Raw genomic sequence first — 72,089 nt, 5'->3', positions numbered from 1 at the left:
CTTGGGAAAATAAAAAATTGCGGGCTAAAAAATTATTTTTGAGGAAAGAAAAACGATTTTTTATTTTCACGGCTCTGCGTTATAAACTTCTGTGAAGCACTTGGGGGTTCAAAGTGCTCACCACACATCTAGATAAGTTTCCTTTGGGGTTTAGTTTCCAAAATGGGGTCACTTGTGGGGAGTTTCTACTGTTTAGGCACATCAGGGGCTCTGCAAACGCAACGTGATGCCCGCAGAGCATTCCATCAAAGTCTGCATTTCAAAACGTCACTACTTCACTTCCGAGCTCCGGCATGTGCCCAAACAGTGGTTTACCCCCACATATGGGGTATCACCGTACTCAGGAGAAACTGGACAACAACTCTTGGGGTCAAATTTCTTCTGTTACCTTTGGGAAAATAAAAAAATCAGGGCTAAAAAAAAATATTTGAGGAAAGAAAACGTATTTATTATTTTCACGGCTCTGCGTTATAAACTTCTGTGAAGCACTTAGGGGTTCAAAGTGCTCACCACACATCTAGATAAGTTCCCTTGGGGGTTTAGTTTCCAAAATGGGGTCACTTGTGGGGGGTTTCTACTGTTTAGGCACATCAGGGGCTCTGCAAACGCAACGTGATGCCCGCAGAGCATTCCATCAAAGTCTGCATTTCAAAACATCACTACTTCACTTCCAAGCCCCGGCATGTGCCCAAACAGTGGTTTACCCCCACATATGGGGTATCAGCATACTCAGGAGAAACTGGACAACAAATCTTGGGGTCAAATTTCTCCTGTTACCCTTGGGAAAATAAAAAAATCAGGGCTAAAAAAATTTTTTTTGAGGAAAGAAAACGTATTTATTATTTTCACGGCTCTGCGTTATAAACTTCTGTGAAGCACTTAGGGGTTCAAAGTGCTCACCACACATCTAGATAAGTTCATTTGGGGGTCTAGTTTCCAAAATGGGGTCATTTGTGGGGGGTTTCTACTGTTTAGGCACATCAGGGGCTCTGCAAACGCAACGTGACGCCCGCAGAGCATTCCATCAAAGTCTGCATTTCAAAACGTCACTACTTCCCTTCCGAACCCCGACGTGTGCCCAAGCAGTGGTTTACCCCCACATATGGGGTATCAGCGTACTCAGGAGAAACTGGACAACTATTGGGGTCAAATTTCCCCTGTTACCCTTGGGAAAATAAAAAATTCAGGGCTAAAAAAAATTTTTTGAGAAAAGAAAAATTATTTTTTATTTTCATGGCTCTGCGTTATAAACTTCTGTGAAGCACTTGGGGGTTCAAAGTGCTCACCACACATCTAGATTAGTTCCTTGGGAGGTCTAGTTTCCAAAATGGGGTCACTTATGGGGAAGCTCCAATGTTTAGGCACACAGGGGCTCTCCAAACGCGACATGGTGTCCGCTAATGATTGGAGCTAATTTTCCATTCAAAAAGCCAAATGGCGTGCCTTCCCTTCCAAGCCCTGCCGTGCACCCAAACAGTGATTTACCCCCACATATGGGGTATCATCGTACTCAGGACAAACTGGACAACAACATTTGGGGTCCAATTTCTCCTGTTACCCTTGGGAAAATAAAAAATTCTGGGCTAAAAATCATTTTTGAGGAAAGAAAAATTATTTTTTATTTTCACAGCTCTGCGTTATAAACTTCTGTGAAGCACTTGTTGGTTTAAAGTGCTCACTATGCATCTAGATAAGTTCCTTGGGGGGTCTAGTTTCCAAAATGGGGTCACTTGTGGGGGAGCTCCAATGTTTAGGCACACAGGGGCTCTCCAAACGCGACATGGTGTCCGCTAACGATTGGAGCTAATTTTCCATTCAAAAAGTCAAATGGCGCGCCTTCCCTTCCGAGCCTTGCCATGCGCCCAAACAGTGGTTTACCCCCACATATGAGGTATTGGCGTACTCAGGAGAAATTGCCCAACAAATTTTAGGATCCATTTTATCCTGTCGCCCATGTGAAAATTAAAAAATTGAGGCTAAAAGAATTTTTTTGTGAAAAAAAAGTACTTTTTCATTTTTACGGATCAATTTGTGAAGCACCTGAGGGTTTAAAGTGCTCACTATGCATCTAGATAAGTTCCTTGGGGGGTCTCCTTTCCAAAATGAGGTCACTTGAAGGGAAGCTCCAATGTTTAGGCACACGGGGGCTCTCCAAACGCGACATGGTGTCCGCTAACGATGGAGATAATTTTTCATTCAAAAAGTCAAATGGCGCTCCTTCCCTTCCGAGACTTACCATGTGCCCAAACAGTGGTTTACCCCCACATGTGAGGTATCAGTGTACTCAGGAGAAATTGCCCAACAAATTTTAGGATCCATTTTATCCTGTTGCCCATGTGAAAATTAAAAAATTGAGGCTAAAATAATTTTTTTGTGAAAAAAAAGTACTTTTTCATTTTTACGGATCAATTTGTGAAGCACCTGGGGGTTTAAAGTACTCACTATGCATCTAGATAAGTTCCTTGGGGTGTCTAGTTTCCAAAATGGGGTCACTTGTGGGGGAGCTCCAATGTTTAGGCACACGGGGGCTCTCCAAACGCGACATGGTGTCCGCTAAAGATTGGAGCCAATTTTTCATTCAAAAAGTCAAATGGCGCTCCTTCCCTTCCGAGTTCTGCCGTGCGCCCAAACAGTGGTTTACCCCCACATATGAGGTATCAGCGTACTCAGAACAAATTGGACAACAACTTTCGTGGTCAAGTTTCTCCTTTTACCCTTGGGAAAATAAAAAAATTGTTGCTAAAAGATCATTTTTGTGACTAAAAAGTTAAATGTTAATTTTTTCCTTCCATGTTGCTTCTGCTGCTGTGAAACACCTGAAGGGTTAATAAACGTCTTGAATGTGGTTTTGAGCACCTTGAGGGGTGCAGTTTTTAGAATGGTGTCACTTTTGGGTATTTTCAGCCATATAGAACCCTCAAATTGACTTCAAATGTGAGGTGGTCCCTAAAAAAAATGGTTTTGTAAATTTTGTTGTAAAAATGAGAAATCACTGGTCAAATTTTAACCCTTATAACTTCCTAGGAAAAAAAAATGTTGTTTCCAAAATTGTGCTGATGTAAAGTAGACATGTGGGAAAAGTTATTTATTAACTATTTTGTGTCACATAACTCTCTGGTTTAACAGAATAAAAATTCAAACTGTGAAAATTGCAAAATTTTCAAAATTTTCGCCAAATTTCCATTTTTTTCACAAATAAACGCAGAAATTATCGACCTAAATTTACCACTAACATGAAGCCCAATATGTCACGAAAAAACAATCTCAGAATCGCTACGATCCGTTGAAGCGTTCCCGAGTTATTACCTCATAAAGGGACACTGGTCAGAATTGCAAAAAACGGCAAGGTCATTAAGGCCAAAATAGGCTGGGTCATGAAGGGGTTAAAGAGGATGCATTGCAGGCAGAGCACGAGGACATAGAGCAAGGAACCATACAGGGGGATTACACTCAGCCCAGCCTCATGTCTTTTCATCATGGATTGGTAGTCAATAAGGAGGAGGAAGAACAGGAGCTACTTTCATGAGCTATAGACGGTACAACAAACACAGCTGTCATACCATCTGTTCAGCAGGGATGGCCTGAGGACAGGGAGAACAAAATGGTCAGTCGTCCTTTGGTGAGGACACGGAAGTCTTGCCTGTTAGCAGTCTGGCATGCATGGCTGACTTTATGCTGCGCTGCGTTTCACGTGACCCTCGCATTATAAAAATTTTGGGTGACACTCATTAGTGGTTGGTGACTGGTTCTAGACCCACGCTACAAGGAGGACTTTCAATCTCTTCTACCAGAGGAAGAGAGGTGTACTAAAATGTTGCAGTACCAGAGGGCCCTTGTAGCAAAATTACCTAGAAAATTCTTAACTGTCTCCTGCAATGTTTCTTATTTAACTGCCACTAGGTCACCAGGGTGAACGTGCTTTGTACTGTTATAGGACAGTGAATTTTGGGCAAGGGGCCGGCAATGGCACTAGTCTATTTTTAAAAAAGGTACCCCACATTGGTGAAACCACATCTTTGTTGGCAAAGACTTGATAACATTTGTGTACCTTAAAGAGCTCCCTTAAAAAGCTCCTATTTGTATTGCCTGGTTGCTACCATTGGACACAATGCACTTCATATAAATTTGATAAAGCAATGCTGTTAGTTTGGCTCAGTAGTTCATTAAAAATAGAGCTTTATTCACTATATTAGTTTCTCTCCTTGAGAGCCATAACTTTGGCTGCCTCAAATGTATAAATGGCGAATATACAAATGGCGATTTGTAACCAAGATTAAAATACTGTACACCGAATGCATTCAGACAATCACATAGCTACATTTCTTGTAAAACATTTAAAGATGTGTCAGACAATGCTCATAGTGACACAATCTTGATAGGCTACAACAGCTTAGGAGACCCACTGTTTCATAATGGCTCTTGAAGATTAATGCCGCCTGATGCACCAGTAAAATAGGCTCTGTGACTTTAAGAGTCCCTCCATCGTAAATGAAACAAGATGGGTATGCTTATGTGTCACACACCATATGGCCAGCTAGGGGTGTTAAATGTTACAATGACATTTCCCAGTGAATGTATTTGTAGTGGTAGAAAGCAATGTTACAGTTGAAAGTCTGAACTAAGCCTAAGTGGGAGAGGAAATTTTCGGTCTGGGGTTAAATATTTGGCCTTACAGGCAAATCATTAACCTGCAAAAGGATGTACCTCAACATATTTCCAAGCAAAACCCGTTTTGGTTCTGTTTTCATGTGTTTTTTGTGGCACCGGGAAAAATGGCATGAATCTCGGAAAACATTGAATAAAGCTGTGAACTAGGAGTCAGGAATGCTTCCAGGGGCGATCCCCATGATGTCTCTGTGTCTTTAAGGATGTCTCTGTGTCTTGAAGGATGTCTCTAAAAGGATAACAGCAAATATGACAGCAGAAATATGCCAGAAAAATAACCCCCTGCTATAGATCCTTCATTATTATCATTATACTTCGTTATTGCTATCAATCTGACAATCGATCTTCTTCATCCTCAGGTATGTCCGCTGGCTGCACCCCAAATCCCATCACCATCACCCAACGTTCCTGATCTTCTTCACCCTGCTTTTCCTGGTATGTCCGCTTGCTGCACCCCCAATCCCATCACCATCACCCACCTTTCCTGGTCTTCCTCACCCTTCTTTTCCTGGTATGTCCGCTGGCTGTTCCTACTGTTTTTTTTTTCCTTCCCCTGCATGTTTTCTCATTTTAATTCCTTGATGCCAATACACAGTTGGCTTTATCTTTCCATTTGGATCTATTTCCCCTTGCATTTTCCCTTCTGACTTCTAATTAATCCCCTCCTGTGTCTGTGACCAGTCTCCCTGCTGCTCCTCCCTCCTGATCACACCTGGCCTATTTCATGTGCACTACTTAGCTTGTTATAAATTCAGAGACACAGGTCTGTCTGGATTGTGGTCTGTCTCTAGAAGGATAACAGTAAATATGACAGCAGAAATATGTCAGAAATGAGCCAGAAGTGAACAGAAGGTAAGACTAACCACTGTTAATAAATGTACTGAATTTCTTTTCCTTTCCACCACACTTACTCTCATAATGCTGACATACGCTCTAACAGTTTTGGCTCCATTACTCCTCAGCCTCCTTCGCTATCCCCAAACCCCAGCACCCTCTAACCAAGTAATAATCTCTCCATCACTCCTGCCTCCCCACCTGACCTCCTCTGCTGACCTGCTCTTCAACCTCAGATCTCTCCTAATAAAACACAAAACAAGCCGCCCACTCTCCTCCCATCTGCACTGTCTGTCTCTGCTTCTCCTCACTGCTGGAGACATATCTCCCAATCCTTGACCCCCACAGCTCATACCTCCCATTACTACCCCCTCCTATCGCTTCCAACCCAATATAAACACCTGAAATCTTGCCCACCTCAAATCCGTGCCCATGACGCCCACCCCCCTGCACCCTCTCTGTGTATCACTATGGAATGCCCGCTCCATCTGCAATTAACTCCATCTGATTCACGACCTCTTTACCTCTCGTAATCTTTTCTTTCTGGGCATCACCGAAACATGGCTGACATCCTCTGACACAACCTCCCCGCTGCACTATGTTACGGTGGCCTCCACTTCACCCACACTCCTCGCCTTGGCAATAAACATGGTGGAGGTGTGGGCCTTCTTTCTTCCAACTGTACCTTTAACCCAATCCCACCTCTACCCTCCATTATCCTCCCTTCTTTTGAAGTCCACACTGTCCACATCTACTCCCCCTACAACCTCCAAATGGCCGTCATATACCGACCTCCGGGCCCGACCACTGCCTTTATTGACCAATTCTCCACCTGGCTCTATCACTTTCTCTCTGCTGACATTCCCACCATCATCATGGGTTATTTCAACATCCCCCCACTGACACCCACCAGTCAGCAGCCTCCAAACACCTGTCCCTTAATTCATCCTTTGGACTTACTCAGTGGTCCTCCTCAGCCACCCACACAGACGGACACACATTAGAACTTGTCTTCACCCGTTTCTGCTCCCTATCTAACTTTACAATCTTCCCTCTCCCTGTGTCTGACCACCATCTACTCACTTTCTTATCCCTGTCCTCCAACATGCGCACCCACGCAGGAACCTATCCTACCACTAGCATCCATATCCTCACTCCACGACACTGCTTTCTACAATGCCACTCTTGCATCAGCTATCGACATGGTCGCCCCTGTCATGCATAGCAGAGCGTGACAACCCAATAGACAACTCTGGCACAATAACATCACTAAAAAGCTTCGGCAAGTATTAGAATTGAAGAACGGAGTTGGAAGAAAACACATTCGCAAGACGATTTCACTGCACTCAAAAAAGCAACACTCGCCTTCAAATCAGCTCTCACCTCTGCTAAACAGGCCTACTTCACAACCCTCGTATCTTCCTTATCCCACAAACCCAAACAGTTGTTCAACACTTTTAACTCCCTCCTCCGCCCACCACTGCCCCTCCGAGTTCCCTAATCGTTGCCAAAGACTTTGCCACGCACTTCAAAAATAAGATCAACCAAACAAGGCAAATCTTTGTCGTCAAACCACAACCACTTTGTATACCAGACCAATGCCCAAACCCCATAACTTCCCTCTCCAAAATCACTGAAGGGGAGCTTGCTTATCTTCTCTCCAAATCACACCTCACCATTTGTCCACTTGACCCCATCCCAACTCCTCCCCAACCTCACCACCACACTAATCCCATCCCTAAACCATCTCTTCAACCTATCACTAACTTCGGGTACCTTCCCCACTGCTTTCAAACATGCCACAATCACACCTATCCTCAAATAGCCATGCCTTGACCCAAGCAAGTGCTATGTCCAGCTATCGCCCCATATCTTTTCTCCCATTTGCATCCAAACTCCTTGAGCAGCACGTCCATGCTGAACTTTCCTCTCACTGCATCTAACTCTCTTTTCGACAACCTACAATCTGGCTTCTGTCCCACCATTCCACTGAGACTGCCCTGACCAAAATTACCGACTTACAGCCAAAGCTAACAGACAATTCTCTATACTCCTCCTTCTAGACCTGTCCTCTGCCTTCGACACAGTTGACCACTGCCTCCTACTGCAGATCCTCTCTTCCTTTGGGGTCAAAGACCTCGCCCTATCTTGGATCTCCTCATACCTTACCAACTGCACATTTAGCGCTTCCTACTACCATACTATCTCTTCATCTCACCCCCTCTGTTGGTGTTCTTCAAGGCTGTCCTTGGGCCCATACTCTTCTCAATCTATACATTCGGCCTGGGACATCTCATAAGGTCCTATGGCTTCCATTACCATCTATATGCTCATGACACTCAGATCTACCTCTCTGGCCCAGATGTCACCTCTCTGCTCTCCAGAATCCCAGAGTGTCTATCAGCCATATCCTCCTTCTCCTCTCGCTTCCTCAAGCTCAATGCGGACAAATCTGAACTAATTATCTTTCCTCCATCTCGCATATCTTCCCTACCTGATCTATCAAAATAAATAAAATCACACTTTCCCCTGTCCCCAAAATCCGCTGCCTCGGAGTAACCCTGGACTCTACCCTGTCCTTCAAACCGCATATCCAAGCTCTCGCCACCTCCTGTCGCCCCAGCTCAAAAATATTTCCAGAATCTGTCCTTTCCTCAACCCTCACTCTACCAAAATGCTTGTGCATGCCCTAATCATCTCCTGCCTCGACTACTGCAACATCTTCCTCTGTGGCCTACCTTCTAACACTCTCGCACCTCTCCAGTCCGTCTTTAACTCTCCTGCCCGACTAATTAATCTCTCTCCTCGCTACACTCCTGCTTCCCCTCTTTGCAAATCCCTTCACTGGCTCCCAATTTCCCAGCGTATCCAGTTTAAACTACTAACACTGACCTACAAAGCCACCCATAACCTTTTTCCTCCGCATATTTCCAAACTAATCTTTCAATATCTTCCCTCACGTAATCTCTGGTCCTCCCAATTCCTCCATCTCTCCTCCACGCTTATTCGCTCCTCACCCAATCGCCTCCAAGACTTCACCCGAATATCCCCCATCCTCTGGAATTCTGTGCCCCAATACATCCGGTTATCTACCACATTTGGATCCTTCAAAAGAAACCTGAAAACCCACCTCTTCAAAGAAGCTTACAGCCTGTAATGACCACACGGCCACCTCAACACCATCGGAGCTACTGCAACCCTCGACCTGTCTCCTTCCCCATATTCCTGTAGAATGTGAGCCAGCAAGGGCAGGGTCCTCTTCCCTCTGTATCAGTCTGTCATTGTTAGTTTTGTTTACTGTAAGTGATATTTGTATTTTGATGCAACCCCTCCTCATGTACAGCACCATGGAATTAATGGTGCTATATAAATAAATAATAATAATTTGAGCTGTGTTTCCATCATTTTCAGACGTTTTTAGACCTTAATAGGACCCCTGGGGAGGATCGGTAAAAATACTCGGGTCTCCCATAGACTTACATTGGGCTCACTGTTCTGGCCAAGTACTCCAATCATCACTAATTGTTACCACAAAAAGAGTCTCTACGCTTAAAAGTGACCCTCACTTGCTATGGTTATTATATTCATACTAGGAAGAGACGCTTATTGCTGAAGCCTCTATAATATTATAAAGTGCGACCAGCTGGGGATCTATTAACAAACAATATCCATACTCAGAGCTGAAGGGCTATATTATTCCCCCTCACAGCTTATAGCTCTGCTGCTAGTGGCCGCACTATATATAAAGTCACAAGGACCTAAGGTTTATAAAGTCTATAACATTTACTACTACAGGTTTATAGACTACTGAACTGTTTTGACTTATACTGCATTAAAACTTCGGTCTGGCATATCCTAAAAGAACCAAAGGCAAAATGTATCATAACAGTGAAAAACCCAAAAAGAAACCCCAAAACCTCAGACAGTCGTCCCTAGGGGCTTTCTTTAAATCATATAATGTCCCTAACTTAATAAGCCCTATCAAATCCAGGTCACCGCTTAAAGGAGACGAATCAAATCAGACAAGGCAAATAAAAGTGGGGAGGGGCTTAAAACATCAAAGACAAAACCAAATCAACCAAAAACTACAACTCCTATTACATCTTATTCCAAAAATGAATCTATAAAAACCACAAAACCAGACCCATCTTCCGAGACACAAATAGGAAAATAGCAACCCAATTTCAGATGATTCTGACTCCTTTTCGGAGGAATATACACCCAATACTAGCCCTGACAAACAGAGAGTCAAAAAGGATCACACATTTCCTGCGGTAGTCTTGTTTTCCCCAATCAATCTGGATGAAAACAGACTCCAACAAACAAATTACAGAAGGTTTTTTGGCGGAATCAATGAGGATGGGGTTTGAGATGCAAACAAAAGCTCTCCAAGAAGTGTGTAGTGGCTATAATCAAAGATTTGATAAAATTGAAAAACAAAAATCAATCTAAACAAAATTCTAATCTTCAAGCAGAAGTCTTGCTTCTCAAAAACAAACTGACAGACTTGGAAGACCGCAATAGGAGAAATCATTTAAAAATAATAGGTATACCGGAATCAGTTCTCCAAGATGATCTTTCAGGATACACAAAAAACCTCTGCAAAAAAATAATTCCCAACCTATCAGAGTTAGAATTAAACATAGACTGGATCCATCATCTTCCTCATCCCTGTGGGATCTCACAGGACAAACCCAGAAACACTATTCTAAGAGTTCATTTTTTTGAGACAAAAGAGATGGTTCTAGGAGACATAAGGGAAAAGGGATCCTTTCCAGAACCATTTAAAAATATTCAAAATTTTTCTGATTTTTCAAAGGCTACCATGGATGCACGCAGGTCCTTCAAAGAGGTAATTACAAAACTGAGAGAGCTCAGGATCCCATACAGATGGGGCTTTCCTACAAAACTCCTAGTATGGCACAACAACAAAAACTATACAATATTGGTATTTACGGTTTTATGATAATCGTAATCATAAGTTGTACTGATTATTGGAAATGTGAGTTCTCTAATTTTTAATGATCTTCCCTTTTTCGTGCCCTTCCCTTCCACCCTCCCCTCCCTTGTATACCCTCTCCCAGTTGGAATACAAAATTCAATAAAAACCTTTTAAAAAGAAGCAGAGCTCAATCAAGTAGAGAGTGCAAAAGACAAACACGTACAAGTTGGTCCAATCCTTGAGTGTCGTGCCTTATGACTCCTTGAATTTTGAGAATGGCCGCTGCATTATGACAGACAAACCTTCTGAAAAAGGCATGTATGTTTCTTTAATAGATAAATGCTAGAAAACCCTGAAATATTATGATGACCTACCCTAAGGATAGGTCATCAATACTCCCATAAGAGGGGTTTGGTGCTTGGGATCCCTGTCTATCATTTAAACTAAGTGACAGCACTTTACACAATTCAGAGGTCACATATACAGAAAATGAGACAATATAGACTAACAAAAAAAATAAAAATAATCTTTACTGAAAAGTTTTGACAGTATCCAAATCGCACATGACCAACATCTTCAAAATGAGCCTAATTGGGTATTAAGTTGGATGATGCAGAAGACCCTGACCTGTTTTTATAACTGACCTGTTACTACCTTGAATCCATTCTTATCTTTAAGCATTTATGTAAGCCACCTGAGGCCCAAACTATCATGGTAGAATTCTTATAGTTAACCAACTTGGCATAGTGCTGACAGATATATTGGTAGCCCTCCCCCGTAAAACAAAAAAAAAATAAAGGGGGGTGGTCTCATGGTAACAAAGACCCAAAATTAAACAGATTTGTCTATTGTTTTTTTGCTTTTGTTTTTTAAGATTCCAATGGTAATGGTTATAAGGCCAGGGTCAAAGGTCTGCTCAAGTAAGCTGCAGTGTTTCCACGAACAGGTTCCATCTGGTTCTGACCGGTTCTTTTGGCGCACTTATCCTGCACTCCCATTGGTGTGTTTGTAAAAGACCGGGCAAATTTGTTCTATATAAGGCCCACATCGGGGCTATTTTCTCCATTCTTAATTTTTATAAAGAAAAGAAGATACCTGTCATCTCTACAGAGAAAGAAGAGAATGGAGAATCTTCTGCAACAACTCATCATGAGGGCCGGCGAAGAGGACGGTGTGGAATGGCTAAGGAGCTGCTTGACTACAAAACCTCCAGCAGCAGCATCCGAAGCCAGCCCTCCTCCGCCAGACCCGCATCCCCCTCAACAGGCGCCACGTCAAGTCTCGCATGCATAGCGGAGGACCAGCAGTACCAGCCGTACCAAGATCTCCTATTCACCGCCGCTTTCTTCAACGAAGTCCGACAGCCACGCACAGGAAATGTGCATGATGTCCCAGCGTCCTCGTCCCTGGAAATCTCAGAGCCCGATGCGAGACTGCCACCGCAGTCATCCACTTGCAGCGGAGACGTCATCAGATGCCAGCGGCGGAATTGAGCGTGGGCTGCGACGCTGACAAGGACCTGGACCCAAGTTTTTCCAGCAGGGGTGAGATTTTTAATGTAAACCTGTCTGTCTCCCAATCTAGTATCTGATCTCTGTTTAAAGGGGTTTTGGCTGAAGCTATAGGTGAAGCAGCTAATTCTGCTTTCCCTTTAGCCAATCAGCGTACATCAGCTGCTGTCAGTTCTCCTCTATTACCGACAGTATGGTCACTCAAAGTCGTTTTAAAGAAGCACTCATTTGCGAGCTTTCCCCATTAGGCTTTCACTTGACTGCTTCGGTTAAAGAGTATCAAGGGGCAAACATTATGTCGATCTGTTTTCCCTTTTGCCTCAAAGAGCAGCTGGGTAAATTGGAAAAGAAAGAGGATAAGTCCGATATGGACAACAGAAAGCGCCGGGCACTCAAATCATTTAATAATTCGCTCCAGGCCTTTTCCGATCTATTCGGCTGTTCTCGGTGAAAAGTTCCCAAACTTATGTAGTAAATAGTGATGAGTGATTATACTCGTTACTCGAGATTTCTCAAGCATGCTCGGGAGTCCTCCAAGTACTTTTTAGTGTTCGGAGATTGTTTTTCTTGCCGCAGATGAATGATTTACATCTGATAGCCAGCATAAGTACATGTGGGGGTTGCCTAGCAACCAGGCAACCCCCACATGTACTTATGCTGGCCATCAGATGTAAATCATTCAGCTGCGGCAAGAAAAACTAAAACTCTGGCCATCAGATGTAAATCATTCAGCTGCGGCAAGAAAAACTAAAACTGTGCACTAAAAAATACTCGGAGGACCCCCCGAGCATGCTCGAGAATCTAGAGTAACGAGTATATTCGCTCATCACTAGTAGTAAACTTTTCAACATGTCAACATAATCTTGAAAGCCTATAGTAATTTTGGAGGCATGGCTTGGCTTAATTACGACGAGGCTTTCAGACAAAAAATGGTGGTTCATCAAAATGTTACATGGGATGTAAAAGAGGTTGGCCTTTGGATAAATTTAATGCTCCCACAGATACATTCTGTGGAAAAACACCCTGCCATCAATTTTAATAAATAGGGCATTTGCTTTGCGTTTAATGAGACTTATTGCAAATGGCTCAATAATTAAAGGTTTCGCCATGAATGTTCATTCTGCGAGGGTTCAAACCCCACCTCTAAATGCTTTAGGAAGCAAAACACTCAGCAGTCAACAATTAAACTTGTTAATTTCAAAAGGTCCGACATCATGAAAACAAGGTTTTTCGCAAGGTTTTTATACTCCCCCTTTCAAAGGGACGGGTTGCAAATTGGTTAATAATTGACCCTCCCTGTCGAGAAACCTTGATGTGGCAAGAGAAAAAAAAATCACAAGGTACTAGAATGTAAAGATTATAAGGGATAACTCAGGAGACTCTTTGCATGGAACAAGACAACTACAGGACACAGTTTTATAAGTGGTAAAGTCTATATTATCACACGGTGATTCAAACAGGTGCAGAGAGAAACTCAAGTCCACAACACTTGGTGTAAATATTAAACGCAGCCTAGCAGTCTATAGGAAACTTCAGAGGAAAATGCAATCACGCAGAAAGTCTATGAAGCACAATTATTCTTGAGGATACTTGACACGAATAAGTCCTTGGTAGTCCAAACACAGATAGATATGCTTATAAGGCAGTTCAAATAATATCTTAGCACAACCAGGGAGGCCTGGGTAAAAGTCTCAGGTTTAAGCAGAGCAGCAACAGCTTACATGTCCAGCAAATGCAGATGGAAACAAACACAAGCAGCCAGATGGAGGATTACTGGAAACCGATGTATGCAGCAGAAACTCAGAGCCGAGTAGCAGGATCTCCACACAGGTTCACAGGAGCAGGTGCAAAGCCAGAGAGTCGTCAGGAGCTGGATGCAAGGCAGAATACTCTAGCACAGACTAAAGGCTGGGGTGGAGTTATATAGCAGGAAGACACAGAGCACATGAGACTAAAGACGCCATCTTTGGGAGAGAATAGTGAGAGTTCTTTTCATTTAGCTCCTTGGCTGGTGAAGTCATAGAAAGTGAATGGAATACAGCGTTTAAAGGCAGGCTACACTAGAGATGTCAGATTCATCATCATAGTTGTCATACTCCCCTACTGCTGCTAGCACCTTGTTAAGCCGCTTGGGACACTTGGGACAGTTGATTAGAAAGTGGTCAGACTGGCAGCAGTAGAAACATAGACTATCTCGAAGGCGATGCTCCCGGCGCTCATTACTCTCGCGCCTCTAAACAGAATCAATTTGCATGGGCACCTCCTCTACCTCTCGAGATATTTTACCTGCAGGCTCTTTGGAAGGAAAGGAAAAGTTAGAAATACGGTTATATGCAGCAAACTTCTCCTGCCTACGCTCAGTAAGGCGAATGTCAATGCGCACACAATGCTGTATAAATGTCTCTAGCTCTTGTGGTGATTCAGAGTGAGCTAATTCATCCTTTACAATGCTAGACAGACCCCTTTTAAAAATAGGTAATTGTGCATAACTGTCCCAATTAGTATCTACCGCTAATCTCCTGAATTCAGTAGCATACTCAATAACAGAACGTTTAGCCTGGCGTAAAGACAATAAAGCAGATTCAGCGGTTGCACGGCGATTAGGGTCATCAAACATTAATGCTATAGCGGCAAAAAAATCGTCCAAATTATTTAACCGTGGGTCACGAGACTCACTCATCGGATTCGCCCAGGCGAGTGCTCGTGCGGTCAGCAGCATTATTACACACAATACTTTGGATCTATCATTAGGAAAACGGTCAGCATGCACATCAAAATATAGCATACATTGATTCACAAAGCCACAAAATTTGTCGCGATCACCATTTAATCTGAATGGGGGCAACTTAGGTGGGCTATCTGGTGGCGGTTGCCCAGATGGTAAAGTCGCTTGTGCAGCCATTTGCATGCTTATGTCCTGAAAAGCTCGTCCATACTGGGACTCTATGCCAGCAAGTTTGTTTTCCTGGGCTGCCATGCGGGTGCTTAAGTCCTGCAAAGTTTGTCCAAACACTTGTTGATTGTGTTCAAAGCTTCCAAACTTCTTTTGCAGACCTTTCACATCTTTCTGCAGTGATCTAATTATGGAAAACACCTGCTCTAATCTGCTCTCTGCAGTCATTGTTCCAGCAGTCTCCTATTTTGAGGCTAGAGTATACTGTAAAGATTATAAGGGATAACTCAGGAGACTCTTTGCATGGAACAAGACAACTACAGGACACAGTTTTAAAAGTGGTAAAGTCTATATTATCACACGGTGATTCAAACAGGTGCAGAGAGAAACTCAAGTCCACAACACTTGGTGTAAATATTAAACACAGCTTAGCAGTCTATAGGAAACTTCAGAGGAAAATGCAATCACGCAGAAAGTCTATTAAGCACAATTATTCTTGAGGATACTTGACACGAATAAGTCCTTGGTAGTCCAAACACAGATAGATATGCTTATAAGGCAGTTCAAATAATATCTTAGCACAATCAGGAGGTATGGGTAAAAGTCTCAGGTTTAAGCAGAGCAGCAACAGCTTACATGTCCAGCAAATGCAGATGGAAACAAACACAAGCAGCCAGATGGAGGATTACTGGAAACCGATGTATGCAGCAGAAACTCAGAGCTGAGTAGCAGGATCTCCACACAGGTTCACAGGAGCAGGTGCAAAGCCAGGGAGTCGTCAGGAGCTGGATGCAAGGCAGAATACTCTAGCACAGACTAAAGGCTGGGGTGGAGTTATATAGCAGGAAGACACAGAGCACGAGACCAAAAACGCCATCTTGGAAAAGGGCAGTAATGCACAAAAGGTAATCAAAATGTTCAGAGTCCTGACATAGAATTAGGCAGAATAGCAGGTACTTCTAATTCTCAAACTTTTTCAGATTTTCGTATTTCCCCTCTGGGTATTGTCCCTTAAAAGGATTTGGGCTCTTTCTGCTTAGTACATAATTTCTCTTACCTCCACGGTTTTTCTCTAAACAATGAGGTAGATAAATCTTCTAGTTCAGTTTGCTACTCTTCCAATGATATGGCCGTAGACTTACTTAGAAAATTTCTGCAAAAAAATCTGCATTCAGTTTCCTCTCAGTGCATCCTGATGGCTTTAATTCTCTGGGGTTCTATTTTGATAATTTTTTTTCTTTGATCGATTCATGCCCATTGGTTTTTCCAAAACTTTTCCTTCTTTTTCCATTGGGTATTAGAATCGGACATGTCGGCATCCTCCACTATTTGGATGATTTTCTTTTTAACGGCCCTCCTGGGTCTCAGAATTGCGTGCAGATATTGAGCAAGTTCATGTCAATGTGTCCGAATTTAGGAGTTCCAATTCCACTAGAGAAAAAGTTTTGTCCAACACATACTTTAGATTTTTTTAGCCATAACCCTGGATTCGTCTAGAATGCAATGTAGACTTACAGATGAAAAGGTTTTTAAATTGCGGAATGCACGATTGGGTTTTTGATTCAAAAATAAGGTTACCCCTTAGGAACTTCAATTGCTGCTAGGTTTATTAAATTTTGCTCTACGAATTATTCCCAAAGGCCGTGCCTTTTCTAGGCACCTCTACGATGCAACAAAAGGCCTTTCATCTCCAGGTTCGCATATTAGAGTTTGCTCAGATTTAAAAGATAATGTTAAAACCTGGCTAGATTTCCATTCCATTTTCAATGGTAGATTGTGCTGGCAGACCCCCTTTATTTTAGCAGACTCCTTACCTCTTATTTTCTCAACTGATGCGTCTATAGGCTATGGAATTTTATTGTCTTCACATTGATATGTGCATCATTGGCTGGAAAGTTGAATAGCCAATCAAGTAACTAAAAATCCCAAGGTAATCATACTTTTTTCTATTTTGGGGGGGCATTCACCTATGGGGCTCTCTGATGCGCGATTCTAGAATATTAATCCTTTCAGCCAATTAATACCCTCTCCCCTAAAAATATTTGGGCATCTAGGATTATAAGACAGCTACTTTTGAACTGTTTAAAATGTAATATCTGGCTTAAGGCTAGATTAGGGACAAGCAGAAAGATTCTAATTGCTGATTTTCTTTGTCACCGCCAATGGTTGATATTTCATGAACAGGCACCAGACGCCAACAAGGAGCCCCATCTCGTTTGGGACATAATTTTGGGATGATCCCTTATTTCATTTGAGATTCTCTGGCTGATAGATCATGGGCCGATTATTCGGCTGCATGGCAGCAATGGTTTAATTTCTGTCTATTGAACAATTGTAACTTTGCAGTATCTAGTCCTATTTCAGGTTTGAAGTTTGCTGAATTTTTGATTAATAAAGGTCTATCTGATTCAGCACTATTAAAATCCCTAGCTGTGGTATCTTTCTTTTTGAAGCTAACTGGAAAACCCTTTTAACTGGCTTATTTCCAATAAATGGAATGTGAACGAAAACCATTGGGCAGTTCCATGCTGAGAAGTAATATTTTCAACATTTTCAAATATTTTGGAAATAGTTCATTTTTTGTAAGTTGGTAATTCACTACACATGGCATAAGGTGGCAACACTGTTTCTTTCAAATTCCTTATATTTCCAAGATGACAGAGGGTTGAATGTGAACACCTACTGTTCTTACTGGAATCATACAGTAACAGGCTATATTGGTAAGTGGATTACTATTAACTAGCAACATGCATAACTTAAGTACTGTTAGGAAACCAAAATACTAGAATATCTTTGGTTCTGCAAGATTGTTTACCAAAAATGTTGTACATATCCATTTAAGACATTTTCACAGTAACGCAAGTTACAAAAAAGATAAGAAATTTTTGTAGGATTGAGAACTAAGCATACATTAAGTTGTAACTTGCAGAGTTCTTATATTGCATAATGCTTTAACTATTCATTAAGTCTCATGTTGCTGCTAAAAGTTTCACAGTTTCTGTATGAAGTAAACTTATTGTAATGTAAGTTACCATCAGCTTTCAATATAAGTTACCTGCCTTTCAATTTTTGGACAACACTTACAGTCAGCTCTTTGAAATAATTAAATACTATCATAATTTTGATGTTCATTTTACTTTATAAGGTCATTCTTTATATTCTTAGAGTCACAATGCCATTAACGCCAGCTGAAAGTCAAACAGACGACGTGAGAAGTTGAAAGAAACAAGAGGATATGAACAGTACAAGATAAAAGTCAGAGAAGCAGTTAAAAAATCCAGAGACGAAAAAGATTGAGGTTAGTGCTATGTTGAAAAAAAAGCAGGAAAAAATTAAAGAAGAAAGGATGAAGGTTCATGCAATGGTTTTGAAATGCAGAGAACTAAAGAGAAGTTTAAATAGATTCAAAGTGATGTCACCAGAGCCATACAAATCAGCTAATTACTTAGGCAAAGCAACTGCGAAAGTGAGGAGGTTTCTTCCTACCAGCACACCAAGAAAGAAATGTGTAGTAAAAAAACTATTTGAATCATTTTGTAGACCTATTGAAAGTAAAAGTTCTTCATCCAAGAGAGTAGGACCAACAGCGATGAAGCTCAGTACTGCAGATATAAGCACATTATTTTACGAAAGAGATGATATAAGTAGAGCTTCCCCAGGTGTAAAAGATGTTGTGACAGTGCAATCCTCTGATGGTTCCAAGAAAAAAGTGCAGACTCGGCATCTGTACCTATCACTGTTAGAAACATATGCAAATTGCCTCTTCTGAGAAAAAGAAGACTTAACTCTATAGCGCCACCTGTTAGAAGTAGCGATCCTACAAGTCACAATCAACCCTCTAACGAGTCGAGCAATATGACTTAGGATAAAAGCCAAATCAGTATCTCAATTCGCAGACACGGTGTTTCGGGCTGTTGGCCCTCGTCAGTGCGAAGCATGAGAACTGATTTGGCTAGGTGAGAGGCTCTGGACTGGGGTCTAAGGGGTATCGTTTCTCCTTATGGAGTGTGACATACCATCTCTGGCTTGTCAAGGTAAGGAGGCTTATTTGCCGTACAATGCTCCTCTGGGAATTTAAATATGCAAATTGCCTCTTCTGAGAAAAAGAGGACTTAACTCTATAGCGCCACCTGTTGGAAGTAGCGATCCTACAAGTCACAATCAACCCTCTAACGAGTCATGCAATATGACTTAGGATAAAAGCCAAATCAGTATCTCAATTCGCAGACACGGTGTTTCGGGCTGTTAGCCCTCGTCAGTGCGAAGCATGAGAACTGATTTGGCTAGGTGAGAGGCTCTGGACTGGGGTCTAAGGGGTATCGTTTCTCCTTATGGAGAGTGACATACCATCTCTGGCTTGTCAAGGTAAGGAGGCTTATTTGCCGTACAATGCTCCTCTGGGAATTTAAATATACAAATTGCCTCTTCTGAGAAAAAGAGGACTTAACTCTATAGCGCCACCTGTTGGAAGTAGCGATCCTACAAGTCACAATCAACCCTTAAACGAGTCGTGCAATATGACTTAGGATAAAAGCCAAATCAGTATCTCAATTCGCAGACACGGTGTTTCAGGCTGTTGGCCCTCGTCAGTGCGAAGCATGAGAACTGATTTGGCTAGGTGAGAGGCTCTGGACTGGGGTCTAAGGGGAATCGTTTCTCCTTATGGAGAGTGACATACCATCTCTGGCTTGTCAAGGTAAGGAGGCTTATTTGCCGTACAATGCTCCTCTGGGAATTTAAATATGCAAATTGCCTCTTCTGAGAAACATATGCATTCTGTTTTTGTTGAAGAACATCCTGATATTGAAATTGGCAAAAGCAAATTTTGTGCGCTTCGTCCACAACATGTGCTGCTTAGTTGTAAGATTCCACACAATGTGTGTCTGTGCAAATACCATGAGAATTTTAAGCTCGCTATTGAGGCCTTCTGAAAATATGCAACACGTTCCCAACTTATGGCCATAAATTTATTGACTCTTTTCTTTGTGAAATACCAAATGAGAATTGTTGGTTTTCAAAGTGTGAAAGATGTAAAGGAAACCTTATGTTTAAATTAACTTCAGTTAGATGTCTATGATATTCCTGCTGACGTTTCATGGCAAGAATGGAGAGCTGTTAATGGAACTCTAATGAAAACATGCAGCGAAGGGACTGTTCAAAATTTGTGCGATCATATTAAATCTACGTATCCTTAGTTCCTTGAACATGTTAACATAAAGAGAGAACAAGCAGATTCATACACTCAGAGTACACAATCAGATTTATCAGAAAGTTTTGATAACTCTTTGTATTATCAATGTTGACTTTGCAGAGAACTTTACATATTTCTACCACGACGACATTCAGAGAGATCACTGGCAGCAATCCCAGGTCAGCATTTTTACAGTATCACAGTGGCATTCTAATAAGCAGTTTTGCAAGGCTCTGTGCTCAGATAACTTATCGCACACAAAGGACACAATTATTGCATACATTGATATTCTTCTTGAAAAGCTGTCTCTAACAATCAAAACTGTTCATTTTTCATCTGATGGACTTTCATCGCAATTCAAAAACAAATTTATTGTTGCTGCTATTCAACGGTTTAATGAGAAATATAAAATTAACATAATTTGGAGTTACCTCGCAACGTCTCATGGCAAAGGTCCTGTAGATGAAATAGGAGCTGTTGTGAAAAGGCGTGTACAAGAATCCATCATGACCAGAAAGGAAATTGTCTAAAATGCAATTCAGTTTGTCAAAGCTGCAAACGAACTGAAGAATATAGAGGTCCTAGACATAAGCAACACTGAGATTGATTACAGAAATTTGGCTCTAGATTTTAAAGCAGTTGGTAAGCAATGCAAAGCCTGTTGAAGGAATTTCCAAATTTCATGCCATAGGGTATATTGCAGGCCCCTGGCTGGGGGCACAGTGAATGCGGGGGCACAGTGAATGCGGGGGCACAGTGAATGCGGGGGCACAGTGAATGCGGGGGCACAGTGACCCCCAGACTCACAAGCCCCATAGCAGCCCCATAGCAGCCACATGGTCTGCTGCCATTGGTGGTACGCCACTGAATATATACATATAGTCTGACCTGTTCTTTCTTTAAAAAATTGTAGAATTCCAAGCCAGAAATGGACTGTTGACAAGAGGATCAAAATGAAGAAAGCAGGTTTTTGTAATCGCCATCCTTTGATCCAATATTAAAAGTTTTTTTCTGATTATTTGCAGAACCATTGTAGGCTGGAAAGATACAAACAAAATGTTGAAAATGTGTCGAGGTTTCTATACTTCATGAACAAGCGCCGTGTGAGCCTCAACTTTGCGAAAAGAATTGAAAAAGCCTGTTTATTTTTCTAAAAGCTGCAAGACATTGGCCTGTGCAACCAAACTGTCACCAACTACCTAAAGCATGTCCGGAGATTTGTACACTATCTACTGCTTGCGACCAGTTTAACATGGCAAAATAAAACTCCACAAGGCCATGAAGTACTTCAAGAATGTGACTGAGGACATCCAGAAGACATTTTTCAAAGGGATTGCAAAAGAGGTTGTCAGCAAAAGGCATGTTATCAGCTAATATTTATCCTTACAGAGGTATGCACAAATAATTTTTTTGAAATTTAACTCCCTCCCTCCAGATTTTTCACACATGCTTTAATAGGCCTTACCTAACAATCACATTTATTAATCTTTCTCTTTGCCGGGAGCTTCTGAACGTCGCAAAGCCAGTTTTCTTGCAAGCCATTGAGGATGTCCAAGTAACCCGAAATAAAAGGTATAAAGTTAGAGACACTCTATTTTCGTGAGGCCTTACTTGTACTAAAGCACTTGCAAAGACCAGGAGTTGTTAGAAATATGACCGTAAGTAACAACCTACTCTCTTTCCCATGTCTTGACTCACAGGTTTCTGAGTGGACACAGAGGATGCGTCACGGCTATCGAAATGAACAGCGGGCAATTGTCGGAGTTAAATCCCATAAGATTGCTGCTGAACAAGTGGCCTGTTTTGTGCTTACTGAAGAAAAAATGGTAAGATTTCCCTGTCGCTACGACAGCACCCACATTAGAGAGGGATCTGTTAATTGTCAAGACTGTAGCCCGTAGGATTAGTGACATTCAGTCCTTTTCAAAAGATCCTCCTTTATCCAGGTTTTACAGAACAAGTTGGTGTTAAATCCTTCTCCAGGTGTGTGTTGAGTCTTCCTCTTATTTTTCCACAGTATCCTGGATGCTAAATTGCAGCATCGGTGTCCAGGATAGTGAATTTTCTTAACAATAATGCATGTTGCAGCAGCCTCCAAGATGCATTATCAGAAGTAAGAGGTATTCTCTCCCTTATCACAGATGTTCTGCAGTCTTAATGAATGGTGGCTATAGTTTATATTCTGACATATGGTTAGTGTGAGCTGACTTTTCTATATATTTAGATTGTGTAGTCCCTCTCATTCTCTGAAATCCAACTGAGGCGGAGGAGAGTTATCGCCCTTTTAGTCTGTAGGTTTCCCTGTCCTGGTCAGGCAGGTCCCTCTGTCATGTGGGTGCTGTCATTGACTCCAGCAAGTAATTTAGTCTTTTTCAAATTTTCTTGCCTGAAGATTGAAGAGCGCAACTCAAATTTTATTAAGTGGTGTATTATTTTATTTTACAGTGGTTTAACGTCTACTTTGAAAAAGTGAGACCGGTGCTGGCCACACAAGACAGTCTGGATACATTCTTCACATCAACTACAGGAAGACAGATTTATAATGTATCCAATGACATTAACCGCTATCAGAAAAAGTAAGTTTTAAAAAACATACATTTTAGATGTTGTGCCATGTATTTATGATCTACTCTATTCCTATCTAGGCATAAAATTAAACATGTCTCCAGTCAGGAGGCCAGAACAACTTGTCAGACATGGACCGTGTCTAATTTAGCAGAAAGAGATACCTTTTTTCTAAATACCACAGTCACTCAAACATGACAGCAGAGAGAGGTTACAGAGAGAGAACTTTAGGGGACTTCTATGAAGTGCACACACTTGTCTCGGCAGCAGGGAGAGCACCGGAAAATTAACCCCAACCCAGCAGCTCAAGGTAATTTATTGCAAAGCAGTTATGATCTCCTGTTTCAACAAACTGTTGACCAAAATTAATATTCTGTTTTCTATATTCTGTTTTCTATCTCCCCTAAATAGAAGCAGAAGGTAGCAATGGAGAAGAGAAGCAAATAGTCCAGGAAGCCGAAGACAAGAGTGCGCAGGGTGATAGAGATGACCTCGGTGACTCAAGTTTAAATATTAGGACTCAAAAGGTGAGTATATCATTAAATCAATGCTACAATTACAAGTTATATAGAAGAGATTTACAGAATAAGGGTAGCTTTACACGGCCAAACAACTGAATTATTGCTCAAATGAGCATATTTGTTTGACTGTCAGGCCGTGTAAACATGGCACTTCACAGGGCACTCAGTGGCTGTCACTCAAGAGACTTGCCAGTCACTGAGTATTTAGAGGGAGAGAGGAGACAAACAGGTGAAGATAAGGTCTAATATATGTCCGTCTGTGTGGATGACTCTGGAGGACCACTGAATGAGTCTAAAGGATGAAGTAAGCAACAGGAGATTGTAAGCTGACGATGTGCGGAGGGTATCAGTAGGTTCCGGTAACTCCGGTTCTGTAAATCTGATTCAAAAGTCGCAAGTAGCTCTTGTAGCCCTAAAATTCATCTACATACCCTATGAATATGGGGTCAATAACTTTTTCCCCGCCACAGAGGAACAGCCCGAAACCTGTGAAACTATTCAGTGGTCGCATCATGTGGCCATTTTTCAGTAAACATTTTTTCATGTTATCATTCTGATGCCTGTTTCTCTGCTGCAGAAGGAGCCCCTGTCCCCAATCTTTCAAGGTAATTAGAGGACATCCAGACCTACATGAAGATAAGCAGCACTTGTATATTGACCAAGACTTTGGGCACCAGCATGACCAAACTCCAGTACCGATTGCTCCGGTACCATAGGTCTTATTCAAATGCTGCAAAGTAGCTCTCGTAGCCCTGAAAGTCCTCTACATAGCTTGTGATGTTTCGGACAATGACTTGTTCTTCCGAGGAGCCTCAGCCCAATAACCGGGTAAAGTGCTCTCAGTAGTGGCCGCTTGTAGACAGTATGCGGAATAGCAAATTACCTGTGTTCTATTGACAATATCTCCATCGCAGGAGCCAAACTTTTAGGATAAATAAAGGATATCCAGATCTACATGCAGATGTGCTATACACAAAGAATCACACTTAGATGATATCACATCAGACCTCGGTTATATCAGACCTGGTCGAATCAACTTAAACCACTCAAAGTGCCCAGAAAATGTAATATTTATATCAGGCGGAGAGCACCAATCGAACCTAGGGTCAGAACAAAGTCCATGACGACAGGGATGCAGTTGAGAAAAAGGAAACGCCCCAGGTAATTGGTAAATATGCTCTTTGACATTGTCTTTGAACAATAAACATTTCTGTTTTAACATATGTATTCCTCTTTGCTTTAAAGAGATTAAGAAAATAGCAGTGATCAGCTCGCAAGAAACAAATGAAATGTTCCCCACTTATAATTTTGAGGCGTTTCGACAACTAAAGTCATAGTCGTGTTAAAGGTTTTGAATTCATGTTGTATTTGTTTTTTCTCTATTCTAGGTTGAGTCAAATTCTACAATTTCGGGTGAACGGAGCACATGATGCAATGGGAGAAGATGGTTTTCTTATAAACATACTGTTAGTACTAGTGCTAATAACTTTTTAGTTTAGTGATAAAAGGTTGTTTTCCCTGCTTGACGTGTATAAATTGTTTTCTTAAAAGAAATAAGTTTCCAACACCGTCTTACCTCTACACCTTATAAGATTAATTATTCTTTAACATGTAACACTGATTACATTATTTATCTTTTACAATGTCCTTGTAATTTAATCTTTTTTTGAGACAAACGAAGCAAAAATTGTTTATAAAATGGATAAAGAGAGAAGAAGAGCCCAAAGAGATCGGGTTCTGAGAGAGAGGAGAGGAATCAATGAAGAGCAAGTACCATTGTTCGCTTTAGGGCGAAAAGACTCTATACTACCGGACATGGACACTGACGCCTCAGAAATGGCGTCCAAACATCAAAATCTGGAAAAAATGAGAAAGACCAAAAGATAGGAGATCCTTACAAAGAAAAGGAATATGGAGAACCTCATGGAGTCTCACTCTGCAGCCTCCGCTGATCTTCAGAGGGCCATTCTTATCTCCTTGAAAAAAATCGGAGCTCTGGTCCCTGATATACGGAGGAGGAACAAAGATGCCATCCTCAATAAGCGGAGAAATATCAGCGTAGAGTTAGAGCTGGAAGAGGTTCTCCAAGAAACACCGAGACATGTCACAATCTCCAGATCTGACAGTCTGGAGACACGGAACCTACATTGAGTGGCAGCCCAGAAGAGGATCAGGAACAGCAGAGACTGGGTTGCTTCCAATGTAGGAGACGTCTCATCTATGCCAAACCCATTATAAATAGGAATGGTGCATTACGGAGGTCCAGGACATCAGCTGAGAACATCTTTATCCCAGAGAACAAACAGCTGAGTGATTCTCCACCAAACACCTCACTGGATAAAGAGGAACCAGGTAAGATGGAAACTGCTCTGTATAATAAGACTGGGGTGAGGGGGATTATACTCCGAATATTACATACTGGCCTCAGTCATCAAAAGTGCAGAAAAACTGTCCTTGTTGTCCATAGCAACCAATCACGATGCAGCTTTCATTGTTTCATGGAATGTTAAGAAATGGAATCTGTGCTGTGATTCGTTGCTATGGGCAACAGGGACGTTTTGCTAATGGACAGTTTTGATAAATGAGAGTCAAAATATTAGACATTTCCTGCTCATTTACATAATTCTGTTTAAAACTGTATTAAATGCTCTGGAGCTATATTTGTTAACCCCTTCTTGACCTGGTAACCGTCCGTTGTTTTCCTTACTCCTTATAAAACCCATAACTATTTATTTTTATTTTTTCTGCCAATGTGGACTTGTTTATTTAGTGGACCGAGCTGTAGTTTGAACACTTTATTTTACCTTTGAATATTTTGGAAAATAGGTAAAAAGATTCAAAGTGTGGTAAAAATGTGGGAAAAAAAGTGATTCTTCCATTTTTATTTTTTTTTGCTGTGTTGATTGAGTGGTAAAAACGACCTCACAAAATGTCTCCCCATGTCAGCTACAACTATAGTATGGTAATAATGAACATGTATAAGGGTTTTCCATTTACTTGTTGGTGAAAGAAAACTGGGAATTAAAAAAAAATGGTTTGTGTCCCCGTATTGTGAGACATTGGATCTTTCTGATTTTGATAGCTGGATGGAGCTGTGTGAGGACTTGTTTTTTTTTTTTTTCTTTGCATGTTGAGTTGTAACTTTTATTGATACCTTTCCTGGGTAGACCAGAGAGTCTGATATCTTTTCATTGCAATTGTTTAGTTGGATACGGTGCTCTCAAAAAAATAAATTTTCAATTTTTTTTCTCATTTCAGTGCTTACTGTTTGAGATAATAATAAAAAATATTATATTTTTGTGTATCGGACCATTATGGATGTGGTGATACTAGATATGCAAATTATTATTATTATTATTATTATTATTATTATTATTATTAATGGGAAAGTTATTTTTTTTATTTATTTTCTGTTTTCTTCTGTAACAATTTTTTCAGTTATTTTTTTTCTATAGTCTCCTTAGGGGAATTGAACCTGTGATTTTCTGACCGCTTGTTCTATATACTGTGATAGAACTGTATATAGCTAAATTAACGTTCTCATATGAAATTAAGCCAGACTGGTCTTAACAGAAGGAGGAATATAAAAGACAGGGGCTTTCAGCAGGCCCAGGTAGTCATTTCCAACAATTGATATCCTAAAATTATGTCCAGCAATTGTGTGGACACAAATAGGAAGTCACTTAGTTTAAATACCATTGTTGAAATGGTTAAACAGCAGTAATCGGAGAACGCTCCGGTCGCTGCAGTTATAGGCAGGAAGCAGCTGTGTAATACAGCAGGCATATGCCTGGCATGGTGCATGCTCAGCTCCTGAGCCCACTCCATACATTTGCTGCACAACATGACAAATATTTCCATTATGTGTTCACTAAGAAATTAATAATTTTGCATCATCTCCGCAGATGGAATGGATAAGACACCCCAAGACACATCAGACATGCCGGCACAAGGCCATAGTGATGCCAGTGAACAGATTTCTCCAGAAAGAGAACTGGTCCACAAAGAAGAACCTATGGACATTGACAGTCTCAAGTTCTGGAAGCCGGCACAAGGCCTTAGTGATGCCAGTGAACAGATTTCTCCACAAAGAGAACTGGTCCACACAGACGAACCTATGGACCTTTACAGTCTCAAGTTCTGGAAGCTGGCACAAGGCCTTAGTGTTGCCAGAGTACAGATTTCTGCATAAAGAGAACTGGTCCACACAGAAGAACCTATGGACCTTTACAGTCTCAAGTTCTGGAAGCCGGCACAAGGCCTTAGTGATGCCAGAGTACAGATTTCTCCACAAAGAGAACTGGTCCACACAGACGAACCTAAGGACCTTTACAGTCTCAAGTTCTGGAAGCCGGCACAAGGCCTTAGTGATGCCAGAGTACAGATTTCTCCACAAAGAGAACTGGACAACACAGACGAACCTATGGACCTTTACAGTCTCGAGTTCTGGAAAGATCTTGGAAAAGGAAGCTATGGAACAGTAAGAGACAATTCATATTTGTCCGCGTCCCTCAATGTATCCTGCACAGATACACAAGAGGGATGTGCAGCGCCCCAGAGTCCTGGTCGTTGCAGTACTGTGGCTCCGCCACTATGGGGAGCTATGGTGCGTCTGATGGCACTGAAGGAGTTCATCTGATCAGGTATCACAGACACCAATACATTTCACAGCCGGGCCTCCGGGGGGAGCTAAGGGTTCTATTCACTAGGCCACTCCCCACCATAGTGGGTAAACTGGGGGTCAGGCAGGAAGTTAGATCAGAAAGCTGACTGGGTTGGAACCAGGCAACACCTTGTGGCAGAGGGTGTTGTGGGGGAAGATACAGTAGGGTCTCTGTCAGGGGTGGGATCCTGACAGAGGCTTGGCAACTTGAACGAACGTAACGGGACCGTGCCAGCTCAGGATAGCGGCGGTGCCCAAGGAAGGATTAGAAGCGAGATAGATTGTGCTGAGTGAGAAACGAGATCAAGCAAAAGGAGAAATACCAGTAGGAGTCGTGCTGTAAGACCGAAGCAACATCCTACTGAGGCGCACTACCGGTGGCCGGAACGCCGAGGGAGTATCATAACATTCAGCTTCAAGCAATACTCCAAACAGCGGCAGGACAGTCAGTTTAAGGCGGGCTGTCTAACTTTAATCACCTATGCAGTCTTGGGGGGCAACTTGTGGAGAGGGGCGACTCTAGGGTCCCGGAAGAGCTCCGAGCCTACCCGTCAAACGGGTGCCGTCCCAACCAGAACTCCAGGGAGGGACGGAGGATTAGCAGAACATCATCTAATCGAGTTGTGAGGGAACTTAAGAAACAGACACAACAGTTGTGGGGACTTTCTGTAAGCACAGCAGGGAAGGACCACAACACCTAGCGCTAGCAGGAAGGCACAGATTTCCACCTGCTAAGAGAACTCTGGAGGTGCCATTGGGCCGGCCGGACTTGCGCAGCCTGGTTATCCGGATTCCGGACTGAGGACCCAGAAATCTCCAGTAAAGAGGTAAAGAGACTGCAACCTGGTGTCCTCGTTATTTACTGCACCGCACCATCACAGCCTCACCACCACTACCATCATCCATCATATCTATCACTGTACGCCCCTCGGCAGGGTCACGGACCGGGCCTAGCCACCGTGACAACCCCAGAGCAGAGACTCAGAGGCCCGGTACCGGGTACCCCTCAGCCCTGCGGCAGTGGGGGCGCTCCAGATGTACTTATTAATTACGGGATGTTCATATGTAATGATTCTTGGGATAAACTAGTGACATATTACACAGTAATAGATGGGAGTTTGGTCTGATCTCTTGTGATTTTTCTCCAGGTCAGATTGGCATCAGATCCGGTCAATGAAGGACTGCTGGCCATTAAGTTCATGGACAAGAGTTCTTGTGAGGACATCATCTCCACAGAGCTAGAAGTCATGAAAATGGCTGCCGGGTGCCCCTACCTAATGTCCATGCGGGCGTTTGTAGAGACACCGACGGAGTATGCAGTAGCCATGGACTATATGGCCGGAGGAGACCTGCTTCACCACATGAACGATTTGATACTGTTTAACACAAAAACAATAAGGTAAATGTCTTATACTGAATCTTAATAATCCGCTGCCTGCACATTGCAGTCCTAGAGCAATGGACAATGACACAGAAGAAAATAATGACGTGAAAAGAACACGTGTGTTCTCCTCATGTTCTCTGTATGATTGTGTATGTTAACCACTGATCCACCCTTTACTTTCTTCTCAACAGACTCTTTGCGGCAGAGATGATGTGCAGAATCCAATTCCTGCACGAACACGGGCTCACATATGGGTAATTATTTCACCTCCATAAATCTGTCACCTGTGACTCTCCGATGTCTCCCTACATATCTATTGTAGAAAGGTCTTTTCATGAATTATCCTCACAATCAGTGTCTGCTCCTTCTCCCTGCAGTGACCTGAAGACAGAGAACATCCTCATCCAAGACACCGGACACATCAAAATCTCCGACTTTGGCTAATCAGTTGTGAATGTGTCTGAGGGTGATCTAGCAAAGAACATTGTTGGCACTTTGGGTTACGCAGCACCTGAGGTAAGGAACATCTCTGTGATTGGTGCCGATAGAAGGATTGAGGGATAATCTGATCTCAATGTATCCTGCTCACATCTAATCACAGACCGGTCCTCATAGTAGGATTGAGGGATAATCTGATCTCAATTTATCCTGCTCACATCTAATCACAGACCGGTCCTCATAGTCTGTGTGTAATTCCCTTTCCCGGTATATTCAGCTTCTCTCCTATCTCATGTTCCCACATTCCCACAGATAATGGACGGTGAAGGATACAACCATCTGGCAGACTCCTTTTCCTTTGGAGTCATCCTATATCTGATAAGTGTAGGGGCATAGCCATTTTACAGCAAAGGCTCACTGGACGAATACCGCCAGTCTCTGAATGACAAAATACCTTATTTTCCACCAGGGATGTGCAATAATACCATGCCTATCATAAAAGGGGTGAGTAAGATCAGATGGATAATGCCTAATTCTGCATTCAGGACCTGAAATTACGTCATGGCTTGCTGTGATTGGTCGCGTCGCGGTCACATGGGCGGCACGCAACCAATCACAAGCCGTGACGTAATTTTAAAATGCGCGCGTTTCCTGCCTCCCGTGACATCACGGCTTGTGATTGGTCGCGTCGCCCATGTGACTGCGACGCGACCAATCACAAGCCGGAACGTAATTTTAAAATCCTGAATGCCTAGAATTAGGCATTGAGGACCTGAAAATTACGTCACGGCTTGCTGTGATTGGTCGCGTCGCGGCCACATGGGCGGCACGCGACCAATCACAAGCCGTGACGTCACGGAAGGAAGTAAACGCGCGCATTTTAAGCAAAGAACGCTGCCAGTTCCCTCGGTGAGGTCCAGGCTGCGTCGGAGAGGTGAGTATAGCAATATTTTTTATTTTAATTCTTTATTTTACACATTAATGTTGTTTCGATACCGATACCCGATACCACAAAAGTAACGGATCTCGGTATCGGAATTCCGATACCCGCAAGTATCGGCCGATACCTGATACTCGCGGTATCGGAATGCTCAACACTACTCGTGACATATATTCCACTTCGGTGGTGTCAGGCTATCATTTTTTAACCCCTTCCTGACATCAGACGTACTATCCCGTCAAGGTGGGGTGGGCCCGTATGACCACCGACGGGATAGTACGTCATACGCGATCGGCCGCGCTTACGGGGGGAGCGCGGCCGATCGCGGCTGGGTGTCAGCTGCATATCGCAGCTGACATCCGGCACTATGTGCCAGGAGCGGTCACGGACCGCCCCCGGCACATTAACCCCCGGCACACCGCGATCAAACATGATCGCAGTGTACCGGCGGTATAGGGAAGCATCGCGCAGGGAGGGGGTGTTCTGAAATTTGTCGGCATGTCGTAGATAGTAGGGATGGGCGAGGCTACGGAGTCACGTGGCGCAAACTGACCAATCACGGCCAAGCAACAGCTGAAGATGCAGGGTGGAGAGAAGAGGAGCTCTGGGCGGCAACATGCCTGAAAATTTCAGGGACGGGCGTGAGTATGGCACCTGGGGGCCTGGTTAAAACCACAATAGTGAGGGAGGGGGCGTGACAAAGGGAGGGGGGCGTTACTATGCTCAGAAATTTCAGGGCGTCTTCATTTCTGCAAAGGGGGGTGATTAAAGCAGCGGGGAGTGACTACATGCCGAGAAGGGGAGTGTATACATGCCCAGAAATTTCACCAGAGGGCGTGATTAAGGCAGGGGGGAGTATATACATGCCCAGGAAGGAATTGAACACTCAGGACAGATAGCCGAGAGGAGAAAAGCAGTTATGGAGGACGCTACGGCGGTGAATGCGCTACGACTGCGATCATCGCTCCATCTGAATGAGCCCCTATCTCATCTCTCTCTGTGAATGTGCCCCTATGGTAGTGACTGTGATCATAGCTCCATGTGAACTGGTTTATGGAGGAGAATTTATTCTGCGCAATAAATGTCATGCGGGCTATTAATGGTGGTCTGCACGTGCGCATTTCTGCTTACGGGGTACTATGGGGTGTCTTAGGGTGCAGGTGCTATTACAGGAGTTTAAAGGGTGTCGTTATTGTATTATTAACACTTATTGCAGATAGCTGAGAGGGGGGCGGAGAAAGGGGGAGAGGTGGGTGTGTTTTCCCAGATCTTCCTGGATCTTTCTGGAAAGATCAGAACTGCGGAGAAAGGGGGAGAGGTGGGTGTGTTTTCCCAGATCTTCCTGGATCTGTCTGGAAAGATCATAACTGCGGAGAAAGGGGGAGAGGTGGGTGTGTTTTCCCAGATCTTCCTGGATCTTTCTGGAAAGATCAGAACTGCGGAGAAAGGGGGAGAGGTGGGTGTGTTTTCCCAGATCTTCCTGGATCTTTCTGGAAAGATCAGAACTTTATTGATGTCTGTCGACCCCCTGATACATCAATACACCTCTGGACAAATCAATACACACCTCAACACTTCCCTACATCCACCAACACATCAATACACTTTGCCCGGAGCAGGATCGGTCAGTATTTCACTCTCACGGGCAAGAGAACGCTCAGTGTAAAGTAGGTCTAATGTCATTTACACCAAAAAGTGTTAAAACTGTGTTTCTTTTAGACGGCTGGTGTTAGTCTGCTTCTGTTCTTTGTGGAGTGGATGCTCTATGTATGAGACCTGCAATATTCCTCTATGGCCCCATCACCATTCTGTCATGTGCTGGATTTTACGAAATTGTCGTATAGTCAGGTCACTAAGTATTTACACAAATTTTTATTGTGGTTAAACCTGTGTCTCAAAACCTATACAGTAAATTTTTTTTAGAAAGGGCTCGTATAAGGTATCTCATTATAATAATTACATATCGACTTATAGGCATCAGTCTGCGCGTATATTACAACATATATGAAGTCACTTCTTAATGTAGCCTTTTGGATGTATGTGACATATATTATGTTTTCCAGATGCGATGCAAGTACAGAAAATATTTGAGTTTTTATACTCCACACTGTGAAGTTATTAACTCATAACATTTATTTTTATAAGTATTGTTGTGTTAGTAATACATCCTTTTGTTTATATTACCTTGTCAATTTTTTTTTTTTCAACACCTTGTTTTTAGTCATGGTGGAGAAATATACTAGCATGTTTAACTTCCTCTTCACGGGACACTTTCCTGAACATTACACATCAAAACAGCGATATCAACTAAAAAAGCATGCAGACAATTTTACAATAAGGGGTAAGTATCCGAAATCTGTCTGATCTTGTTGGCTTTATATATTTACATGTGGAGTTAACCTTTTTTATAATTTTGTTTCCAGATGGTCAGCTGTTCTTCAGTCATCGTTTGGTGGTTAAAACTCCAGAGCAGGCACGGAAGATCTTCGAACAATTCCATTCGTCTCCACTGGGAGGACATGGTGGATTTGTTAAAACTCTATCTGCAATATCTACAAGGTTTTTTTGGAAAGGAATGTCTGTCGATATTCAACAATGGGTAAATATTTATTGTAAAAATAATTGGTTTGTTTCTACAAATTTATCACAGATTGATATACCACCAGTAGCAGGACAAGTATAATGGCCCCTTCACAAGAGTGTTTTGGTTTGTGCAGTAGTATAAACCCATTTAATTCAATGGCCCTCTGTTAATGAGAGCTTCCCTGCTATGTTTTTAAATAAAACATAGCAAGCAATGTTTCTCTGCGTTTTTACCCAAGACCATGCCAATACTGGTTAATGTCCCTTTGGTAACTTAAAAGAACAACTGTGTCTTTTTTTTTAACGTTATTCATAGAAAGCACCACCCACACATAAGGCTACATTCACATGGACATGAGTTAGATTGGGTAATTAGGACCCTAAAAATCATCACATATGGCCCCCAAAACCTTCAAGATTCCTAACACATGCGTAGCAATGAATAGCTTTTACATACATGAATCATACACTGACTTTTTATGGGTCTGTCCACATGGCCGTTATTTTAAGCGTGTTATTTTGTTTTTCGCGAATAATGCAAGAATTTTCTGCAAAAAAGCCAAAAATAGTCAAACACAATGCAAGTCAACAGGAGTGTTCCCATTGCCTTGCAATCAAATGCATTGCGTTCAATGTGCATGCAAAATCACGGATATTCTAACGCAATGCAAGCTCTGCGTTGCGTCACAAAAACATCTGCGCACGATGCTAAATTTGGTGAGGTTGCGTGTTTTGGTGGCCAGATATGCGGCTGTTTTCATATACTGACACGCGCGACAACCCCCTCTGCCGTGGTTCCTCTTTACCCGGAAGTGTCTGTGTGTTCGTTCTGTGCATGTGCGCGCATGACGTAGCGTCCAATGGCGTCATGCATGCGCACTTATACCCGTGGTCGCGGCGGTGAGTTCACAAAACCGATTTTCATTTTTAGGTGGGAACATAAAAACGATAGTCTCTACTAGTTTTATGCCTTTTAAGGCACACAGAAGTCAAAAAAGTAGACAAAAATTTATGTATTAATATCTGGCGATGCGTTATGCATCCGGCAGGTAACGTGTGGTAATTCATGGAGATTCAAAGGACCAGATTCTGCATAAATTTCACCGCCTGTCTGAACGTGGCCTCTCGAAAGTGATCTTATTCATGTTTTCTCATATAAAATCAGGAATTACAGCAGCATGCTGTGTGACAACGCTTCTTAAAAATGCTGCGTTTTCACACAGTCCTAGTGTGAACGGTGCCTAACTCTCGCAATCGTCAACCTTTCAAAAATCCTTCCTAGTAGCCTTGAAGGTTGCATTTGTGAACAAGACAGTTGCTGATGCATTTTTTGAGACGACATTTAAATAAAGTGTTAAATTAAAAAGTATTCACCTTTTTTGAAAGTTCCAAAAATATTAAAATAATTATCTACAGATTAAAGAGTGTGACGTCTGTCAAAAGGTTGGAAGGCCCTTAATCGCTCCACAATCCTTGGATTGTATAAAGGTAAAAAATTTGGTGGATATTAGTTTAGTAATATGTAAAAACTGTGTCATATTAATTTCCTTCTTTTGAAATTAGGTTTCCTCGGTTTGGGAGCTGGTGGGAATTGACCTTACTTGTCCTTTTCCACAAACCAAAGATGGCTTTCAGTACATACTGACTGCTACGGATTACTTCTCTAAGTGGGTGGAGGCTTTTCCGTTAAAAACAAAATCTGCAGCAGAGGTGGGGCGCCATCTTTGTTCTATGATTTATCGCCACGGCTGCCCCAAAAGGATACTTTCGGATCAGGGCAGAGAATTTGTAAACACAGTGAGTACAATTTACTTGTCCATGTCTTTTTTTTTACATTTTGTTTTTATATATAATTGATTGTATACATAATAGTCTTGCCATTGTGGTGTGGTATCACATTCTAAACTTTGATTTACAAGCTCAACCAGCGCATGTGCGAAATGTTACAAATAGAGAGGAGCGTTACTGCTGCGTACCACCCACAGACGAATGGTTTAGATGAAAAAACAAACCACACAATAAAGCGGTAAGTACAAAATTTTATACAGTGTATACTACATTCATGCGTATGTGTTTTGATTAGCTGACGAATTGTAGAATAGAGTTCTTTCATGAAAATTATTTGTAGATGAAAGCGATGCTCCTGAACAAAAATGTTTTCTTCCAAACCATATTCACTGCTTCCATTACAGTCTCTACTGCATCTGCTGACTATAGGCACTTTACTCGATCATCTGATGTGTTTTTTATTTATTTATTTTTTTATTTTTTAGAGCACTTGCTAAATTGGTCAACGAAAAACAAGACGATTGGGACGTGTATTTGGACGCCACTCTTTTTTCCATTCGATCAAAGATGCAAACTACCACAAAATACTCCCCATTTAGAATAATGTATGGTAGAGAGGCTGTCTTCCCTGTTGAAGTTCCTGTGGAACTGCCAGTGAGTTTTTTTGTTTTTAGTATTTTGTTTAGAATTTAGTTTGTTTATGTTTTCCTAAACAAAAAATTTAAAAATGTCAATTTTTTTAGGCACTTTCTAAACCTTTTTTCAAAAGCTTTGCTAAATTTTAATTTCCACAGCTTTCCACTATCATCCTGCCTAAAGCAGAGGAATACACGTCGTTGCTGAAGGAAACTTTGATGGCTAAAGACAGAGAGACCGTGGCCCAAAATATTGCCATCAGCCAGCAGAAACAGAGGAAGAAACATGATGTCAAAGTCATGAAGAAATACAAGGGTGTTACATACAGCATTGGGGATGAGGTCCTGCTTCTTAATTCCAGAAAACGTGGAAGAAAAGGAGGAAGGTTGGAACCCGACTTTAGTGGGCCCTACATAATCCAGAAGAAGCACGGAAAAGTGTTGAAATTGGCCAATTCAGCAGGCATGCCTCTGAAACAGAAGGTCAACCAGGACCAAATAAAGCCATATCTTAGGAAAACATTTCCAGAAAATGAGGAGGGACGGGCGCCAATCAAGACTTCGGATGACATCACCAAAAGTCCATCCATTGTGCCTACTAATATTCCAGCTCTTAACACTACTTCTCAACTTGTGGTAAGTATTAACCCCCCCCCACCACCAAAATAAATTTCCTATATAGCACATGTATCAATAATAAAAATTGTTGTGTTAGTTCTTACAATGTAACATTTGTCTTTACAGTTTTAATTCCATTTATAAATAAAAATTACTTTTTATTAATTTGTTATAGCCAACATCTTTAAATGTCAAGGAAACTTTACAAGAACAAGGTAGCATTTAATTTGTATCATGTTTGCAAGCAGACCACGTTGGTCTGCTTGTTAGTTAAATAAATATTTCGTCAGTGCCCTGTTGGCCCATCGTTTTTCAAGTTGTTGGCCCTGTTGGCCTTTTTATTTAATTTTAGCCATCTTTGTTTGGATAGGAGGTAGGGTGTAAGAAAACATTTCTTATTAAAGAAAGGGTCTATTATATATAAATAAATATATATATATATATATATATATATATATATATATATATATATATATATATATATATATATAACAAAAAGTAAGATAGTTCCAGGTTGAGCTATCAATTTATCCGATCATTAAACTGAATCATACCCTACTTTTTTTTTTTATTATTATAGATTTTATTCCTAAAAAAAATATGTAAATTATTTATTACCTAAATTATTTAAGTAATAGATTTAAAGGGTTGCCTATTTACACAACTCCAAGAAGTAAAATTAAGCAGTTATCAGACAATTACAAGAAAAAAAAAAAAACACACAAATTGTGGATGAAGCTTGCTTCTCAGATAATAAATAACAAACATGTTAGAAAAAAAGATGTTGTAAAGGGTATCAGACCTTTATTTTTTAAAAGTCCTGATAAAATGGCCCTCAGGAATACTCAACGTGGCCCCGATTCCTGCAACGTTCCGAGGACACGTTCTCCTGCTGCTTCCGTGTACTGGCGCGTGTTGTTAGCGTTGAGCGCCCCTCCATTAAAATTAATAGGGCGCGCTCCTGCTTGCCTGCGAATCCATCTATTGAATGGTCGTATTTGCAGGCGAGCGGGGGCGCTCCACATTCACTTCAATGGAGGCGCACTCACCGCTCACAACATGCGTCGGGAACCGAAAAGCTGCCAACAGCAGGAAAACACGGCCTCGGAGCGGCGCGAGTCCAGGGCCAAGGATGACTATTCCTGTGGCCCTGTGTATCATTACTTTTAACCAAAAAAAATAAATAAATAAATAAATGGGACGGAGCACATGGGTGGTAGGTGAGTAGCAACTAGATCTCGAACCTCGGACGTGTGTCCCTATAGCACCTTATGGTTTAACTCCAGTCACATTGCCTTATGGCTGTGGCCACATAAGTACGCTATGGTTAACGGCACGTGCTTAATTTTCACATAGGTTTATGTGTTGACGAGAGCCCACAACTGTAGATCTAACTGCGGCCACTGAAGCCCATGTGGAAGCAAAATAACAACACTTGATTGTAACTGCTGTTATTTCCTATTTTTTCTATGGCCCACAGTCAAAACAATTTGGACTTCATTTGATGATCAGGCATTGTTAGGAGCGGTAGGATCATATAACTTGTATGTCTCCTCGTTTCATTCTCTACATGGGACTGGCTGGATTTGTGACGAGGTAAGACAGTACAGTTTTGCACTATTGCTTTGTATTTTTAGTTGATTTTACATTTCAGTTATGTGTTAGGAAATATATGTATATTTTTGATTCATTAATCACAAAAAAAATTTCCCTATGTTAAGGTCATTGATGCATACCTCCACCACCTCAAGACAGAACATCAGGAAAGTTTCACTTACATTTTTTTTCCAAATTAAACAATATTTTGAAAATTTACGACTGCTGAATAATTGTGCAAAATTCATATAATTTCAGGACTCAATATATTCGATGTGCTGCGTCACAGCAACAGAATTATTCTATGGACAACGCCGCGGTCTTTCTAAGGTTAACGATTTAGCAATAATTATTTTATTTTACACTACCCTTTATACAGTCATATTATTAAATAATTTTTTCTACCATTTGAGATGCCGACCCCATGTGAAGACATATGGCTATGCCCCTTCAATGTTGGAGCACACTGGGTTTTAGTGGTATGTACCACCATAGTTCTGTGTTTTATTTATATATATACATATATAAAAAATTTTTGTGTACTTTTGTTATTTTCAACATCGTTATGGTGGCACAATGACCACTGCGGTATCGACAGCTTTGTGCTGTTTATTTTTCAGAACTATTACAGCTTACTGCTGCGTAGCATTTGTGTTGTGCCACCACAAACACAATCCAGGGTCCAGGAGTCGCATTTCTAATTTTTAGAAAAAAAAAGGCCTTTACTCAAGGGGCAGGTTAGGAGTAGAGATGAGCTGATCGAACTCGAACATGTTTGATTTCCAAACATTTAGATCGCACATTGTTCTAAATGTTCGGTTCAAGCATGTTCGAGAATTGTATTGGTGTAGAATCAAACATCCGAACAATGTTCGGATGTCCGATTGCATCATGGCCGCTGGCAAGTGAATGTTCCCTTTTTTTAAAAAAAGTTCACATACCCTCGCTGTGTCATACTCACCTCCGCCCTGGGTCACGCGCCGATCTGAGGCCTCCTTCTCCCGCTGCCGCCGTTACTTCCGGGTATCGGCGGGAGCTGGGAGACGTGACCACGCCTCCATGCGGGCCAGATTGGCTGTGCGTGATCGCATCATCGCGCATGCGCGATCACGTTTGCGATCGTGTCATTGTGTTTGTGATCGCGATCACACTGCGCATGCGCGAGTGTTCGATTTCTGTTCGATTGCGGAATGGAACAGAAATAGAACCGAATCCGAAAAATAAATGTTCAGCTCGAAGTTCTTATCGCACCAAACATTTTTATGTTCGCTCATCTCTAGTGAGGAGCTGTACTGATGTAGCCACTCCAGTGAATGCTTGTAGGCCTAACAGAGACGTCATATGACTCAGTTGTCTGACGTGTCACATGAGGACTTTTCGATTACTGTTTACCAGACGTGCACAATACAATGCAGCATAGGGCAGTGTAGTTACATAAATATTTATCAATATTTATTTTCCGTTTAAAATAACACCTAATTATTTGTTTAGTATTGAATGGCTCCTTCAGTTGTGCGTATGAGTCCCATTTGAAAGATAGCTGCAGCCCTATGCCACGACTGCTAAGGGTATTGCTCCTACTGATTTCATATGATTTAGGTTTTACTGCGTTTGCCGCTGTGTATAACGCCTGCATATGCAGGCCACAGTGGTAATCAAACATGTTCCATTATCATGGTGTAATTGTCAAGCTTCTAATTAGGGGTTAGGGTGGACCGAAAAAACAAAAGGTGGATCAGAACCTCAGACTACCAGTCAGCGAATGTCGGCACAACTCCTTAAATGAAATGTTGTTACTACCTCTGAAGTCTGGCCTTTAACACAGCGTTCACAAGCATTTGTACACACTGTCATTTTCAGCATAATCACCTTTTGAAGTATTAATCAATTACTACACAGACTACGTCTACAGTATTGCTGTGTATAACATCCTTTTTTTTCTTTTTAAATATTAATGAAGATAATTCTAAAATCACAGAAGGTTTTGCTATTTATTGACCGAATGGGGAACGAAACAAATTATGTAGCAACAGTGATTCAAAATTGGAGGTAAGTACAGTTTTCAGTCGCACAACTATCATTGCCCGATTACAGGTGATCTTAATACAAATCTTTTATCTTCCTTACCACAGTACTCATGCAAATTATCTTTCCCCGTATATTCGCTGGTGCGCTAATGTGAAGATACAGCCTAACACTCCTCCAAATGATGGCATCGCGTGGCTGTCTGCAAGACAAATACCCACTAATCGATATGTGTCATGCTATAGCTCTGCACCAGCACAATTCTGATTCCGTTCTATAATGCACAATTTTTTAAAAAACAGCCCAAGAACGCACCTCAATTGCGGTCTATGTGAACGCACGAACGTAGATTTTCATTGCGCCGCCGTCATCAGCAGGCTGTTTTTCTTCATATGTGCACCATTAAACAGTCGTTGACCAGGCTTCTGGATAATTGTGGGTAGAGCAGAGGAAAGGGAATAAAATTTAAAAAACAAAAAAACTATTTTAATGTTTATGAATAGGTGCTGATTAAAACAAACTGTTTTAATTGATCACACGTTGAAGGTTATTGAAATTAGTTGGGCCTTTTTCTAAAATATAAACGCATTAACTACACATACACAGTTCACTTCAGTATAATAAAGGGACACACAAAAATATGTGGTTATTAAATTTTTTTTAATAAAATGTATAACATTGCAATAACATTGTCATTGCGATGAAAGGGAGCAGAAAAAGTAAGGCTAAGTTCATAGTGGAACATTGACCACCAAAATGGACATATCAGTAATTGGTGCCGCATTCCTGGGTCAAAGTGCAGTGCGGTATCCTGCCATAGGCACCTAAGGGTTCGAGTTGTTTCCGATAGTGCAATTGGAAATTTCTCAGGCACTATCAGGGCTACGGAAAACACAGGCAGCCTGTTCTAATTTTTTTCTGAAATTCTGCAGCAGGAACATTAACGTAGATGTAATGAAGTTGATAACCGTAGCCGTGCACATACATGTATTATGATTAGGTTCATGACTTCCGAGTTATTAACGCATCCTGAAATACACTTAAGTGAACAATCACAATTGTGCAAATAGTCACAGGGGTTAGTTGAATGTGACATGACTTAACATTTGCATTGCCAAGGTGCCTTTACGGATGCGGCTATTTAGTAGCAATGCTTGAAAAAATCAAGCATTAACACAGAATAAGTTTCGGGGAAAAAAAAACATTTAGTCAAGGGCCTTTTTCGTGGAAAAAACACCAATATGAATGTAGCCTAATACATAATTAAAGCCATTTAAAAAAACTGTTGCCTTCCCTCCTCCACCAGCAAAAGTCACTATAAATTTTAAAAAAATGACCTTTTAGTTATGTGTACAGCCATACAAAATGGGACTTTGCACATAACAGTTGTTAATCATTGTTGTTGCAAATCAATTGACTACGCACCTCTTTTGCTCACTAATCCTTCAACAGCATCTTCATATTGTGTTGGACCATTTGCCATTTCAGCATTCCCGTTGGAATGGTGCCTGTGGTTGTAAAAAGCTGCCTTTTTTGGGTAGGCGTTCATTACATGATGAACCGCTGCAATGCTGCACATAAATTAATCCGTCTTAGACTGTTGTGAAAAGAGCCACACATAAATATTAAGATTTTAAAATGTGGTCTTACAATACATTTTGTGGTGGTTGAAATAGAAGTTTTGGTCATAAAAGATATTCTATGTTAACTGACATTAAATGAGATGTGAACAAACTTTTCTTATAACATAAACCCACCCCCTCCGCTGCACTCACCCTCCCGCACTGTATTGCGCCGCTATCTGCCACTGCGAACAGTTGATTGAGACTCCCGCTGCATTTGAGTGCGCAAGCGCGCAGACAGATGTTTATATCCAGAGCGTGGCAACGCGCCCATTGATTTGAATGGATGCGTGGACCCGCTCAGCACTGTAACGTGAGCCGTAGCGTGGGGGCGCATGTCAAAGCGGGAGGCTTTTGCTACTGGTATGAGCGCAGGAGAGCAACGCGATACAGAGTGGGAGGGTAAATGCAGTGTTGGGGGTGCTTTTATGTAATAACAAAAAAAATATACACATGTCATCTTGTTATGTAATTTTTATGTTGACACAACTAAATGCACTCATTTGCCTCAGAATGATTTTTAAAGTCCTTTTAAATTGAATGTGTTATATTATAATAGTTCTTTCATAAAGTCACGGAATGAAGAGGCGAGAGAGTGGATGAAATTGTGCATGAAACACCGTAACCAGCAAGATACAAGTAGCTGTGGCGTTTTGGTAATGAAGGTAATTGCTTTCCTACACCTATTACCTGGTTTATGTTTATGGCTGTTCCTCGTTGCTGAAATTTAAGAAAATTACATATGTGTCATAGTATTGGCAGTTGTGATCCTTGCAAAATAAATTAGTACCTCACACCAACCTAAAGCTTTTATTTTGCCTTTTTTTTTATTTGTGTTTCAACAGCTTACACTTTCATTGTAGTAGAAATGCGTGTTGTTGCTGCCATGAGGGCTATCCACTAGCGGGGAGGGGGTGACCAGGCAATTGCCTAGGGCCACATGTGTCCATGGTGGCTGATTTCAGCCTCCGCCGATGGACATTACTATATATTAATAATCTATGCAGGTTTCAGGGCTGCCGCTTTCTTTCTACAGCGATGCAGCCGATCGTAGAGGTGGGCACTCCCGCCACTGTGCCCGGGCCCCCGTTCTCCTCACACCTCCTTCCTCTTGGCACACCACCTATTGGAAGGAGGTGGGATGCGCCTCATCAGAGCGGCAGCAGTTGCAGGGTTATGACGTGGAGCGGGCACTCCACGTCACATGCGATTCCTTTAGCAGTACAACGTGCAGGGCTCCATGTCTCTGGACCGCTGTGAAGATCAATGTCACGGCGTAGGAGGAGTACAGAGGAGCAGTAATATCAAATTCGGTTAAGTATGAGGTGCTGCATAGTGGATGGCCCATACCTATGTTGCACTGTATAGGGGTCATACCTCTATGTGGCATTATATGGCACTAGACTGTATATTGGCCATACCTCTATGTGGCAATGAATATGGGGAACAATATGGCAATGTAATGTATATGGGTCAGACCTCTATGAGGCTCTGCATATGGGCCATACCTTTATGTATCACTTTATATATGGTGCACTCAATGGCACTGACTGTATATGAGCCAGTATAACTGCATAAGGGGCACTATATGGCACTATTACTGTATACTGTGCACTATAACTGTATCTGGTGTACTATGATGGTATATAGGGCAGTATAACTGTATAAGGGGCACTCTATGTGATACTAACTGTATGGGACACTATATGGCTAAATTTCTGTATATGGGGCTCTTTATGGCACTATAATTGTATATAAAGCATAACTATGCGGCAATTATTGTATATTAGGTTTAAATAAGTGCCACTATTATTGTATACTAGCTGTACTACCCGGCTTCGCCCGGGTTAATAACTGATGTTAGCAAAATAGAATGTGTTAAGAAAAATGTGTTCTGCACACAAAAAACATAAAACAAATAGAAATGTAATTATTTAAAGGCAAAAACTAAGCCCCGTGTCCATATTCCCATCATACATCCTCCATCCCATAGTCCTGTGCCCATATACCCATCCCATAGTCCCGTGCCCATATACCCATCATACACATCCTCCATTCCATAGTCCCATGCTCATATACCCATCCTCCATCCCATAGTCCCGTACCCATATACCCATCACACATCCTCCATCCCATAGTTCCGTGACCATATACTCATTATGACATCTTCACCATGGCAACCATTCTGACAACATCGTAACCATGGCAACCAATATAACATAACCGTCACCATTACAACCTATTATGACATTATTGTCACCACTGCAACCTATTATGACATCGTTGCCGTGGCCACCATTATGACATTTCCGTTGATACACACACTTTTCCTTTCACAGTAACTGTTAGTTATAGCACCTCACTTCTCTCATTATCCCATCACGCCTCTCATTTTCCCGGTCACATCTCTCATTTTCCCCCTCACGTCTCTCATTTTTCCCTCACACCTCTCATTTTCTCCCCTCACTTCTATCATTTCCCCCCTAACACCTGTTATTTTGACCTCACACCTGTCTTTTTCCAATCACTCCACTATTTTCCCCTCACTCCTCTGCTTTTGCACTCGCACCTCTTCACTTTCACCTCACACCTCATTTTCCCCTCAGTATATACCTGTATGTCATCTGCTCCTGTATATAGTATATACCTGTATGTCATATCCTCCTGTATATAGTATATACCTGTATGTCATATCCTCCTGTATATAGTATATACCTGTATGTCATCTCACCTGTATATAGTATATACCTGTATGCCATCTGCCTTGTATATAGTATATGCTTGTATGTCATCTCCTCCTGTATATAATATATAGCTGTATATCATCTCCTCCTGTATATAGTATATATGTGTATGTCATCTCGCCTGTATATAGTATATACCTGTATGCCATCTCCCCTGTATATAGTATATATGTGTATGTCATCTTCCCTGTATATAGTATATACCTGTATGCCATCTCCTCCTGGCTGTCAATTTGCCTCCAACAATTTCCCTTTCACTTTTTCCCCATTATGTAGATAGGGGCAAAATTGTTTCGTGAATTGGAACGCGCGGGGTTAAAATTTCGACTCACAACATAGCCTATGACGCTCTCGGGGTCCAGATGTGTGACTGTGCCAAATTTTGTGGCTGTAGCTGCGACGGTGTAGATGCCAATCCCGGACATACACACATACATACACACATACACACACACCCACATTCAGCTTTATATATTAGATGTTGCATAAATATGCGGCACTTTTACTCTATTTGTAGGCTTAACTATGCAGGACTATTACTGTATATGGGGCAAAACTATCTGGCCCTATAATTGTATGTTTGGACATAACTATTTGGCACTATTACTATATGTATGTGAATAAATTTGCTGTACTGCTGCTGTATATGGTGCAAAAATGCTTATTACTATTTACTGTATGGGCTTAACTATGCAGCACTATTTACTGTATATGGAGCTTAACTATGTGCACTATTACTGAATTTAGGGCATAACAATGCAGCAATATTACTGAATGGGACCATAATAATGCTGCACTATTACTGTATGGGGAATAACTTATGCGCTATTACTGTGGTGCATAAATGCTGCACTATTAATTTATGTGGTATAAAACCTGCGTTACTACTGTATGTGGCCTAACTGCCGCGCTATTACTGTATGTGGGCCTTAACGGTGCTGCATTACCTCTTTATGGAGGCACATTACTATTTTTTGGAGCCTAAGACAGGTTATTATTGTTTATTAGCCTTCACTATTATTGTTGTTGTAAACGGTGGCGTATTACTATTTATAGCCTATAACCGTATGGCCATCATAACTACAATAATGCAGCCCATTACTGCCCACGATAAATGATAATTTGAAGGCCCATTATACCACGACAAATAATAATGAAACCCATTATAGCCGAACATAACTAATAATGCAGTCCATTAGGCCACCTTAGCTAATAATGCAGGCCCATTATACAACACCTAAACTAATAATGCATTCCGTTATACCCCCATAACTAATAATGCAGCACTTTAGGCCCCCTTAGCTAAGAACGCAGGGCCATTATATCCTATAACTAATAATGCAGCCCATTATACACCCATAAATAATAATGCAGCCCATTATACCCCCCATAACTAATAATGCAGCCCATTATACCACCATAACTAATAATGCAGCACATTATACAACTCATAACTAATAAAGCAGGTCAATTATGGGAGTCGTTTATTTTATCATATTTATCTATTATTACTGCTAAAATCTAGATTTATCTCTGTGGCTCCTTTCACACTTCCGTATTCTCGAAATGTATGTAAACATACTCCTAAACGCAAGCGTATTCGCCTACATTCCAAAAGAGTGGAGCCGATATTTTAACGCCGAAACGCTTCGCTACGTGTATCAACGTGTATGGTAAGTGTAGCGGTATACATATACGCAGCTTGGTTAGCCGACAAAAAGCAGGCATATGGTATTACAACCTGTTCCTAATCCAACGCGGATGCGCCTGCTGCAATTGCCACGTATGAGGAAATACGTTCTATATGCGGGGCAAGTTGACTCAACTATACTGTGTCAGTACTAAATTTCCAAACCTACGGCCCCACCTGTAATTATGCCCAGGGCCCAGCTTTGCATCTAAAAAGGCCCTGTTTGTCTCATCATAAATAAATGTTGGAATATAGAAATTGATGACATCTACAAATGCAGAGGTCCTTGGCCAATAGATAGTGAGAAACTATCATAGAAAATGTTTTTTGGTTTCCTACAATTGTGAAATAAGGTTTAGATGTACCATAACATATGCAATTGTTTTTTTAGTTTGCAGAAGAATTTCTTTGGAAAAAACAAATTGATGGCGTGGAGACAACTGGAAAAGCTGTAGAGGAAGCACGAATGGACATAGCGTGCTCCCTGATACAGTATCTAAAGGTATAACCCCACATTCTCAGAACATTATACTAGCATTCTATTTTCTATGTCTCACAATCATTGTTATAACCATCAGTGACATGTATAATTAAAAATGTCTTTCCTTTTAAAATCCCTCAGGTTGGCGCCCCTTCAGTAGGCAGTAGGGTCAGCATAGAGCCTGGATGGGAGAAGAGGAGACAATGATGACGTCAGGCCGGGCCCTGACTGGCTGGCGGCGGTCACGTGGCCCGCTTCCCTTTTAAGAAGGGGATGAGGTGCCAGCGCCCTCACTTCGTTGCCGCCAGCCACTGAGTTGTACCTTGGTAAGTATGTCTGCTTTTTTAGATGCCTTGCTGGAGCAAGTCAGAAGGAGGATCGCTTAGGAGGGACCTGGATGGCTTCTCCCGGCGCTGGATGGAGCTCCTTCAGGTGGTGAGTATGGCGCTGCGGGAGGGAGGGCTGAGGCCTTCTTTCTGGCGTGACGGGGAGCGGTAATGGCACCGGCGCAGAGCGAAGCAGGAAGCAGCGCAGCGGCCGGTATGTGTGTGGCGCCGGTCCTTGTGGAGGGCGATCGATTGCTGGACGTGGATGCGGCGGCAGCGGTGAGTGCCCCGGCGCTGGAAGAGGACTCGGCACATGTGCTGGGCCTGCATGATGTCCCCGGTAGGGCGGGCCTTGGCACACGTGCAGAGGCCGTGTCTGATAGTGCGGCAGTGGTGTCTGATCCCCGGGAAACACGTGCTGCTGAGAGGATGGCAGCGGATGACGGGGACGGCAGTTACACTGGTGTATGTGCGCAGCAGGCCCTCGCCATCGGTTGGAGCGAGCAGATGGCATCGGCAGTTGATGGGGAGGCGGGGCCTGCTGCTGGTATGAAGACTGCTACGTGTGAATGGGAACGCATGGCTTTAGATGCGGCTGAGTTAAATGTGGTTTCGAAAAGGAGCTGCAGATCAGGGAGACCTGTGTCTAAGATGGCTGCAAAACGCCCAAAACGTACCACCTTGGTGCCGGAACGCTTATGCGCGGGGACTGGCCCTGTGCTGCGTGGTTCGGGTCGGGGGAAGCGCAGAGCTTCTGTGGATGCGATCCCTCCTACGCCGAAAAAGGCTGGTTTTTCGGTGGGCCAGCGTGTGGCGGCCTGCAAGGGAAAAGGGGCGGCTGACCCTTCTGCAACGAAGCCGGACGAGAAAGTGGCCGGCTGTTCTGACTGTTTCGTACCTTCCCCCCACATAGGTTCACGCCATGTGGCTGGGTCGGCTGATATTCAAGGGCCTGCTACAGTTGCAGGAGGTCCGCCCGCGGTGTAGTGTGCTAGCAGTATGGATATTTTGTTGGCGGGCGTACCCAGGCAGGGTCAGTTGAACCCTTCATTGGAATTATGTATAGAGAGAGCGGTGGAGCGTGTGAGGCAGCGGCGATCGGAGGCTGGGTCACGCTGCGGGTCGAGTTACCGTAGCGGGCGAAGATCGCGCCATTCTTCTGGTGTCTCGCACTCTTGTTCTGTTTTCTCAGGTGCGGGTGCTGGTCGTTTGGCGTTTCGGGGATGACGCCGGAGCAGGTCAAGACGAAGATAAGTTTCCAGGGATCGGCTGCGGGAGCCGCGTCGGTACGGACCACATGGAGATGTGATGTCAGCACCTCGAGTCGTTGAGTCAGCGTTTCCCATCATAGCTGCTGGATCGGCGGATGTGAATCCATGTTCTTCCTCGGAGGTCGTCGTCTCGAGGGACCTGGCCCCTGCGCCTTTTCCAAGTGAGGGCAACTGCGTTGCCGCTTGGGGTAATGGAGGGCCTGTAAATTAATTCCTGTCATTGCTGAAAGCGGCTGTGGAGAAATCCACTCCCTCTGCGGTGACTGCATCTGCAGGTGAGGTGGTCGTCGCCCCGCCGTTGGTTGCGGCGGATACTGGGGCCTGTCCGGGAATTGCCCGGAGGGACTCCAGCTTTGTGACTTACTGCTTGTTGCGCCCTCCAGTTCGGAGACGGAGAAGGCCAGGGATCTTGCTCTTCATTATCTGCAGCAGTTCGGCTGGATTGTCAACTGGAAGAAGTCGGCGTTGATCCCGTCTCAATCTGTTCAGTTTCTGGGGATGATCCTCGACACTCGACGGACCCGGGTGTTTCTTCCTATGGAGAAACAGGTTTCCATTCGTCACCACTTTGAGGCTGTGCAACGGACGGAAAGGATGACGCTGCGCGCTTGTATGCGTGTCATGGGACTCCTAGTTTCGGCGATGGAGGCAGTGCCGTTAGCTCAGTTTCATTCCCGTTGTCTAAAAAGATTCATCTTGTCCCAGTGGGATCGTTCCTTGAACTCGCTGGACCGCCTTATCGCCATCTCCCCGGAGGTTCGCCAGTCTCTTGGTTGGTGGTTGCGTCCGGGGACGCTTGTTCGAGGGAATTAGTTCCTACACGCTTAAAATAACGGCCATGTGGACAGACCCTTAAAAAGTCAGTGTATGATTCATGTATGTAAAAGCTATTCATTGCTACGCATGTGTTAGGAATCTTGAAGGTTTTGGGGGCCATATGTGATGATTTTTAGGGTCCTAATTACCCAATCTAACTCATGTCCATGTGAATGTAGCCTTATGTGTGGGTGGTGCTTTCTATGAATAACGTTAAAAAAAAAGACACAGTTGTTCTTTTAAGTTACCAAAGGAACATTAACCAGTATTGGCATGGTCTTGGGTAAAAACGCAGAGAAACATTGCTTGCTATGTTTTATTTAAAAACATAGCAGGGAAGCTCTCATTAACAGAGGGCCATTGAATTAAATGGGTTTATACTACTGCACAAACCAAAACACTCTTGTGAAGGGGCCATTATACTTGTCCTGCTACTGGTGGTATATCAATCTGTGATAAATTTGTAGAAACAAACCAATTATTTTTACAATATTTACCCATTGTTGAATATCGACAGACATTCCTTTCCAAAAAAACCTTGTAGATATTGCAGATAGAGTTTTAACAAATCCACCATGTCCTCCCAGTGGAGACGAATGGAATTGTTCGAAGATCTTCCGTGCCTGCTCTGGAGTTTTAACCACCAAACGATGACTGAAGAACAGCTGACCATCTGGAAACAAAATTATAAAAAAGGTTAACTCCACATGTAAATATATAAAGCCAACAAGATCAGACAGATTTCGGATACTTACCCCTTATTGTAAAATTGTCTGCATGCTTTTTTAGTTGATATCGCTGTTTTGATGTGTAATGTTCAGGAAAGTGTCCCGTGAAGAGGAAGTTAAACATGCTAGTATATTTCTCCACCATGACTAAAAACAAGGTGTTGAAAAAAAAAAAATTGACAAGGTAATATAAACAAAAGGATGTATTACTAACACAACAATACTTATAAAAATAAATGTTATGAGTTAATAACTTCACAGTGTGGAGTATAAAAACTCAAATATTTTCTGTACTTGCATCGCATCTGGAAAACATAATATATGTCACATACATCCAAAAGGCTACATTAAGAAGTGACTTCATATATGTTGTAATATACGCGCAGACTGATGCCTATAAGTCGATATGTAATTATTATAATGAGATACCTTATACGAGCCCTTTCTAAAAAAAATTTACTGTATAGGTTTTGAGACACAGGTTTAACCACAATAAAAATTTGTGTAAATACTTAGTGACCTGACTATACGACAATTTCGTAAAATCCAGCACATGACAGAATGGTGATGGGGCCATAGAGGAATATTGCAGGTCTCATACATAGAGCATCCACTCCACAAAGAACAGAAGCAGACTAACACCAGCCGTCTAAAAGAAACACAGTTTTAACACTTTTTGGTGTAAATGACATTAGACCTACTTTACACTGAGCGTTCTCTTGCCCGTGAGAGTGAAATACTGACCGATCCTGCTCCGGGCAAAGTGTATTGATGTGTTGGTGGATGTAGGGAAGTGTTGAGGTGTGTATTGATTTGTCCAGAGGTGTATTGATGTATCAGGGGGTCGACAGACATCAATAAAGTTCTGATCTTTCCAGAAAGATCCAGGAAGATCTGGGAAAACACACCCACCTCTCCCCCTTTCTCCGCAGTTCTGATCTTTCCAGAAAGATCCAGGAAGATCTGGGAAAACACACCCACCTCTCCCCCTTTCTCCGCCCCCCTCTCAGCTATCTGCAATAAGTGTTAATAATACAATAACGACACCCTTTAAACTCCTGTAATAGCACCTGCACCCTAAGACACCCCATAGTACCCCGTAAGCAGAAATGCGCACGTGCAGACCACCATTAATAGCCCGCATGACATTTATTGCGCAGAATAAATTCTCCCCCATAAACCAGTTCACATGGAGCTATGATCACAGTCACTACCATAGGGGCACATTCACAGAGAGAGATGAGATAGGGGCTCATTCAGATGGAGCGATGATCGCAGTCGTAGCGCACTCACCGCCGTAGCGTCCTCCATAACTGCTTTTCTCCTCTCGGCTATCTGTCCTGAGTGTTCAATTCCTTCCTGGGCATGTATATACTCCCCCCTGCCTTAATCACGCCCTCTGGTGAAATTTCTGGGCATGTATACACTCCCCTTCTCGGCATGTAGTCACTCCCCGCTGCTTTAATCACCCCCCTTTGCAGAAATGAAGACGCCCTGAAATTTCTGAGCATAGTAACGCCCCCCTCCCTTTGTCACGCCCCCTCCCTCACTATTGTGGTTTTAACCAGGCCCCCAGGTGCCATACTCACGCCCGTCCCTGAAATTTTCAGGCATGTTGCCACCCAGAGCTCCTCTTCTCTCCACCCTGCATCTTCAGCTGTTGCTTGGCCGTGATTGGTCAGTTTGCGCCACGTGACTCCGTAGCCTCGCCCATCCCTACTTTCTACGACATGCCGACAAATTTCAGAACAGGGGCTCCCTGCGGGCTTCCCTGAGACCCCCGGAGCAACGCGATGTGATCGCGTTGCTGCGAGGGTCTCCTACCTCCTTCCTGGCTGCAGGTCCCGGATCCAAGATGGCCGCGGCATCCGGGTCCTGCAGGGAAGGAGGTGGCTTACCGAGTGTCTGCTCAGAGCAGGCACTTGGCTGTGCACACTGCCAGATCAATGATCTGTGATGTCCCCCCCTGGGACAAAGTAAAAAAGTAAAAAAAAAATTTTTCCACATGTGTAAAAAAAAAAAAAAAATTCCTAAATAAATAATAATAAAAATATATATATTATTCCCATAAATACATTTCTTTATCTAAATAAAAAAAACAAAACAATAAAAGTACACATATTTAGTATCGCCGCGTCCGTAACGACCCAACCTATAAAACTGCCCCACTAGTTAACCCCTTCAGTAAACACCGTAAGAAAAAAAAAAAAAACGAGGCAAAAAACAACGCTTTATTACCATACCGCCGAACAAAAAGTGGAATAACACGCGATCAAAAAGACTGATATAAATATCCATGGTACCGCTGAAAACGTCATCTTGTCCCGCAAAAAACAAGCCGCCATACAGCATCATCAGCAAAAAAATAAAAAAGTTATAGTCCTGAGAATAAAGCGATACCAAAATAATTATTTTTTCTATATTTTAGTTTTTATCGTATAAAAGCGCCAAAACATAAAAAAATTATATAAATGAGGTATCGCTGTAATCGTACTGACCCGACGAATAAAACTGCTTTAGCAATTTTACCAAACGCGGAACGGTATAAACGCCTCTCCCAAAAGAAATTCATGAATAGCAGGTTTTTGGTCATTCTGCCTCACAAAAATCGGAATAAAAATCGATCAAAAACGGTCACGTGTCCGAAAATGTTACCAATAAAAATGTCAACTCGTCCCGCAAAAAACAAGACCTCACATGACTCTGTGGAGCAAAATGTGGAAAAATTATAGGTCTCAAAATGCGGAGACGCAAAAACTTTTTTGCTATAAAAAGCGTCGCTGGTTTCACACTTGCGTTTTTGTCTGTTTTTTCCCTATATTTAACATTGAAAACGCATGCGGTTTTTTTGTACGCGTTTGGTCGCGTTTTCAAACGCATGCGGTTTTTTTCTGCATGCGTTCATTTTCAGAAATACAACCTGCAGTATTTTCTTGCGTTTTTAAGCACATGCGTTTGTTTGCGTTAAAAACAGAAAACACACTGAAAAGCCACCCACCACCATCACGGTGATAAAGGGATCCAAACCCCAACTCTACCCCTAACCTCACCCCTAACCGTTTAATGAACATTTTCTGACAGTCATAGTGCCACGTATTTCAGTGCCACGTATTTCAGTGCCACGTATTTCAGTGCCACGTATTTCAGTGCCACGTATCACGTATTTCAGTGCCACGTGTTTCAGTGCCACGTATTTCAGTGCCACCTATCACGTATTTCAGTGCCACGTATCACGTATTTCAGTGCCACATATTTTAGTACCACGTATTTCAGTGCCACGTATTTCAGTGCCACGTATTTCAGTGCCACGTATTTCAGTGCCACGTATTTCAGTGCCACGTATTTCAGTGCCACGTATTTCAGTGATACGTATCACGTATTTCAGTGCCACGTGTTTCAGTGCCACGTATCACGTATTTCAGTGCCACGTATTTAAGTGCCACGTATTTCAGTGCCACGTATTTAAGTGCCACGTATCACATATTTCAGTGCCACGTATTTAAGTGCCACGTATTTCAGTGCCACGTATTTCAGTGCCACGTATTTCAGTGCCACGTATCACGTATTTCAGTGCCACGTGTTTCAGTGCCACGTATTTCAGTGCCACGTATCACGTATTTAAGTGCCACGTATTTCAGTGCCACGTATTTCAGTGCCACGTATTTCAGTGCCACGTATCACGTATTTCAGTGCCACGTATCACGTATTTCAGTGCCACGTGTTTCAGTGCCACGTATTTCAGTGCCACGTATCACGTATTTCAGTGCCACGTATTTCAGTGCCACGTATCACGTATTTCAGTGCCACGTATTTCAGTGCCAAGTATTTCAGTGCCACGTATTTCAGTGCCACGTATTTCAGTGCCACGTATTTCAGTGCCACGTATTTCAGTGCCACGTATTTCAGTCACGTTTAGGGTTAGGGTTAGGGCTAGGGTTGGAGGTAAAGTTAGGGTTGGGGCTAAAGTTAGGGTCGGGGCTAAAGTTAGGGTTAGGGTTTGGATTACATTTACGTTTGGATTAGGGTTGGGATTAGAATTATGGGTGTGTCAGGGCTAGGGGTGTGGTTAGGGTTACCGTTGGGATTAGGGTTAGGGGTGTGTTTGGGTTAGGGTTTCAGGTAGAATTGGGGAGTTTCCACTGTCCAGGCACATCAGGGGCTCTCCAAGCGCGACATGGCGTCCAATCTCAATTCCAGCCAATTCTGCATTGAAAAAGTAAAACAGTGCTCCTTCCCTTCCGAGCTCTCCCGTGCGCCCAAAAAGGGGTTTACCCCAACATATGTGTTATCAGCGTACTCGGGACAAATTGAACAACAACTTCTGGGGTCCAAGTTCTCTTGTTATCCTTAGGAAAATAAAAATTTGGGGGGCTAAAAATCATTTTTGTGGGAAAAAAAAGATGTTTTATTTTCACGGCTTTGCGCTATAAACTGTAGTGAAACACTTGTGTTGTGAGAACTTTGAACCCCCATCTAGATAAGTTCCTTGGGAGGTCTAGTTTCCAATATGGGGTCACTTGTGGGGGGTTTGTACTGTTTGGGTACATCAGGGGCTCTGCAAATGCAACGTGACGCCTGCAGACCAATCCATTTAAGGCTGCATTCCAAATGGCGCTCCTTCCCTTCCGAGCTCTGTCATGCACCCAAACAGTGGTTCCCCCCCACATATGGGGTATCAGCGTACTCAGGACAAATTGGACAACAACTTTTGGGGTCTAATTTATCCTGTTACCCTTGTGAAAATACAAAACTGGGGGCTAAAAAATCATTTTTGTGAAAAAAAAAAAAAAGAATTTTTATTTTCACGGCTTTGCGCTATAAACTTTAGTGAAACACTTGGGGGTTCAAAGTTCTCAAAACACATCTAGATAAGTTCCTTAGGAGGTCTAGTTTCCAATATGGGGTCACTTGTGGGGGGTTTGTACTGTTTGGGTACATCAGGGGCTCTGCAAATGCAACGTGACGGCTGCTGACCAATCCATTTAAGTCTGCATTCCAAATGGCGCTCCTTCCCTTCCGAGCTCTGTCATGCGCCCAAACAGTGGTTCCCCCCCACATATGGGGTATCAGCGTACTCAGGACAAATTGGAAAACAAATTTTGGGGTCCAATTTATTCTGTTACCCTTGTAAAAATACAAAGCTGGGTGCTAAAAAATCATTTTTGAGAAAAAAAATAAAAATTATTTTCATGGCTCTGCGTTATAATCTGTAGTGAAACACTTGGGGGTTCAAAGCTCTCAAAACACATCTAGATAAGTTCCTTAGGGGGTCTACTTTCCAAAATGGTGTCACTTGTAGGGAGTTTCAATGTTTAGGCACATCAGGGGCTCTCCAAACGCAACATGGCGTCCCATCTCAATTCCAGTCAATTTTGCATTGAAAAGTCAAATGGCGCTCCTTCCCTTCCAAGCTCTGCCATGCGCCCAAACAATGGTTTACACCCACATATGGGGTATCATCGTACTCAGGACAAATTGCACAACATTTTTTGGGGTCCAATTTCTTCTCTTACCCTTGGGAAAATAAAAAATTGGGGGCAAAAAGATCATTTTTGTGAAACAATATGATTTTTTATTTTTACGGCTCTGCATTATAAACTTCTGTGAAGCACTTGGTGGGTCAAAGTGCTCACCACACATCTAGATAAGTTCCTTAGGGGGTCTACTTTCCAAAATGGTGTCACTTGTAGGGAGTTTCAATGTTTCGGCACATCAGGGGCTCTCCAAACGCAACATGGCGTCCCATCTCAATTCCAGTCAATTTTGCATTGAAAAGTCAAATGGCGCTCCTTCCCTTCCAAGCTCTGCCATGCGCCCAAACAATGGTTTACACCCACATATGGGGTATCAGCGTACTCAGGACAAATTGGCCAACATTTTTTGGGGTCCAATTTCTTCTCTTACCCTTGGGAAAATAAAAAATTGGGGGCGAAAAGATCATTTTTGTGAAAAAATATGATTTTTTATTTTTACGGCTCTGCATTATAAACTTCTGTGAAGCACTTGGTGGGTCAAAGTGCTCACCACACATCTAGATAAGTTCCTTAGGGGGTCTACTTTCCAAAATGGTGTCACTTGTAGGGAGTTTCAATGTTTAGGCACATCAGGGGCTCTCCAAACGCAACATGGCGTCCCATCTCAATTCCAGTCAATTTTGCATTGAAAAGTCAAATGGCGCTCCTTCCCTTCCAAGCTCTGCCATGCGCCCAAACAATGGTTTACACCCACATATGGGGTATCATCGTACTCAGGACAAATTGCACAACATTTTTTGGGGTCCAATTTCTTCTCTTACCCTTGGGAAAATAAAAAATTGGGGGCAAAAAGATCATTTTTGTGAAAAAATATGATTTTTTATTTTTACGGCTCTGCATTATAAACTTCTGTGAAGCACTTGGTGGGTCAAAGTGCTCACCACACATCAAGATAAGTTCCTTAGGGGGTCTACTTTCCAAAATGGTGTCACTTGTAGGGGGTTTCAGTGTTTAGGCACATCAGGGGCTCTCCAAACGCAACATGGCATCCCATCTCAATTCCAGTCAATTTTGCATTGAAAAGTCAAATGGCGCTCCTTCCCTTCCAAGCTCTGCCATGCGCCCAAACAATGGTTTACACCCACATATGGGGTATCATCGTACTCAGGACAAATTGCACAACATTTTTTGGGGTCCAATTTCTTCTCTTACCCTTGGGAAAATAAAAAATTGGGGGCAAAAAGATCATTTTTGTGAAAAAATATGATTTTTTATTTTTACGGCTCTGCATTATAAACTTCTGTGAAGCACTTGGTGGGTCAAAGTGCTCACCACACATCAAGATAAGTTCCTTAGGGGGTCTACTTTCCAAAATGGTGTCACTTGTAGGGGGTTTCAGTGTTTAGGCACATCAGGGGCTCTCCAAACGCAACATGGCATCCCATCTCAATTCCAGTCAATTTTGCATTGAAAAGTCAAATGGCGCTCCTTTCCTTCCGAGCTCTGCCATACGCCCAAACAGTGGTTTACCCCCACATATGGGGTATCAGCGTACTCAGGACAAATTGTACAACAACTTTGGGGGTCCATTTTCTCCTGTTACCCTTGGTAAAATAAAACAAATTGGAGCTGAAATAAATTTTGTGTGAAAAAAAGTTAAATGTTCATTTTTATTTAAATATTCCAAAAATTCCTGTGAAACACCTGAAGGGTTAATAAACTTCTTGAATGTGGTTTTGAGCACCTTGAGGGGTGCAGTTTTTAGAATGGTGTCACACTTGGGTATTTTCTATCATATAGACCCCTCAAAATGACTTCAAATGAGATGTGGTCCCTAAAAAAAAATGGTGTTGTAAAAATGAGAAATTGCTGGTCAACTTTTAACCCTTATAACTCCGTCACAAAAAAAAATTTTGGTTCCAAAATTGTACTGATGTAAAGTAGACATGTGGGAAATGTTACTTATTAAGTATTTTGCGTGACATATGTCTGTGATTTAAGGGCATAAAAATTCAAAGTTGGAAAATTGCAAAATTTTCAAAATTTTCGCCAAATTTCCATTTTTTTCACAAATAAACGCAAGTTATATCGAATAAATTTTACCACTAACATGAAGTACAATATGTCACGAGAAAACAATGTCAGAATCGCCAAGATCCGTCAAAGCGTTCCAGAGTTATAGCCTCATAAAAGGACAGTGGTCAGAGTTGTAAAAATTGGCCCGGTCATTAACGTGCAAACCACCCTTGGGGGTGAAGGGGTTAAAATGTGAAAACTCCAGGTTGGGTGTTCATCTGCTGGACTGGGCGTAATGGAAGACCTGTCGGTCCCTATTATACCATTTCTACTGTGGTGATATTGGTGCCACTATGGTGGTGTCGCTAATAATTATTGGAAATGTGAACACTTCTGTTTGGGTTTTTATCTGCTGGATTGGGTGTAGTGGAAGACCTGTCAGTCCCTATTATACTATTTCTACAGTGGTAAAATTGATGCCACTCTGGTGGTGTCTGCCAATATTTTTGGAAATGTGAACACTCCTGGTTGGGTATGCATCTGCTGGATTGGGTGTAGTGGCAGACCTGTTGGTCCCTATTATACTATTTCTACTATGGTGAAATTGATGCCACTTTGGTAGTGTCTGCCACTAATTTTTGAGAATGTGTAGGCTCCCGAGACCGTCAGGCCGTCACTTCCTTGGACTCAACCACCCGTATTGCTATCCTTAAATTTTTCTGACAATGGTAGTCTACGAAACTGATATTTGTGCCATCAGCATCAGATATTTGTGGCTCAGCATGAAAGCAGGTGGAGGTGTTACATATGGTATCAGGGCTCCCAGCAAAGGAGGCCTACACTGCTCCCACACCCACCTCATCTTACTGTAATGTTCAATTTAAAGTTGTAAATGCTGTCCCAGACCCCGATACCTCATACTTGGCTGATTGCTGCAGTGCCATGCTACAGTTTGTACTGTGGGTGAATTGAGGCCATTTTCCTGGTGTCTGTCCCTCATTTCATGTTTCTTGGCAGCATTTGGGGCCGTTATAAGATGTTGTGCATGCGTTTGTGTTTGCCTCCCATTGACATGAGTAGCATTTGGTTATGTTCTGCGAATATTCAACAAATTAATTGGTGTATATTGCAAATTCGACGATAGTAATCCGAACCGAACATTGAAATATTCGCTCATCTCTATTCCTAAAAGCTCATGTGTCACTGAGCATTATTTGCATATTTCAGAGGACATCATGGCCTTGTCACATTGTGATATCATAAAGACATATTCCTGCATGTTCCTGTGAAGCTCTACATTGTATCAGTGCTGTTGTATTCTTTCTGGGACAGTTCTGTTTTCTCTGAGACCTTAGTGACTAGTGGCTACTGGAAGTGATTGGATTGATTGATTTCTAAATGTCTGGTTTTCTTCAGACCAGAATGTGGCTTTTCCTGCTGATAACATCTCTCTTGTTTGGACCATCTCTCTGTTGCACTGAATATGACCCTAGAGGGGAAGGCTTTGGAAAAATTTAAAATCTTTATAAATAGCCAATTCAATGAAGACATTGGTGACTTTGTGACCATCAAGTGGTTTGCGAAATCTGCTGAACGAGCAGTGGTGAAATATCTGGAGGATGACGTTCTGATGCTGGGTAATTCTCTCACTACTATTCCCTGGATTCTTCTTACTCTCCTAATGTAAGATAGATAGATAATAGATATGACTCGGAGAATGATTGGATTTATTTCATTACAGATCATTTCGCAATATCAAAAATAGCATCCGAATATAAGAAATGTGTTGATTTGATTGAGGAATCTGACTTTACAGGTAAATTCAACATTTACATGTAGATAAAAATTCAGTTTCTACTACCAGTGAAGAATTGATAATAATGTTTTTGGGGGGCTGGGGGGCAAACACGGTTGTTAGATTTCTCCACAATATTCCGGACTTTCTCTAAAAGCTGTTGGAAAAGAAGCCCGACAGTTTGAAGGAGTTATGCGGCTACAATATACAAAGAGAAGGAATAATGATAGATATTACAATCCACTCATCTGTTAGTGTTTGCCCCCCAATCCGCAAAAAACATTATTATCAATTCTGCATTAGTAGCAGAAACACCAGTTCTATTTCATGATATGCAAAATAAAGATGCAATTAGGCAAATATCTGAGTTACCACTCAGTAGAAATGTCATCACAGAATGACACAAATTAATAGAAACATACAGAATCAATTAAAAGGAGATTTAAATAATTGTAAATTTTTCGATCTTTCTTGATGAAACTGCTGTCACATTAAATGTTCGGTTGGCCATTATTGGTTAGTATTTTGACCAATGTGTGTGTTCTTAATACAATTGGGCTTTTTTTTAGAGGTACAAATAAAAGCTAATTTTTGTTTTTTAAACTTATATACCAGATCTTGCTCATTTTTTTTTTCACTTAAGATGATAAGGCCAATTGAAAGAGGTTAGTGAAAAAAAGAGCAAGGGGAACCAATGTAATAAACATATCAAAGTTTATTACACAGAAATTCATTATATACAATATTGCACAGCAAGAGGTAAGGGAGAAGAGAAGCTAAAAATATGTATTGAGAGCTTCCCTCAATTGAGTAAACTCCACATCTCCCTAAAACAGAGGCAAGACAACCCCTATAACTGTGCTCCAATGAAGTAATCAAATTAACACCTACACAATATGAGCACATGCTTAGTTTGCTACATTTTAAGAAAAATCAGAAGTGCTCAGATCAAAGCAACAACAAACTGCATGGGCAGTATGGATAAACATATAGACATTGATAGGCATAATATTGAGAAAGCACATAAGAAACCATAGCCACAAGATAACACATGGCCCAAAATATGAATACAAAAGATAATGGTCAGAAAATGAACCATATCTAGTGACATGTTTAGGTTAGCAGGACAGTCAAGACGGGAGCATAGGACTGGGCTTTGTAAAGGACACGTGGCTATAAAAAGACGGAAACTATTTTTGTTTTGGAAGTGAACTTTACAGCAAATCTGAGTGCTAACGCGGGTCACCGCGAGCTGCGCAAGATGGGAAAGAAGACAACGTCATATCGCTCAAAGATGGCGGCACAAAATAACTAACGATGATGCCTACAAAACTTAGAATGATCAGTCACCTTCATAAAACATATCTGCCAAATTTCATACTTTTACCGCTAAAATGCAAAATTCAGCTGAAATTCTTAGAAGAGCCTCCGGACTAATAAGACAACCGCATCATGTTTGGGTGTATTAAGGACTGTTTTCCTATCCTACAGACCAAGCTGCCCCAATAGCTGTTGCCAGGAGCTGTAGGAAGGGATGGTCCTTAAACATGAAAAAAAATACAAATCAAGATAAAATGTAACAGTGATAAAATAAAGTCTGATAAATCCAGATCCAAGTTGGGTCATACCCAAAAAACATTTTACTGCTTTCAACCGAAGATTGAGACAAATGGAAGTGTAAAGGGATTCCAAGTCGCAAGTGACAAGCCACATATAATTTTCCAGATTAACACTGTTAAGTCTCCTAAGAACATTCGTAGTGTCCTGGATAAATAAAGGGAGTGTCTTAACACATTTTTACAATTTACAGAGCGGTTCACAAAGAGCCCCATACCTGAAACTATGGGCCGGCTTGGTGGGCAGAGGTGGTCCTTGTAAACCTTAGGCAACAAATAAATGGTGGGGACAACTGGATGTTCAGGAATCAGTGACTCACTCATCTTAGGAGAAATGACAGATGACTGTACTCCATCATGGAGTAACTCGAATAACTATAGCATTCTATTAAGTTGGCCTCTGCCTCATACACGTGTCAGCCAGATGACTACACTTCCAACCTTGTCTGCTTTGTTGATCACGTCTTTCATGTTTTTCAATTCATTAGTCGCCTAGATGATCCTTATTAAAACCCGCATTAAGGTGGGAAAGATCTTTCATCACCAATTTGACAAATATCTCCAACAGGGGAAAAAGAAGACAAGGGTGGAAAGATTTGTGAAGTGTAGAAAATCACGGGTATGGAAGTAACATCTGACTGGGCATGTTCGGGAGCCAAGGATTAAAGGTTTCAAGGGTAATTAGGTCTAAAGTGTTTCTTAAGAATTGATTTACGGGCAAAAAGTTCCAGATCCTTAATCGCAGTGGAAAAAAATCATATCACTCCAAAGGTTAAAATTAAAGGCCTCCCGGGGGCGTGGTTTGCATGGGGAACTGAGCAGTCATGCTCAAAAAGAGCTCCTGCCAATTCCCTGATTTTAGTTTAAAAAAGCTTACAAAAAGTGGAAATATTGGACAAGAAGGCTTTTATATCATGCCTATATCCAGCCAAACCAAGAAAAGACTTGCTCCCACAGAGCAAAAGCCACTACCAGGACTGAGAAGCGGTGAGAGACCTGCAGGACGCTTTCACAAACATGGCCGTCCCGTGCCTGGAGGTAATCAGACCGGGATTATGAAGCAAGCGCAGCCCTCTCGCTGGCAAATGGTGAAAGCGGAGATCCTTAATAAGAAGCATACTCCTGTGACCCCAGCCGGGCGAAGACCTTCCCCAGTTGTGGACTTAAAAGCAGCGGCCGGCGACCTCGGAGTAAGGAGGCAGACAGTGGCAAGCCTGAGAGCCGACAAGAAGGGGAGCGCAGCGAGAGATGATTCAGCGATCTCTCTACAGCAGTTACCCGACATGAAACAGCTGATCGGCGTGCAACAGCTGATCGTCCGGGACCGGAGAAGCAGCCCAGCAGAGCGGGTCTCAAGTGCCGTGGAACGGCACAGCAAAGACGGAGACTCAGAAGTGCCGCCGCAACAGACTCAGAATGGAGCAACACGTGGGGGAAAGACCCCCGGGATTTGCCTGCGGTATGAAGAGAGGGGCCGGGAGGAAGAGATGAATCAGCCTGTCGTGCGCAGACAGGAAAACAAGATGGCGCCCGCGCCGCCACAGCTGAGGCACAACGCTCCGGAGTTTGTGCCGAGGCTGCGGGCGGCTGAAGAGACACAGCACTGGAACACAGCAGCGCCGGGGAGGGACAGCACGCCGCTGCAGCAGGACCAGTCCAAGAAGCTGCAGATGGGTAAGAACGAAGGAGCCAGCTGTGGAACATTCCTGGGGATGTCAGACCGCAGGGGGAAGGGGTTAATGGCTGCGGCTGTCGGCTATGAAACTCTGCAGGGGGATGGAGGCGCCCATGAATGCTGCAGCGACTATGACATCCGCAGCAAGCCCCTCATGCAGACAAACGACCACCATATAACTGATTCAGAACCCCTCAGTATGCCCACAAAGACGGGGACCATGGGGAAAAGCTGTGCCACCCAGATAATACATGATGCGGTGATCCCTACACCGCCACTACACCGCCACAGTATGCAGCAGCCCCATAATTTTCAAGTGAGGTGTGCCACCCCTAAATCCCGATAGCGGCACGAAACTTACAGGGAACATTTAGGGGGACATTATATATGGGGACACACCGGATAGAAGACACTATAATGCATCATCAGCGCTGATAAGCAGTAATAACTCTATTGATGACTTTATAGCTTACTTGGAGAAGCGCAGGCTTTCATATAAAGCGGATGATTTACACGCACATGCAGCCAACGAATCGCTCGGATGGATCTCGGGGTTCACGGGAGAACCTGGGGAGCATACATTCAGAGGAATTTTTTATAGATACAGACTCATCTGATCATAGATTCAGTGATTTTTCCGAAGAAAGCTCATCCTCATACTCCTCTTCCGAAAACGCGTCTTCACATGATTATTTTAAACCAGCTGAAAAGTCCTACCCCGAGTGATTTTCTCCTTTCCTTTCACAAATAGTTGAGATACCTGTGTCGGATGACTACCCCACAGAAGATTTTATGATTATGATACTTAAAGCTTTCCTAATCTCAATGGATTCTTTGCCACATAATAAACTCAACCACAGAGTTATACCGGACGCCCTCAAAATTAAATGGCCCGAGTCCACGATGACAAATAACCCCAAAGCTACAAAAACCTTTGTTAAAAAAATCATCCAAGACATACTAATGACAGTGGCCATTGATAACCACTCCGCTCCATCCAGAACCTCTGATAAAGCTAAATGCGATACTTATATAAAAAGTAAACCCAACACTACGCAAACTCTTCCCTCATTCTCAGATTCTATAAATAAAATCCAAAGAGACATTGCCTTCTTCAGATCCGATCTGGACAGGTACGAGAACTATAGGAGAAAATTAGATTAGAGGAATTTCTGATACGATCCAAACTTCCCAACTTAGGAGCTATGTTTCCTCAATGGTCTCTCATTTATTCCCTGGTACTCATGGGAGCCATCTGATTGATAAAGCATTCAGAATCCGCAGACCGCCTTCTCTCTCGCACGAATTAACAACCGAAGTCATAGTGTCATTCTACCCAAATTGGTTGAGAAACGCCCTCCTGGACGTGTCAAAGGAGCAAAAATTTCTCTCATCCCCATACAACCACCTATCTTTTTTCAAAGACATTTCAAAAGAAACGCTACAAAAAAGGAGAACATTTTCTCAAACTACACGTGCTTTTCTACAAGCTGGGATTCCCTATACCTGGACTAGGTCCTCAACCCTCCGAGTGAAATACGCCGGGGAACTTATCCATATACTCTCTCCGGAGGAGGGAGTCGTTTTCCTTAAAGGTGCTGGAATCAAACTCTCAGCGGTCTCTTCAAGACATTTCTCTACAAAAAACCTGGATCTTCTGGATATTGGCTCCGGTTGTCCTGACTAAGAGAACTTTACGTTACTTCTTCACTACTATAAGGAGTTTTTCCACTTTTTTAACTACTCCTAAGAACCGAACTTTCCCCCCACTCAGTTTACGGTCGCCTTAGGGTGCTTCCAGACACGACGGGCCTACGTGTAGGAAAGAATTTAATGTACTTTTACTTTAACTTGCTTTTCTTACAGGTCTTTAGGTTTACTTCAAAGCCGTGACTAGCTACAAATAACTACGTAATCTTCGAAAGCATTTATATGTACATTGATACGCCTGTCTTCTCTTTCCCATTCCCTGTTTTACAGGGAATTATCTATCCTTCCCCCTTACTTTTTCCCTACCCCTCGCCCCTTACCTTCATAAAAATTTCGCAAAATCAATAAAAACATTTGACAAAAAAAATTAAAGGCCTCCCCACGAGAAATTTCAAAACTCTTGGCTTCCCTGGATTAAATTTTCATCCCAATCTGGCGGACTTCTCCGCCCCTCCTCCTAAATCCATCTATACCCTATAGACATGCTATACTATGCGTGACTTCTGTTGTCCCCTCTCCTCCTTCCGAAGATCTTTGATGCGACGCCGTAGCCGCCCCCACCATCCTGACTGTCTTGCCACCTAGTCTGACTTATCTTCTATATGAGCCTTTGGTCCTTCCTCACCCTCAGCAACGAATAAATTGCTTTATTCCTACCGTCACTCCCTATAGCCTTTATTCACTTTACACATTTAATAACTAAATTTTCGGCTAAATCTTTCCAGGCCTGAACCAGTTTGTTCATGTTTTTATGCTCACTTGCCTTTTTCTTTCAGCTATATTTGCATCGATATCCTGCTTCTTTCAGTGTATCTTATTTTCTTTTGATTCAGCATATACTTGAAAGCTAACTGTGAGCATGTATGTTTTGATATTTGTTTATGTTACTTGAAAATTTAAATAAAGAATTAAAAAAAAAAAAATTTAAAGGAGTCTAGAGAGCACTTCTATTTGTGATTTAGATAACACATGTTGAGACAAATTAATTAGCTTTAGATTAGATTTTCTTTACTTTCTTGACTCTGAATGTGGAGTCTAGAGAGCACTTCTATTTGTGATTTAGATAACACATGTTGAGACAAATTAATTAGCTTTAGATTAGATTTTCTTTACTTTCTTGACTCTGAATGTGTAGGCATGTTTTTTTTTTCTATTTTTTTTTTCTTTTTGTGGCAGGGGTTCTGGGTTGTTCACATTCACAGACTGATTAAACCCCCCTCATGCCATTATTTTTCTAAAGGTACCGTCACACTAAGCGACGCTGCAGCGATAGCGACAGCAATGCCGATCGCTGCAGCGTCGCTGTGTGGTCGCTGGAGAGCTGTCACACAGACAGCTCTCCAGCGACCAGCGATGCCGAGGTCCCCGGGTAACCAGGGTAAACATCGGGTTGCTAAGCGCAGGGCCGCGCTTAGTAACCCGATGTTTACCCTGGTTACCAGCGTAAAAGTTAAAAAAACAAACAGTACATGCTCACCTGCGCGTCCCCCAGCCTCTGCATCCTGACGCTGACTGAGCTCCGGCCCTAACAGCAGAGCGGTGACGTCACCGCTGTGCTTTCACTTTCAGTTTAGGGCCGGCGCTTTAGTGTCAGGAAGCAGAGGCTGGGGGACGCGCAGGTGAGTATGTACTGTTTGTTTTTTTAACTTTTACGCTGGTAACCAGGGTAAACATCGGGTTACTAAGCGCGGCCCTGCGCTTAGTAACCCGATGTTTACCCTGGTTACCAGTGTAAAATATCGCTGGTATCGTCGCTTTTGCTGTCAAACACGGCGATACACGGCGACCTAGCGACCAAATAATGTGCAGACCTTCTAGCAGCGACCAGCAATTTCACAGCGGGATCCAGATCGCTGCTGCGTGTCAAATACAGCGATATCGCCATCCAGGTCGCTGCAACGTCACGGATTGCTGGCGATATCGCCTAGTGTGACGGTACCTTAACAATCACTGACAAGAAGGAGATGCTGATTTGCTATGAGGACAATGGGGTCTATGTGAACATGTATGGGAAGAATATCAAAAATATATTGATGCAGTGGGGCGAGTTGCCAACCTCTGAGTGTACATCGGCTACAACAAGATTATTGGGTATGGAGAGAAAGCCATTGAGATCCACACAGTGGGACCAATGTCCTTGACGGAGTCTTCTTGCACAAGAAATCTGAGAATAAAGTTCCTGTTGGAACGTTAAAATGTTTGGCCCCGTACAGAGAAGTGATGTATACATCATGGATCTACTGTATGACTCTGAACTGCAGCTGTATAATGACCGTACAGAGAAGTGATGTATACATCATGGATCTACTGTATGACTCTGAACTGTAGCTGTATAATGACCATACAGAGAAGTAATGTATACATCATGGATCTACTGTATGACTCGGAACTGCAGCTGTATAATGACCGTACAGAGAAGTGATGTATACATCATGGATCTACTGTATGACTCTGAACTGCAGCTGTATAATGACTTGGGTGAAAGACAAGTGACAACAAGGAATCAAGAGGCTCAGCTCTTGACTCTCCCCCATTACACTACAACCTTCTACCCCAAAATATTACTTTTTTTTGTAAAATGTATTACCTATTATTATAAAAAAGATATACCTTCTGTATTATGTTCTAAGCTTTTCTGTATTATGTTCTAAGCTTTTCCTAACTGCTTTCTTTCATTCTGTCACCAATATTTTCACTTTTCCCAGGAGCCTTATTTTTATTCACACCCATCTCAGATATGTGAATAATATGATATTAATACGGTCTGGATTGAGAATCTCCTCCACAATGTTGCACTGCTGTCTCTTTCACAGGATCACCATCTAGTGGCAGAAACTGAAAACTCGACACAGATCTGAATCTAGACCTTCCTGTATCCTTCTGGTTTCACATTTATCTATTGCTATAAGGTAAATATGATTAATTTGTTGGTCTCTGCTTCAACTGTGTGTCATATTATGTAATGGCAGTCACTTCACAACAATATTTTCTATGTTTGCAATTTTTTTACTAAATGGGGCAATCCGTCATGTCAGGCATCCTTATAGTTAATATTCTGACATTTTTTGATGTATATACAAGTAAAAATGTGTATAATTTTATGTTTACTTATTTTTATTTCTATATGTCTTAAACAGTTCTGATGAAGGTCCAAGTGTTAGGACCCAAACGGTAATTATAAAGATAACCGAATAAACAAACTTTTGTTCACTGGAATCCTTTTGTGTGCCAAGTATTTTTCTGCATATAAAAAAATGTGGTTATCTAACACGTGACAAACACTACAGACACACACACCACTCACAAATAAAAATGTCCCGCACTTCTTAAAGATTGTATTCAGCTGAGGAGTCCTACATCTTCATCGCCACTGACTGTAAGGGAGAGGATGGCACATTTGTCTATTTTCAGTCCTCCTCTTCTTCCAGTGACAAAAGAAGCCCCACTGTTGTGAATTAGACTTTTTGGCTCCCTCTTGTGGTCACTAGTGGTATGACTCTGGGATTGTCTTTTTTCTGTTTGGCACTCACCTGGGTCGTTAGTCCAGGGGTGTCGCTATATTAACTTCCTGGATCCTTAGTCCAGTGCCTGGCATCGTTGTAATCAGATCCTTCTGTTGCTCCTGTCTGCTGGTCCTGGCTCTTGCAAAATTAAGCTAAGTCTTGCTTCTTTGTTTTTTGAGTTACTTGTTTTGCTACTATTTTTGTCCAGCTTGTACTAAATGTGATTTCTGACCTTGCTGGAAGCTCTAGGGGGCTGGTGTTCTCCCCCCGGCCGTTAGACGGTTCGGGGGTTCTTGAATATCCAGCGTGGATATTTTAATAGGGTTTTTGCTGACCATATAAGTCATCTTACTATATTCTGCTATTAGCTAGTGGGCCTCTCTTTGCTAAATACCTAGCTCATTCTTATGTTTGTATTTTCCTCTTACCTCACCGTTATTATTTGTTGGGGGCTTGTATCCAACTTTTGGGGTCTTTTCTCTGGAGGCAAGAAAGGTCTTTCTTTTCCCTTCTAGGGTTAGTTAGTTCTCCGGCTGGCGCGAGACATCTAGAACCAACGTAGGCACGTTCCCCGGCTGCTTCTATTTGTGGTGCTAGGATTAGATATATGGTCAGCCCAGTTACCACTGCCCTATGAGCTGGTTTTTTGTGTTTGCAGACTTGGTATTTATTCCTGAGACCCTCTGCCATTGGGGTCATAACAGTATGCCAGGCCTACATTGAATGTTTAATGCATTGCAGAAGTGGGATATAAGAAAGGAAATTCTGAATTTTTTTTTTTTTTTCCCTCTCTTCCTCCCCTTTACCTCTGAGTGGCTTGAGCTTGCTGCAGACATGAATGTCCAGACCTTGATTACAAGTGTGGACCAGCTTGCTGCTCGTGTGCAAAGCATACAAGATTTTGTTACCAGTAGTCCTATGTCTGAACCTAGAATACCTATTCCTGAACTGTTTTCTGGAGACCGATTTAAGTTTAGGAATTTCAGGGATAATTGTAAATTGTTTCTATCCCTGAGACCCAGTTCATCTGGAGACTCAGTTCAGCAAGTTAAAATTGTTATCTCTTTTTTACGGGGCGACCCCCAGGATTGGGCCTTCTCGCTAGCGCCAGGAGATCCGGCATTGGCAAATATTGATGCGTTTTTTCTGGCGCTCGGATTGCTTTACGAGGAACCCAATCTTGAGGTTCAGGCACAAAAAGCCTTGCTGGCTATTTCTCAGGGCCAGGATGAAGCTGAAGTGTATTGCCAAAAATTTCGGAAATGGTCCGTGCTTACTCAGTGGAATGAGTGTGCTCTGGCCGCAAATTTCAGAAATGGCCTTTCTGAAGCCATTAAGAATGTGATGGTGGGTTTCTCCATTCCTACAAGTCTGAATGATTCCATGGCGCTGGCTATTCAAATTGACCGGCGTTTGCGGGAGCGCAAAACCGCTAATCCTCTGGTGTTGTTGTGTAAACAAACACCTGATTTGATGCAATGTGATAGAATTCAGACCAGAAATGAGCGGAAAAATCATAGACGTCAGAATGGGTTGTGTTTTTACTGTGATTCTACACATGTTATATCAGCATGCTCTAAACGCCTAACAAGGGTTGTTAGTCCTGTCGCCATTGGTAATTTGCAACCTAAATTTATTTTGTCTGTGACTTTAATTTGCTCATTGTCCTCCTACCCTGTTATGGCGTTTGTGGATTCAGGTGCTGCCCTGAGTCTTATGGATCTGTCGTTTGCCAAGCGCTGTGGTTTTGTTCTTGAGCCGTTGGTTAATCCTATCCCTCTGAGGGGTATTGATGCTACGCCATTGGCGGAAAATAAACCGCAGTTTTGGACACAGGTAACCATGTGCATGACTCCTGAACATCGGGAGGTGATTCGTTTTCTTGTTCTGCATAAAATGCATGATTTGGTCGTTTTGGGGTTGCTATGGTTACAGACTCATAATCCAGTCTTGGATTGGAAGGCAATGTCTGTGTCAAGTTGGGGCTGTCAGGGTATTCATGGTGATTCCCCGCCGGTGTCTATTGCTTCCTCTACTCCTTCGGAAGTTCCTGAGTATTTGTCTGATTATCAGGATGTGTTCAGCGAGTCCAGGTCCAGTGTTCTGCCTCCTCATAGGGACTGTGACTGTACCATAGATTTGATTCCAGGTAGCAAATTTCCTAAGGGAAGACTATTTAATCTGTCTGTACCTGAGCATACCGCAATGCGTTCGTATATCAAGGAATCTCTGGAGAAGGGGCATATCCGTCCTTCCTCTTCCCCTCTTGGTGCGGGATTCTTTTTTGTGGCCAAGAAGGACGGATCTTTGAGACCTTGAATTGACTATCGGCTTTTGAATAAAATCACTGTTAAATTTCAGTATCCTTTGCCTCTGTTGTCAGACTTGTTTGCCCGAATTAAAGGTGCCAAGTGGTTCACCAAGATAGATCTTCGTGGTGCGTACAACCTTGTGCGCATTAAGCGAGGAGATGAATGGAAAACCGCGTTTAATACGCCCGAAGGTCATTTTGAGTACTTGGTGATGCCTTTTGGGCTCTCTAATGCTCCTTCAGTGTTTCAGTCCTTTATGCATGATATTTTCCGGAAGTATCTGGATAAATTTATGATCGTTTATCTGGATGATATTCTGTTTTTTTCTGATGACTGGGACTCGCATGTAGAGGAGGTCAGGATGGTGTTTCAGGTTTTGCGTGAGAATGCTTTATTTGTTAAGGGCTCAAAGTGTCTCTTTGGAGTACAGAAGGTTCCCTTTTTGGGGTTTATTTTTTCCCCTTCTGCGGTGGAGATGGACCCAGTCAAGGTCCGTGCTATTCATGATTGGACTCAACCCACGTCAGTTAAGAGTCTTCAGAAGTTCTTGGGTTTTGCTAACTTCTACCGTCGTTTTATTGCTAATTTTTCTAGCATTGCTAAACCTTTGACGGATATGACCAAGAAAGGTTCTGATGTTGCTAACTGGGCTCCTGCAGCCGTGGAGGCTTTCCAGGAGTTGAAGCGCCGGTTTACTTCGGCGCCTGTTTTGTGCCAGCCTGATGTCTCACTTTCCTTTCAGGTTGAAGTGGATGCTTCTGAGATTGGGGCAGGGGCCGTTTTGTCGCAGAGAGGCCCTGGTTGCTCTGTGATGAGACCTTGTGCCTTTTTCTCGAGGAAGTTTTCGCCTGCTGAGCGGAATTATGATGTTGGCAATCGGGAGTTGTTGGCCATGAAGTGGGCATTTGAGGAGTGGCGTCATTGGCTCGAGGGTGCTAAGCATCGTGTGGTGGTCTTGACTGATCACAAAAATTTTATGTATCTCGAGTCTGCTAAACGCCTGAATCCTAGACAGGCCCGCTGGTCATTGTTTTTCTCCTGTTTTGACTTTGTGGTCTCATATTTACCAGGTTCAAAGAATGTGAAGGCTGATACTCTTTCAAGGAGCTTTGTGCCTGACTCTCCGGGAGTCGCAGAACCAGTTGGTATTCTTAAAGAGGGAGTTATCTTGTCAGCTATTTCTCCGGATTTGCGACGTGTGTTGCAGAGATTTCAGGCTGGTAGACCTGACTCTTGTCCACCTGACAGACTGTTTGTTCCTGATAAGTGGACCAGCAGAGTCATTTCCGAGGTTCATTCCTCGGTGTTGGCAGGGCATCCGGGAATTTTTGGCACCAGAGATCTGGTGGCTAGGTCCTTTTGGTGGCCTTCCTTGTCACGGGATGTGCGGTCATTTGTGCAGTCCTGTGGGACTTGTGCTCGAGCTAAGCCTTGCTGTTCGCGTGCCAGCGGGTTGCTCTTGCCCTTGCCTGTCCCGAAGAGGCCTTGGACACACATTTCCATGGATTTCATTTCAGATCTCCCGGTGTTTCAGGGCATGTCTGTCATCTGGGTGGTATGTGATCGCTTTTCTAAGATGGTCCATTTGGTACCTTTGCCTAAGCTGCCTTCCTCTTCCGATCTGGTTCCTGTGTTCTTTCAGAATGTGGTTAGTTTACACGGCATTCCTGAGAATATTGTGTCTGACAGAGGATCCCAGTTTGTTTCCAGGTTCTGGCGATCCTTTTGTGCTAGGATGGGCATTGAGTTGTCGTTTTCGTCTGCCTTTCATCCTCAGACTAATGGACAAACGGAGCGAACTAATCAGACTCTGGAGGCTTATTTGAGGCGTTTTGTTTCTGCGGATCAGGATGATTGGGTGACCTTCTTGCCGTTGGCTGAGTTTGCCCTTAATAATCGGGCTAGTTCCGCTACATTGGTTTCGCCATTTTTCTGCAACTCTGGTTTCCATCCTCGTTTTTCCTCGGGACATGTGGAGCCTTCTGACTGTCCTGGGGTAGATTCTGTGGTGGATAGGTTGCAGCAGATCTGGAATCATGTGGTGGACAACTTAAAGTTGTCACAAGAGAAGGCTCAGCGTTTTGCCAACCGCCGCCGCGGTGTGGGTCCCCGACTTCGTGTTGGGGATTTGGTATGGCTGTCTTCTCGATTTGTTCCTATGAAGGTCTCCTCTCCTAAATTTTTTGCCTTGCTTCATCGGTCCTTACAAGATATAGGAAATCCTTAATCCTGTGTCCTTTCGCTTGGATCTTCCTGTGTCGTTTGCCATTCACAACGTGTTCCATAGGTCTTTGTTGCGGCGGTACGTTGTACCTGTGGTTCCTTCTGTTGAGCCTCCTGCTCCGGTGTTGGTTGAGGGCGAGTTGGAGTACGTGGTGGAGAAGATCTTGGATTCTCGTCTCTCCAGGCGGAGGCTTCAGTATCTGGTCAAGTGGAAGGGCTATGGTCAGGAGGATAATTCCTGGGTGGTTGCCTCTGATGTGCATGCGGCCGATTTAGTTCGTGCCTTTCACGCTGC

At 42.6% G+C, this 72,089-nt stretch overlaps 3 long non-coding RNA genes across 3 annotated transcripts; all 3 read left to right on the top strand.

The window, feature by feature from the left end:
- The first annotated feature begins 29,091 nt into the window (after nt 1–29,091).
- Nucleotides 29,092–29,673, top strand: LOC143809223 (uncharacterized). The gene is made up of 3 exons (XR_013222158.1): nt 29,092–29,184; nt 29,361–29,423; nt 29,547–29,673. It is a non-coding gene; the product is annotated as an uncharacterized LOC143809223 (long non-coding RNA).
- Nucleotides 29,674–36,112: 6,439 nt separating this feature from the next.
- Nucleotides 36,113–37,936, top strand: LOC143804844 (uncharacterized). The gene is made up of 3 exons (XR_013221118.1): nt 36,113–36,189; nt 37,652–37,767; nt 37,893–37,936. It is a non-coding gene; the product is annotated as an uncharacterized LOC143804844 (long non-coding RNA).
- An 85-nt stretch (nt 37,937–38,021) lies between these two features.
- LOC143804845 (uncharacterized) lies at nt 38,022–39,749 on the top strand. Its single transcript, XR_013221119.1, has 3 exons — nt 38,022–38,097; nt 38,181–38,246; nt 39,728–39,749. It is a non-coding gene; the product is annotated as an uncharacterized LOC143804845 (long non-coding RNA).
- Nucleotides 39,750–72,089: the final 32,340 nt, after the last annotated feature.

Source organism: Ranitomeya variabilis, chromosome 2 (genome assembly GCF_051348905.1).
Source record: "Ranitomeya variabilis isolate aRanVar5 chromosome 2, aRanVar5.hap1, whole genome shotgun sequence".
Classification (NCBI taxonomy): Eukaryota; Metazoa; Chordata; class Amphibia; order Anura; family Dendrobatidae; genus Ranitomeya; species Ranitomeya variabilis.
The sequence above is the reverse complement of the archived record's forward strand: the minus strand, read 5'-3'. Positions and strand labels throughout refer to the sequence as shown.